Below are 61,499 nucleotides of genomic sequence, written 5' to 3' on the forward strand. Positions count from 1 at the left end.
TGTTCGAATGAATTGAAATCAGTTAAGAACCCAGAACACCCTGGGCAGGGATACTGCTTCTCTGTGAGACTGGGTAAGATGAAGGAATATGTGGTAGAGAAGTGTGCCAACCTGTAGACGCATAGAAAGAGTATATACAAGTAACAGAGGCATTTGTACTTTGGTGCTACACACTTAATAAAGTCTCAGGCTTACAGTTTAGCACATCCCAAGCCTAGTAAGTATAGCAATTGCTGCTACCCTTGCTCTGCTCTACTATTTGTCCTTAACAATCTCAAAATATTTTCATAGACATCAGGATGAGCATCCTTATATTAAGCAAGGGGAAACAGAGACACAGAGCACTGAAGAAACTTTTCCAAAGTCACTCAACAACCTGTCAAAAGCAGATGAGAAGGAAGTCATCAGAGTTCTACACCAGGATGCTTTCCTCCAGTCCACCTAGCCTCTCCCACCAACCATGCAGTGGCTCCTCTGAGAATGCTCCCTCAGAACACTAACCACCGCAGGCGGTGTGCTGGCTTAGGGGACACTTTTCAGCTGAGAGAACTGGTGTTCTGAAGTAGTTGGGAAGCATTGTTGTGTTAGGGTTTATGCTGCTGTACATCTTGTCTGGATAAACAAAGTGAGCATCATGGAAGATATCATTCTGAAATTTCTCCCTCATGTTAATACTCGCTTTAATACTCCAGGATTTGTCAAAAGTTCTGATGAGCAGAATATGCTGACTCAGACACTGGCGCCTTTCTTTTCGGTCCCCATGATAACTTGGTGGACTTCTCCTTATAGTAGATTTTTGAAGTAGACAGCTATTGTAGAAATAATCAATGAATAAAAAATAAAATTAAATAACCCCAATGAAAATATTAGTTTGCTTTACTGCTTTTTTCACCTTGCTGCCTCCTTCATGGTAAATTTAGGCCTCCATTATGAAGTATTTAATTACAGAGATTTCATTCCTTAATTCTAATTGTTTATTACTTTAGGAATGCATTTCAAATAAGTGTTTAATACCATTTCACATCACCCTGTTAGTTTATAAGGAAATAGATGTTTTCACTGTGTTTTTATTCTTGTTGGACATGACTTAACCCATTTCTGTAATTAAAAAAGATTTACTCCTGCTATAAAAACCATAATTGATACAACATTTTAATTCCCATTTGTTGCTAGGAGTGGTAGTTGTATTAATGCTCAGACTTAGAGTCTTGTTAAAATTTGACAGCAGCTTAACAACTTATTGAACATCAACTGAGTTATGGTAACTTTACATGTGACCGTTCTTAGTGCACAGCAGATATGAGATACTGCAGCTTAACATAAACCACAAACTGCACAGGGAGCCAAAAAAACCCAGCCTTTTATCTCAGGTGCCTCCGTGGAGTGTCAGGTAGGCACGGACATCACAGCTACATTCTTCTCTAGTTTTCAGCTTCAGAGGAAAGCAAGCATCAAGTCGGACACTGACCTTCACTTTGGAGCTTTTGGTGTAAGAGCTTCTTACAAAGGACCAGATACAAAGTCTGCTGAAGTCAGGGGAAAAATATCTGCCCTTGACCTCAATGATCTTTTGATCAAGCTTTCACCCTACAAAAACTATGAGCTATTTCATTGTGAAATGGGTTGGTGAAATAGTGACACAGCCCTTCTGTTCCATCAGAAGAAGGCCCTCTCAAGAAAAGGAGCATGTCCCATCACAGTCAACCTCTGGGAAGGAGGGACCACTGACTTTTTAAATCACTCTAACTGAAAGCTTGGCTGCTGCAAGCTAAAGAATCTTAGGGCTGTATTGGGATGTGAGCATGTTCTGACACTGTAGCTAATTCAGTAATAGTACAGGGGGTGCAGAAAAAACAACTTGCTATAGAACCCCAAAATGAAGTCACTCACATCCAAGTTTCAGTTTCTCCAGATAAAACAAAACAGATTAATTAGGACAATGGAAATGGCTTCTTCAGTTTATTTTCAGTCTTAACAAAAAAGAAAAAAATACAACATCTTCTACTGAAGCTTTACTCTTTTGGCCACAGAAGGTGGCCAAGAAGGGAGTGGGGGAGGGGAGTCTAGTAGAAGATCTTTTCCAGAAATAGAGTAATTCAGTTTCCAAAGTATGTTCTTCTGAAGAGAAAAGGTTGTCGCATGTGGAAAAGGCAACAGATGGGAGGAGGAGAGAAAATATACAGGAAGCAGTTGTTGTGTTCTTCACTGAGCCAAAATATAACTTTATGTGTTTCAGACAGATAGCTGGATAGACTGGGGGGAGGAGTGCATGTGTGTGGCTGCATATGTAAATACACATACAAGCACACATACACTGTTTCAACACTGTTGTGGCAGCAACAGCCACTAAAATGTTCAGGATTTTTGAATGAAAATAGAGGTGGCCAACATGACATTAAAGGGAGATGTTATTTCATGGGAGAGCTTTGCCATTTGTCCATACCATCAAATCTCTAAAGCCTTTCTAGCAGAAGAAAGGGCTTGGTCGCATGTGTATTAACATTCCTCCTGTGGATTACACTATAAAGTCCTGCTATTCAAGGGTAAAAGTAAAACTAAGAGCATTTTTATACAACATTTAAAGGATCACAGCAGCAAGCTCTTTCAGTATGGAATATTCCAGTATCTTGCACATGAATGAAATTGCCCCATAATTTACTGAAGAATTTCCACAGAGGATACTCTATAGGGCTACTCCATGTTCTGTTGTGATGCTAAATAAGGAACAATTCCAGCAAAAGTAACATAACACAACACTAGTGTCAAGCAAATGTCAAGTCCACAACAGTAGAATTAACCATCCTTACCAATTGTTTTCAAATTACTGATTTAATTTTAAACACAAGCCAACTTCTTTCTCTGCTCCAATGGAGTCTCATTTATTCTAAATCACATGCACTACGCTATACCAAACAGCTTCAGAGTTTCATTTAATATTTCTGACTCTATAATGTAACTAAATTTAGAGCAGGAAGAAAGACTTGTATAAGGAAACAGTATTTCTTTTTCTCCTATATAATTCCTATCCTTTTCCTTCATTATAATTGTATGTATATGTATTTAGTACTGCTACAGTATTTGACTCATTTATGAAAATCCTTGCAATATCTGAACATTCTGTGTAAACTTGTATTTGAAATTAATGTATTACCAAAAGAATTTATTTCTTCACCATTTTACTTTGCTCTACTGATCTGCTAAATGTGTTGCACCTCTCTTCCATTCAAAAGCATTATAAAAAAGACTGACCTGTCATTTTTTCTAGAATTACAAATAGCTATGTATGTTTTATGCAAATTAACAGTGCAAAAACATACAAAGGCAGCATTTGGGTTTTTCTCTTCAGCACCAAAGCAGTCATAGTAGGGCAGAGCTCAGTATGAATAAAACCAAAATTGGACAATATTCTATAATTTATTTTTATGACTTTGCCAGCACCTTTACTGAACTATAATCAATCCCTTCAACTATTTTTATACCAGTGACTTCTAGATAACATAGTGTAAGAGACTGTAAGAGACTGTGTTGGACTATATTTGTCTCGACTTTGCTGACCATTTGCTAGCCTCAGCATCCTGTTGCTGTGGGGAGTACGTGCTGAAGGCCCTGAAGAAATCACCAGGTCTGCCTGAAGCTAGCAGTCTCTGTGGGAATGGCTGAACTCTTTGGAAAAACTGCGTACTCCTCCCTTGAAAAAGGAACTGCAAGGGACTGGAAAAAGGAACTGAAAGGAACTGCAAGGGATTGATAATCAGCGCTTGAAACTGGGACTTGGTCATCGTCTGTCTGCTGCAACCTGGAACTTGGACCCCCATCACCTGCACCGAGACCGAGTCAATGGGACGTTGCTGGCTTCGTGGTGGTGGTAACTAGTCTTGCTGCATCTCCCCCATCTTCTTGCTTAGGCCTGCCTCATTTTCCTTTCTTCTTCCCTCTGTCCTGTCGCTATTATCAGTTGTTATAGGAAATAAAACTTGTAAGGTTGTACGGCATCTGACCTCATTTGTGTCTTAATCTCACTCTTGGGATTGTTTAAGAACCCTCCCCGATATTGGAGCAGGACACATAGAAACACATATTTTGAGTTATTTTTAAACAAGATAGTAGGATAAGTGAAGAAAATCAAGATTTCCAATTTCTGTCAACATAAAATAGTCCTTGTGAGTCCAAAAAGTTAAGTAACACTCTAGACTATAAAACATAAAGAATACTAAATTACATTTTTTGAAAGTACTTTGTTCTAACTTTCCCTTCTAAGCTGTGTTTTGGGAGTGTACATTAGGACGGATTGCTAGGATTTCTGTTTTGCTGAAAGCTCTAAATTTACAGGAGGAGGCAGCTGGTAGAACCAGGAACCATTTAGTCATGAGTCAATCAAAACAAGTATCTTCTTACTGACAAAGATAAGAGGTTTATGGTCTACCAAACCAATTTATTCAAGAATATTCATTAAATACTTCTGTAGCAGTCATTTAGGCAAGTTCCTCAAAGATACTAAGGCATCCTTAAGCATATCAGCCCACTTAGGTGTCTTAGGCATGCAAAGCACCACAACTAAAAGTTAGATAGATGCCCTGCAGAATGGAATTCAAAGCTCCAGACAGTTGTTTTAGACAATAAGAAGAAAGTGCTTGTAAACATAAGGGATCTCTCAAGTGAGAGCAAAGTATAAATAACAACACTCAACCTCTTGGAGATCTCCTAATAACATTCAGGAGCATATATCCTGTCTTTGAAGTCTATTTTTTTCATGAACTGTTGACTAAGAAAGTCAAGGCAATGTTGTCAGCTGATGCAGATTAGGAATGGGAAAAAAAAATCACATTGTAGTTTATGCCAAAGCCAGAATTGTTACAGATCCATAATGACAATCAGGGAACTATAATAATAAATCATTTTAAGAAACACTTGTTTCCTTAGCTTTTCTGCTCTTTATGAATGCTCAGAATGAGTTTCTCTACACTGCTTCATCTTCTGATATTGTTTCTGAAAATAGATAGGAGACAAGACATATGCAATTTTTTCTACTATCTAAGTAGTTTAAAGATCTTCTGGCTTGACTCTCATCTCTTTGTAAAGGTATTGCCAAGCTTTCATTTGGTAGCCTGCAATAATTAAATCCATGTCAATGTCTGTCTTTGCTTTCACTGTACTCTCCCTGCTTCCATTTTCACTGAGATCTCAAGTAGAATTGGCAGAGGCAGAGTTCTCAGAGGGCTATTAATGGTAAGTCACCTTAGGTCAACAATGCTAGTAAAACAAGTGTGCCAAAGAGAGTAGCAAAATAGCAGAAAACCAGACTTCAACTCTAGACTTCAAGTAAGGGCAATAACCAAACAAAAAATGACCTGAAAGGAGATTTCTGAGTACACTTGCTATGATATGGATTTAAAGTTCTTATCAAACTCTTGTGCCCATCTTCCAATGTCCATATTCAAGCTAGTGCACTCTCAAGTCCAGTTCCTGAAACCATCCATAGTCATTAGGGTCACATATCGCTGTGGAGTTTGATTTCAGTCTTTTCACAATCAATGCACCTTCTCAATCACAGCCAATCAGGATTATTTTTCTTATGTTGAAACGGAATTTCCTGTATTTCAATTTGTGCCCATTGCCTCTTGTCCTGTCACTGAGAAAAGTCTGGCTCTTCTTTAGTCCCTTCCATCAGGTATTTATACACATAGATAAGATGTCCCCATGCCTCCACTTCTCCTAGCTAAACAGTCCATCTTCTGTTATGTCAAACGCTCCAATCCTTTAATTGTCTTTGTTACTGTTTGCTGGACTCATTCATGTATGTCCACGTCTCTCTCACTCATACCAGGGAGCCCAGAACTGTACACAGCACTCTAGATGTGGAGTGCCAAGTAGAGGAGAAGGGTAACCTCCCTTGACCCGCTGGCAATGCTCTGCTTCCTGCAGCCCAGGAGATTGTTGGCTGCCTTTGTTGCAAGTGTGCTCATGTTCAGTTGGTGTCCACCAGGACCTCCAAGGCCCTTTCTGCCAAGCTTCTTTCCAGCTGGTTGGCCACCAGCCGGCACTGGTGTATGGGTTTATTTCTTCCCAGGTGCAGGACTTTGTTGAACTTCATGAGGTTCCTGTTGGTCTGTTTCTCCAGCCTGCTGAAGTGACTCTGAATGGCAGCACAACTATCTGCTGTATCAACTGCTCACCCCAGGTTTTGCGTCTCCTGCAAAGCTCATTTCTGACTGGATGGCTATTAGATGGAAGCTTACAGTTTTTCTCCGGAGCCTGCAGCATGCTAGAGCCTGCTCTTCTTGCTCTGCCTGAGATCCCTGTCTCTGTTCCAGTCCTGCCCCATCTCCTGCTCCAGTTCTTCCTTGAGTCCCTGCTCTGCTTCTAGAGTAGACCAGTGTCCCAGGCAGCAGAAAAGAGTCTGAACAAAGATCTCAGCTCTTGGATTATTCCTGACAATTAACTTCAGCTACCTACTGTTGTTTGTAGTGTGTAGTTAGTCACACAGTATAACTTGCACTTCTGGGTGACAGGAACATTTTAATTTATTTCAACCATGGATAGCATGGATAGCAAGTCAGAATCTTAAGCTAGAATTCCAGCATGTAGTTTTGGACTAAAGATCTTTTCTTCTGTAAGTAATAAAACTGTCCAGATTTAAAAAATTCTCTTGCTCTAAGAACTTGGTAAAAAATACCACTATTAGCACTTAAATTGTTGAAAAATAATTCCAAATCTGGCAAAATATCCAACCTAACAAGCTCTAATTAGCACAATTATTTCCATATTGAAGACCTATGTGTAATTGTGTTGTCAGCCTTTGCATGTAAGCAACAAAATTCCCTTACCAGTCAACCATAATAAATGTATTAATGTAGTAGTTCCATGTAAAAAAATTTGCCCCAAATCTGATGGTAGACAACTCTGAAGCATTTATTTCTTTATTTAAATTATGGTATTATTTAAATTGTTAATAATTATTAAAATATTTAAGTAATTCCAAATGTATTGGCAGGTTCTGCGCCACATTTATTTAGATTGTATCAAATTTATAACAACTGTCTGATCAACTCAGGGTTTTTTAAGTACCTCAGTACCCTTATCACAGCGTTTTAAGAATTTCTCACATCTGCTCACTTCTCAAAGACATCTCGGTAACCAAGAAATGACTTGCAAGTTCTGACAAAGCTAATTCCTTGCCTTCCTTCAAATCCCTCTTTAAAGTTAGGAAGCTGTTGTTATTACAATGGCATCCAGCAGTTGGAACTGCTATCACCACGCTGGACAGTCATCACCACAGCCTGACATCCTAACCACCACTGTCTCATTACGTTTCTAAAACAGTGTTCAGCTCTGCTTCTTCCCTATGCACTTGCATCACACCTCTCCTCTTGTTTCAAATGTGAAGCCTACATTACAGCCTGCAGAGAAAGTGTCAGTATTTGTGGTTTGTGTTTGCATAGCGCCTAACACTATGGGCTATGGTTTGTAGGCACTATGGTAATAGGCAAAAAAATGACAAAGTAAATGCAAGGTATAGTGTCAAAAAATTCCTTACAAATTGTAAGGATTTTAAAATATGGTATCAGAAGCAGAAAGGTTTTCTGAGAAATTCCTGAGCTAGAAGGCCTGGGAAAGGACATTGTTGTGAGAGGGATCCTGCAACACTTTGACAATTCTGTGGTCTCACCACATGCCTTCATAAGTCCTCAGTGGAAAATATAATGACATTAGAATGCCATTCCTACCACAAAATCTGTCAAAGAGCCATAGCTACAGGCAATAAACCACACTAAATGTTTTTCCTAAGGTATGTTCCAAAGCACCTTAATTTCAAATGACTGTTGTAGAAATATTGTAAAAAATTATCTTTTTTAACAATTAAAGGTAATGAATACCCATATACACTGCAGCAGAAAATATACCACCACTATTTGCTATTATATAATCAGACTTAAGCAAAATGGTTTCCAGTAGGGAAAAAAAAAAAAAAAAAAAAGAGGCAAAATGTAAAAAACCTCTTGAACTAGGGCAGCTCAAATGCCTACCTGCATGCCCAATATTCTGTCTTTGCTCAGTAACCCTTCCCCAGTGAGTCCATTCCTTCCCCTGTATCCTTTGCACTTTACAGTCGTGAAGTGCTGCAGCTTTTTTGTTAATCTGTATATAAATTACTGTTATTTTTATTATCACTGGTTTCATTATTATAAGTATTTTAAGGCAGTAAGCTCTATACTCCAGTGACATGTGTGCAGTAAAATCATGAAATCATCAAAACACCACAATCAGAGAAGTATCATAACTGCCTCAAGGGATAACGGTACAATTTAAATGTTATATGAGTAAAAGTGACAAACATAATGAGAAAGGCAAGCATTACTTTAAGAGTATGTGATTATACACAAAGAATATCACTATGCCTGATTCAATCAAATTTTGTTCTTAGATATCAAGCAAATTCTTCTATGTTGCTTCCAAGAAACGACATGCATTATCAGAAAGAAATTTTGTGAAAGGTGTTAGTTCAACAAACTAGGAGTGGAAGTGCTTTATGTACTTGTCTATAAATTATACACTTGAAATCCAGAATGTAATTTCTTTTACAAGGAATGAGAAAATAAAATGCTGCTATTCTTCTCTATTTTGAGTTGGTTTTCAACTCATTTAATTGAACTTTAACTGAAGCAGTCATGTGGTCTTTATTTGTACTTTCAACAGTGTCTAAAAGTATCACCGTTAAAAAATTATTTGGAAGTCATGTGGCTCTATTGATTTCTCATAATTCAAGAGAAGTAGTACATAATTTTGTTTCTTACATGTATTGGACTGGATTGAACAGCCCTCTCAAACAATCTTGAGCCTCTGGGTTTTTTCACTGTATTCCTTTTCCTCAGCTTCACGTAACTTGGCACTGATGACTTAATCCTCCAGAGGAATTTAAGTATTTCAAGTAGTAGGAAAGCCACTTCTTTGAATCAGAACTTGTGTGATAAATCCAGGCCAAGTAAGAAATTTTTTTGACTTTAACAATGTTACTCGCTAAGAACAGCTGGTCCTTTACTTTACATTCATTCAGCAGGGAATACAGCCGTTGTCTGCTTATCTGATCTCTTTCTATCATATTCCCTTGGATAAAGGAGCTTATTAAATGACAGTAAACCAAATATGTTGTCTGATGTCCCTGTTCTCAGATGGCCTTAGCCCACAAGGAACAAGCATTCCCGGCCAGGTGCATCTGCAACTCCCGCTCACCATATGAAGAGAGGGCACTTATCGCTTCCGTTCCCAAATCAGCTCTGTCCTATTTAGGAGCCAACACTGCAGTTTCTTATGCTACAATTTTCAAAATCAGGCTAGATTTGATTGCATTTCAAAATGAATTTTCAAATTATTTCATAATTTTCCAAGTTCATACATGGTTCTTTGTAGTGCACGTTTTTTAATATTCCTTTTCACAGATTGCTGGGGTTTGGAATTTTGAGCAAGAGTCTTCTTGTTGGAATCTCACACATCTTCATGGCCAAAAACGTTAATGCAGTTAAATTCTGTGTCCACTGTCCCACCCAAAGCAAGACCCCTACCAATACCAGATCAAGTCCTAGGCTGCATTAGGCACATGGCCATCTGGTTGAGACTGGTGATACTTTCTCTTTTCTCAGCCCCTTTGAGACCCATCTGCAGTGCTGGGTTCAGTTCTGGGTTCAGTATAAGCAAGACAGGGATGTACTGAAGTTACTTCAGTGCAGGTCACCACGAAGATGATTAAGGGACTGGAGCATTTCTCCTACAAGGACAGGCCGAGAGAGCTGAGACTATTCAGCCTGGAGATGAGAAGGCTCAGGGAGGCTCTTAACAATGTGTATAAATACCTGAGGGAGGGGGGGAGCAGAGAAGATGGAGTCAGACTTTCATCTCACAGAAAGGACAACAAGCAACGGGCGCAAACTGAAATACAGGAAATTCCATTTAAACATAAGAAAAAAGGAAAAAGAAAAAAAAAATTTACTGTGACAGTGATCAAATACTGGAATAATTTGCTTAGAGAGGTTGTGGAGTCTCAGTCGTCAGAGATATTCAAAACCCAACAGGCCAATGCCATGAGGAACCCGTTCTGTTAACACTGCTTCGGGCCAGGGGAGTGGAGGAGGTGGACTGGATGTCCGGGGTCCCCCTCCAACCTCAACTATTCAGTGATTCTGTGAAGTCAGCCACCACTCTGTATAGCAAAATTTTGAAATTTTCTATGATTCCACAATCTCTCTGGATTTTCACTATCCTCACAGTGAAGAATTTTTTTCCTAATATCCAGTATAAACCTTCGAGCTCCAATCTGTGATCCCTGACTGTTCTTACACTCCCTGGCACTACCAATAAGAGTTGGGCTTCCTCACCTTTGTACCTTCAAGTGTTTGAGGGTTGCTACTACATCACCCCTTAGTCTGCTCTTCACCAAACTAAAGAAGCCCAGTTCCTCCCTGTCTCTCCTCAGGAAGCATGTGCTGTAAGCCCTGCAGGACCTTGGTAACCCTCTGCTGAACCCCCTCCAGTGCCATCCCGGAAACCCAGCCACTGTCTCAACATTTCAACCCAGCTGAACCAAGCCCATTTGCACTTGCTTAAATTGCAGGGAATGGTTTCCACCCTTCTACACCACTTTCCCCATGCAGCATCATTTCTGAGTCACCCAAGGGCATGCTAGAGTCATCTTGCTGACAGTAATAGTTACACTTAGCTTACTCAACAAGTTCAGAGTGAGACTAAGTGTTAGTATGATTACATGTAGGCCTGTGTGTTACTGGAAGACTGCACCACTTTTCCAACCATTTGGCAAGTTGTTCTCAGAGCTCCTCTTCTCAAGAGCAGTTGTGGAAGCCGACGAACTGCCCTGACCACAGACTTCTCCCTGTATAAACTGTGGTGAAAATGTCCTCAAGGTTAAAGCACTGTCAGCAATCTTGTCAATGATGCAATAAATTTTTTTCTCCAGAAAATGCAATCTGCCATTCCTTCACGTCCTTTGTCAACAACCACACACAGACTCTGCCCAGAATGGAGAAGGACTAAAACACAGACAGGCTAAGACAGAGTCACCAGAGTGTATTTCACCTCTGGAAAATACCCTCTCACACTTCAGCTACCACAGAAGTATTACTCTTTCTCACACAGCTCCTCCAATAGTTAAAGATATTGACACTCTTCTAAATATTTGGAGCTAGCCAAATCTGCACAGCTTTAAATTTTTGTCAGTGAGATCATCCCCATTCTGCATGTGCCAAGAGAAATTATCTCATTTTGAATCAACTCCTGATTCCTGTGGTGCTTCCTACCTTAAGTCTCGCACTTCTTGCATAGCACTTTGGATAAATACCAGTTCAAAGCTGTCAGCATCAGTGGTATCACCTAGATGTAACAGTCTGTAGGACTGCCATGCAGTTTGCTTTCCAGTAACCACTCTAATACAAGTGGTACTTTGAATGACTTGGAAGTCATGCCTTAGGATAGCCATGAAAGGAAACTTTTCCCTAGCATTTGAATCTATTTCCACTTTGTCAGCACTGACATAAAATGAGCTTTCCATTTTTATTCCATTTTATTCACAGACAGGCACCTAATAGTACTCAGGATGCAGAGGCTAGAGAGGGGATTGCTTGGGCAGAGATATAGCTACGAGCATCTGTGCAGAGCAGCTTACTAGGTACTTATTTAATAGCCAGGTTCACTTTGGCTGGCTTTTTGCTCATCTTCTGAGAATGCTTATGCAGGAGCTTAGCTCTTGTGTGTTTTATGAAAACGCTAAGGATATCGTAAGGATATTCTATCCTTAAGATCAGATATCCAGATGCTGAAATCTCTCAGCATCTTGAGCTACCTTTTGGTCTATAAACGCAGTCCCCATAACACTAACTTACACCAGGACTTCTGAGGAGAGCTTTACCATGGAGTTCACTTGGAATAAGACAATGCTTTTAGCCCTTTGGACTACAAATTCTCATTTAGCCAGAGCGTAAGAGCAGCCCGGTACACCTTGCCACAGTCAGTCTCCTCCTCCTCCCCTGTGCTCCCACCGCCAGGCGTCACCCTGCTGATGCTGGGTACTGGGAACTGGGGGAAAAAACCCAACAAACCAACGGTGCAAAAAAAGCAGTAGAAAACAAAATGAAACGGCACTTTCACAAAGTGAGAGCATACAAAATTTAGCATCCCTTGCAAAAAAAGTGACTAATGGGAAGCACGTGGAGAATAGCCTTCATGCAAAGCACAGACAAATATGCTAATGAAGGCAACTATAAAGAAAAAATAAAAGTTAAGGTTTTGTTTAAACACAGGAGAGATAATTATTCTATCTTTTATTCCTTCTACGACAATCTCTTCTTTTCTGCCAGGCGTAGCATTCAGCTGGAGTCTATGTCCACTTAACATCTACTGAGAAGGAGAAAAAAATGTATTCCCAAGATATAAAGAGATGGACCTTGGCATCATTTTTATGAAGATGTCCCGAGAAATAAGCAGTGAGCTCTAACACTTCTGAGACAGACGGGCCGTGTTTTCTGCAATGTCAGTATGCCACTAAATGTCAAAATATCCACTAAAAGAGAGCTTTCATAAGATAATGATAGTTCACACTATTGTGGGACTAAACTTTCAGGAGACAACTGCTTTTTCAGGATCTCCAGCACAGAAAAAAGGTACAAGACCATGGTATTCGGGGGGAAAAAAAACAAAAATAAACTGGGGACTACTCGTATTAGAAGCAGGATTTAAGAAAGCATTTTGTCAGGCTGGAAGAGTGACGGCTCCGGAAGAAGCGGTAGGGAAGGGAGAACGGACTGAAAGGCGAGGAGAACTTTTCCCGGATAGAGATGCGTTTTGCGGGCAGCTGGTGGGGCGGGGGCAGCCCCCCGGCCCCCCAAAGTACTGCAGCACCCTCCGGCAAACCCACGCGTGCGCCCCGGCGGAGGGAGCGGAGCTGCCGGCAGCAGAGCATGGTGGCGGGGGCGAGGGGCGCCCGGGGAGGCAGCGCACCGCGGCGCCTCTTCCTCCTCCTCCTCCTCCCTCCGGCCGGGCGGGGAGGGCGCAGGTGAAGGCGCCCTTTGCCCAGCCGCGGCCGCAGCAGACCCACGGCCGGGCGCTTCTTGGGGCGGCCGGCCCGGGGGTGCCGGAGGGGAGACCCCGCCGCTCCGCCGCCCCGCCGCCGCCCCGCCGCCGCCGCGGCTCGGGACGGGGGACGGGACTCAGCGTCGCGCCCCGCCGGCGCGGAGGGGAGCGGGATGGGTGCGGAAGGCGGGGCCGGCAGGGGAGGTGGAGGCTGCGGTCCGCTCACACCCCCGCCGCGCCGCTCCCCTCCTCAGAGTCCGGCGGGCGCTCGGCGGCCGGCCCGAGTCCGCCTTCCCCGACGGAGCCGCGCCGCGGCCGGGCACCGGCGCCCGCACCGCGGGGAGCTGCCCTCCCCCGCTGCTGACGCAGCCGAGCCGGGGCCCGCCGCTGCCGCCGGCCCCCGCGGCGGGGGCTCCGGGCACCGGCGGGAAGAAGAGTCTGGGCTGACGGCGGGCCGAGGTGGGTGAGCCCCGGGAGGCGGCGGCCGTTGGCGGAGCCGCCGGGGCGGCGGCCGCGCGCGCCCGCGTGGCCGGGCTGCGGCCGGGTTCCGGCGCGGGGCCCCGCCCGCCCCGCGCACGCCGCCGGGCCGGGTCCCCGCGGCCGGATCGGGATCGGGACCGGGACCGGGATCGGGCTCCGGCTCCCCGCGGGGCCCGGCCCCCCCCCCGGGCAGCGGCGCGAAGCGGCCGGGCGTCGGGCCGGCAGCCCACCCGGCCCTACCCCGGCCGGCGCCGGCCGCCCCCGGCGCGCACTCTGACCGGGGAGAAACGCCGGGCGACGCTCTCCCGCTCCAAGCCCCCGGGACTTCATTAGGTTTTCCACAGAGCTCAGCAGAATTTTCCAAGAAAGTTGTTTGCCCGCGTCCCGAGTGCTTACGCCGTCCCGCACGGTGCAGCAGCCACTTCAAAAGGGAGGCGGTCATCCCCCGCGCTTCCACGCTGTCGTTTTCCGATGGTGCCGAAGGAGAGGGATGCGGTCGCTGTCCCGCGCCTCTTCCGCCACCTCGTCATTATTATCATAGCCTGTTTATTTTACCCATTTTTCTTTTTTCGCGGAGCCAGCCCTGAAAGCCCTTACTCAGGAAAAGCTCTCATTGACTTTGGATGATGTTTTCTCGGGGTAATGTCTGCACAGCGCGGATCCCTGTTGGCTCAGCGTTACAATGAGCCTGTTTGCTCAGTACAAAATGCAGTAGCATACTTGCAGCGTTGGAAACTTGGCTTTCTGCAGCTGGACGTTCTCCATCCTCATTCACTGCTGCCTCCCAGAGCAGATGGGGTGTGCACTGAGGATGGACATTCATACAACTGTTTTCCTTCATAACAGTTGTGACTTAGGGCTGTAACTGATTAGTTTCTGTCCCTCACAGGACTCCTAAATTTTTTTCTTCAGATGTATTCCAAAAGACACATGCTGTAGATGACTCCTTTCTGGCAATTCATAAGGCACTGACTAGTGGAATTATAAGTGCCTTCTGTTTAGGGTTTTCCAAGACTATTATAGCACTTTGTTATTGGGCATACCCAAGAAATCATTTTGTGTTAACTCTGGTATCAGAAGCCAAGTGGACTATTATAGTTCAGCACCTATGTTTCCTTGCATGCAGTCGCATGGCTGTAACCCATATTTCCAGGGATGAGCACATGCATTCATTCACACACACTTTCTTTTTTCTTTCCATTTCGTCTTCTCCTGCATAAACCATTAACACTGTATTTAACATTGTTTCCCAGAAGAACCAATAAATCAGCTTTTAGGATCAGCAGCTGGCATTCTAGCTCATGGATTTTTTCTTTCACGTCATGATGTCATTTACTACATCCTCATCAATACAAACCTTTAGCTAGAAGCTATTACTGGACTCTTCATTTCTAAATTTTCTAAATGAAGAGTGATAGCAGCATGAGAATCAGGTGAGTCAAATTCTTCCACACAGAGCTTCCTAATCTAAAATATGCTTTTGGACCCCCAAGACAGTGTGGTAGTCAGAAGAGGAGAGTTATGAAGTGGCTGGGATCACAGTGTAAGCTCATGTAGACTGGTGATATTAACGCTTGAAAGCTCAACAGACATCAGTACAGAAAAAAAATTAAAAGGGTCTGAGCCACAAGCTGTTTAAACAATTTTAAGAAGTCAGTCTCTACCTAAAAGGGTAAAAAGTTGGTCGATAGGTTTACATGCCTTTTTTTTTTCCACATCAAACTTTAAAAATCAGAGGGTGGGCCTCAAAAACAGTGTGACTGCCCTTCATATTCTGAGTTCTTTTAAAAATAGATCTGGAGCTTACTGTATTTGTTAGCATTTTTTTCCAGGTAAGTACATTATACTGAGTTCTGTTTGTAAACTATTCTTTGCCATTGTAACAGCTGGAAATACAGAATATTAAAATATATAGAAGTAGAAATTCTTAACGAATCATGGGACTGCAGGAGCTGAGATTTTATGATTTTATCTGATACCCCAAAACTTGTGATAAAATCACTGACACTAGCCTTAGGAATAGGGGGAAGAGATAGAAATGTGCCTTCATCAGCCTATGCTTTCTTGTGTGCAGTATAGACAAACTATCCATTAGCTGGTGCAGGAAAGGGTTAACAGCCTGACCTTCAGACAGAAGCTCTTGTTGACCCTACTCTGCAACACTTGGCTGAAAGGTTATGCCCAAAGGGAGAGCTTGCTAGCAGGAGGGAAAAATCCAAAGAGAAATACTTAGGAAGAGAATACTTTAGCTTCAGAGTCTGGTGGCCTGGCCAAAAGCAAACCCTCATAGCAGACAGTACAAGACTGTAGGACTCATCCACTGAAGGAACCAGACACAATAAAAAAAGGACAACTGTTAAAGTCTGATTTGTCCATACAATTTCCCAAAAGGTTTATGGATATAAAAGAATCAGTAGTTAGCAAAACAGTTTTGTATCAAGTAATTCAGCTGCTCAGTAGGAAGGTACATGGAGGAGCTACCTAGTCACTGTCTTAAAGGTAGCACAGAAAGTCACACTGTGGTATGGCACCCTGAGCTGCCAGTGGTGTGGTGCTGGTGCCTCTCCTGCAGCGTGCGACAGTGTGAGGCACACATGGGAAGGTCTTGTTACAGGAGGGTCCTTGTAGTCCTTGTCTTTAGTTTACAGTCTTCAGGATACTGTCTTCCCTGCTATCCTAGGATTTTAAGAAACGTTTCTTTCAGTTTATCCATTCTCTTCCCTTTTTTTTTTTTTTTTTCCTGGCTTCTGATTTCTTATAGTCCTTAGCAGCTTACAACCATTTCTGCTGGTACTTGTGGGTGATGAGTATTGCCAGTGTACCTTGGAACAGCATGAGTTTCCTGACGATATCAAAGGGAGAATGTACCTCTAAAGCCACAGAGTGACTGTCAGGTACACCAATCCTAAAACCTGAATCCTAAAACCTAAAAAATATTAGGAAACACACATTTCTTGCCTCAGCAAGTGTCATGAACAAATTCCATCTTTGTAACATTTTACATGTTATTTCCGTAAGCTGTTTCAAACTTTATTGTTGCAATTTAAAAACTTTCAGCGTGAATTAATTAATTCATTCCACTGGTGACATAAGCATTTAGCTTAATTATTATTTTTCATCAGTGATTTTATTCTGTTGATTCATACACTCTCTTAGTCTCCGCTTTACTTAAAAAACAAGCTGAGCTTTTCTGTTCTCAGAGGACTTTCCTTTCCCTCGGTTATTGTACCTTCTCCAGCAGATGGGCAGAGGAGAGGGAACAAAATATTTTGAGGGAAAATAGGCTTCAAAGTTCCAGCAGGGCATTTCAAAACCTGTTTTACATCCTGTGTTTGTTTTGCAGGGAGTTTCCACAATGGAGAAGAGGGAAGGTGATAATCACACCATTGATCAGAATGCAGGTCAGAGCATCTTGCCCAGAAGAAATACAGGAAACCTTAGCAACTTGGTAATGTTTCTGTAAAAAAGCAGCTCATATGTCACGCAGAATATTGCAGTCTTTTATTCGCTTTTTTTCCAGAAACACTGTGTTCCCATCACACTGGCATATCATCAATACTTCTAAAGTCTTCTCACAATATTGACATGAAGAGATAAAAAGATAAAGAGCATCTCATTCAATTTAATCACAGTCCATGCTAAAAAACACACAGTTTGGGCCAGCTAAAAACTATATGAGGTTAGTTGCTAGTTGCATTTTACCAGATGAGCAAAGCTCTGTAGAAATAATTTGGGATTTTTATATAGGAATATAAAATTTATCTTTGGAGGAGTCTTCATAATTGCCACATCGCATTCAGTAAGTTTTCCACATCACAAAAAAAAGTCCAGAAAAAAAATCCACTCCAGCAGCATTTGCCTCTGTAACTGCTTATGCACAGAAGTAGTTCAAGCTACAACTTTCTATTATAATGTGAATTGTCTCACAGTCTGTGAAATACTGAATTAGGCTTTATAGACTATCTCTTCAAGAAACAAGTATCTATAGGTGAAACTTGGTTCAGGTGTGAATCTCAGTTTGTGTAATTTATACCAACTTCTGAGTCTGCAATGCATACACTACACTCTACTTTTCTGCACAGACTAGAGAATAAAATTTACTTAGGCTACACCTTCACTGTTACAAAGATATGCTTTCATCATCAGATAAACACATAGTAGCTATTCAGCTAAAAAATCCTAATGAAGACCATGCCCTTTAATTTTACTGTGAGGCACTGTAGACAAGTCAGTTAGACATGTGGGAAATGGGCTACCTTGTCTCCAATTAGGATTTTACAGCAAGAGAGCAGTGTACATTTTTTATCTCTCTGTTAAAACAAAACACCTATGTATCATTGAAGAACACAAGACTTACACCCACTTACCCTTGCATTATTTACAAGTAGTACCTTATTTGAATTGACTGCTTAATCAGCTTCAATGTAATATTTGATTCTTAAGAATAAAGGCTGATAATATTGCTGAGATGGGAAGATCTCCTGTATCCTAGCAGAACACTAACTTACAACTTCCAAACTACTAGTATTTGCCTTCCTCAAAACAGACAGTGCCATTTTGCTTTCTGGAGGTCTGGACATCTGCCACATCAGGCATTCTAAAGCTGAGGCATTGCAGCATTAGTTCAGTTTTACTTTATATTTCACTGGAATATTAAAGGACTTATATGTTTATTACCTAATGTTAGCAGTTCTCCACCCCTGGACAGCTGTCTGCTGCATCAGTTGCAATGACCTGCTGTTGGTACACGTATTTTCATTTTGTATGTGTACTGATCATGTACCTCTTCCATGAACTATAATTACGGGACAATCTTTAAATATATTATCTCAGTGTAAAACAGTTTATAATATTACACTAAAATTTTGTACTAGCTTAGCTCCTTCTAAAGTCTGTGATAATTCTGCCAAGATCTTCTGTGAAACTAGAATCAAGCCATGCTTACTTGGCAGCAGAAAATTCAGCTTTTTAAACTGAAGTGACTCAGTCTCAGAAGTTCTCATAAAAGTTGAGGACACTATTACATTTGTGAAGGAGAGGAAGAAGACCATGGGACTTGATGCTGGAGTTGATGGATGCACAGCTGGTCTAATATGCTGGATCCCAAACATTTCTACTTACATCCTTATTCCCCCAGTTCAATGCCATTAAAATAGCAGTGACTGAATGAAATATTTTATTGTCTCGACTCTGGATTCTGTTATTGTGCATATTATTTGGGCTGCATCAAGACTGTAGCTGAAATTTGACATTTGAAATCTGTGGCTCATATCGTAAGAAACTGCAATTATGCTTCACATAATGTAATCCATCTTCCCTTTCAGTGTAGTTAACTGCCTGGAATTAAAATCTCTTTTGAAATCACCACAGATAATGAATAGCAAATGAGAAATCTATGCTAAAAGTGCCTTGTTCAACTACTGACTATGCTGTTGAAAACATTACGTTTTCAAGCTACCTTGTCTTTAATAGCGTGTATGTTTTGTATATGGTTTCAGTGCCATGATGGCAAGTACTGTCATTACTGAAGTTTTTAATCTTCTCCTGAATTCACTTGGTATTTCCTTTCTGTTCTTCCCAGAATGTGGATATGCAAGTCACCAATCCACCAGAAGCAGCTGCACTTTTTAATTTACATCAAGCACACCATTTTGGTGAGTTTGAAGACTCTTCAGAACAACACTGCAAGCAGGACCTGTTCCCCAAGTGGCACCTGCCAATAAAGATAGCATCTGTGATCTCATTATTAACATTTATATACACTTCTATGAGAGATGTCATATATCCTTTTATAATAAGAAAGGAAAAAGTTTTCTATAAAATTCCAATCCTTGTCATAAACAAAGTTTTACCAGTGGTTTCAATTACCCTTTTAGCACTAGTATATTTACCAGGAATATTAGCAGCTAGTTTCCAGCTGTACTTTGGCACCAAGTATAAAAGGTTTCCCCAGTGGTTGGATAGATGGATGTTATCAAGAAAGCAATTTGGACTTCTCAGTTTCTTCTTTGCTGCAATGCACGCCTGCTACAGCTTATGCTACCCAATGAGAAGATCATACAGATACAAGCTGCTGAACTGGGCATTCCAGCAGGTATGAGGGGCATGCAAATGCCAACCCTTCTGTATTCAGAAAATCTTTGTTTTGGTCATTCAAGCAAATCTGGGTGGGAGGGAAAGCCATTTTCATTGCCTTCATTTGATTTTGAAGCAGATACCCACAGACCACTGTTAAGGGATGGAGGAGGACCTAGTTGTTAAAGCATGTAATAGAGTCAAGAGTCATCACAGCTGTGTCAGTGTGTATTAAATAAGTAATTTTCTTCATTTGGGATTTTTTATCTCTCTGTAAAATGCACGTAATTATACCTGCCTCACAGGAACATTTAAGTATTTGGCATACTATTAGTTTAGCGTGGATTAATCTCTGCACCAGTGGAACCTAACTATCTACAAAAAACAAGCACACACCATTTTTAGACATATTCTTTGTAAAGTGAATTAGCCAGCAATGAAGGAGGGCTGAGCTAAATCACAATCATCTGCACTTGCCAGAAACTAAATTTGTGAACACTGATGGCTCCACTATTGGGCTGATGCACACTAACTTGTTAAAAGATAGAATTTCAATCATGCTTCTGAGTCATGGGATGGCAAAGCTCTCTAAGATCCTCTGTGACTAGAGCATTCCTAATTCTTGCATATCGCCTTGAGTGCCATGAGTATTGCAGTATAAGGAATATTCCAATATAAGGTATAGACTGCAAATGTACATTTTTGTTACCCTCAAAGTCTAATCTAGAGTTTTATTAAAAGCATAGTATGATGTTAGCAGCTTCTTAAGAATTCTCTAAACAAACTACCTGTTGAAAACTCTGAAATCAGCCTTACCAGTAATCTGATTTGAATGGATTACCAGAAATTTCCTTGAGATTCCAGTCCTCAAGATGAAGAAATGATCATATTTGGGGCATATTATGCCATGGTGATCACAAGCAGCATCAAAGGGCTGTTATAAGTTCTCATAAATAGGAGAAGCTTTGACATCAGTTTATTAAAATCACAACCATTTCATTCATACCAACCATCATATTCAGTACAGCTGAATGTACCAAGTTGTTGTTTTTAAAAAAATAGAGCCAAACAACTATCCTGGCAGGATACCATCATTAAGAATGCCTGCTGAATTAGCTCCCTAAAATAGTGCTGTTAATATATTTCCTGTTGGTATAATCTCCCAGATATGGTATTTAGCCACAGATGGAATTTTTTTTGTCAAAGAATAAGATTTCTCCTGCTGTGAAGGCAGGCTAACAGGCCTCAGAAACAGTCTCTTCTGGGCCAAGATGCTGATGAAGTCTAAATTCTTCTCACGTAAACCCACCTTTGCTCTACAGGTACTAGTGGAGACTTTGTCGTCAGAAGTAAATAGCAGTTACATTCAGAGACATTCAAACAAGCAAAAATACTGTGTTTCTTGGCTTATTTCCTAAATATTATGGTGAAAATAGTTGTATTTCACATAAATGGCTAAGTGTGCCAGTTTGTCATTTCAAATATGGTGTTCTTTTGGCAGGTCAAACAAAAAAAAGAAAACGCCTGGATTGAACATGATGTTTGGAGAATGGAGATTTATGTGTCTCTAGGAATTCTGGGACTTGCTTTGCTGGCCTTGTTGGCAATAACATCAATCCCATCTGTCAGTCACTCTTTGACCTGGAGAGAGTTCCACTACATTCAGGTATGCATAAATGTCATTATTGCATGTCATTAGTCCTCATTGTAGGACTGTATGTTATCAACAAAGACCATTAGGAGTTAGAAATATCAAAGGCAGAGGAGTTAGTGAAACGAATCTAAAAGTTTGTTCTGTACTCTTTGTTAAATGCTTTGCAAGAAATGTTCATTTCATTTGTTATTTTGTCAGGAGAAAAGGCTGTCAGGTTCAGGGTATGAAGTGGGAAGAAAGAAAACTCCAAACCACTTTTCGCTCCTCTGACCTGGTGACCAGCAGCAGTTGTCCCTTCAGGACCTATTCTTAGGTCAAAGACCTCTGGTGCTGAAGGCATTTCAGTCATCTTCTGGTCATCTTACGTTTCAGGAATGCCCTGTGTCCTGCTGAATTGGGAATAGGTGGTATTGAACCAGCCAATGCTGTTCCCATACAGCATGGGATTCCATTACACAAGGAGAATTGCTTGTTGCTCCCTTGGAGCTGTTTTGGCAATTCTTTACTGCCTGAGCAGTACCAGGTGGCTGAAAAGTCCAGGAGAAGGCTTCTGCCCAGTAATACGTGCAAAGGCTTTCCATCTGCAGCATTGTTAGCTTCATAATCCCCTCCAAAAAGGCGTATTCTGAAAAGGAGACATCTTAGAGCAGATGCATAATCAAATCCAGCCAGTCCTGAGTTTGCTACAGATGTGCTTGTTTCGTTCACCTAAGTATCTGCTTTGCTCTTAGTTCTCCTATATTATATGCAGTAATAATCAGTGATGGATTTGGTAACATCAATATGATCACACTAGAGTTACGTAAGTGTTGAATTAGGTCCCTGAACACCAAAATCTGAAAATTCAGTGACCTACTAAGTATTTGGCATTGGAAAATTTGATCTGAATTTGAAAAGTAGATCTGAAATGTATCTCTTCCTACAATTAGTGATATGAAATTCTGCCCACTCTATGAAGTGCATCATTTGTAAGAAAAGTTTTCAGCTCTACAGAGAATCTATATGAACAAGTCTAGCACATGATTGCTTTCAGTATTAAATTAGCATGGTGAAGAAACCCAGAAGAGTAATACTAATATATTGGATTAGTTTTATAAACAAATAACCTTTATACTTGAAAACCAGATTCTGTAGATTTACCACTTGGAAAGGCAGTGTTTGACTTCACTGATGACTAATTCCATTTTTCTAACAATATCAAGATTGTTATGCAACAAGAAACTCAAAATTACTAGTAACTCTAGCATAAGATTTTCTTTACTCCTGAATTTCGTAGACTTCCTAAGCCAAATTTATCACTGTAAGTGGAACAAAAGACTTCAGTTTCCTGTAGTTGTGCAATTGCTTTTGTCATAGTACTAGACTCACTAGAGTTTCTGATTTTAATTGACCTTAAATTTCTTCTTTGCAGTCAATTAAGCCATTTATAAATCTGCTTTTGAACTCATAATAATTTATCACAGAAATAAAGTAATTTAGGATACAGATGACATCTATAAATTGAGATACTGAGAACTGACTGTTTTTCCAGAATAGCCTGTGTCCTGGTTTCAGCTGGGATAGAGTTAACTGTCTTCTTAGTAGCTGGTACAGTGCTATGTTTTGAGTTCAGTATGCAAAGAATGTTGATAACACTGATGTTTTCAGTTGTTGCTAAGTAGTGTTTAGAATAAAGTCAAGGATTTTTCAGCTTCTCATGCCCAGCCAGAGAGAAAGCTGGAGGGGCACAAGAAGTTGGCACAGGACACAGCCAGGGCACCTGACCCAAACTGGCCAACAGGGTATTCCATACCATGGGATGTCCCATCTAGTTTAGGAACTGGGAAGCGGGGGTGGGGAATCACCGCTCGGGGACTGGCTGGGTGTTGGTCGGCGGGTGGTGAGCAATTGCACCGTGCATCATTTGTACATTCCAATCCTTTTATTACTACTGTTGTCATTTTATTATCATTATCATTATTAGTTTCTTCTTTTCTGTTCTATTAAACCGTTCTTATCTCAACCCACGGGTTTTGCTTCTTTTCCCAATTTTCTCCCCCATCCCGCTGAGTGGGGGGGAGTGAGTGAGCGGTTGCGTGGTGTCTAGTTGCTGGCTGGGGTTAAACCACGACAGCCTGTAATCCGTGATCTTTTCTGTATATTAGCTAAGTATCATAGCAATAGTTGAAAAATGTACCTCATCTGTTTTCTCTTGCGGTGGCATAGAGGGGTACAGTTAGATTCTTGAATTATAGTTCTTAAATTTTAGTTCAAAGCCAAAGGTCTCTTCTTTGACTAAGTGTGTTGGTTAAGGCCCTTCCTGATTTCCATATTTGCTTAACAGTACTCTTTTTGCCAAGTTGGAAAAAATAAATAGCCTACTATTTTCTTTCTTTTTTCAGAGCAAGATGGGATATTTAGCTCTGCTGCTGTGCACTGTTCATGCACTGGTGTTTGCTTGGAATAAGTGGGTTGATGTTAACCAATTTATCTGGTATACACCACCTTCATTTATGGTAGCAGTTTTTCTTCCTATTGTTGTTCTGCTTTGTAAATGCATACTGCTCCTCCCATGTTTTAGGAAGAGGATAAAAAAGATCAGATGTGGTTGGGAAGCTAACACACAAACCAATCAAACCAGCATGACTTCCAGACTATAGATCAAATATGGACATTTCCTGTCTATGTATGTAAATATGCTCAAGGCCATGAAATGTTCACTTGCGAGCTCTGTTTTCATATTTTTCATAGATGTGTCTTTTTCACTTTTCATTTTGACTTCAGGAGTATGGGATATATGATGCGATTTGGACCTTTTCTAACACAGAAGGTGGAAACATTCATTTTACACTTTAATCTATGCAGTGTTCTGGTATTTGATCATTTCTTTCTTGTGACTCACTGCTTTTAAAAGCCAAGGGCTTCATTGCCTCAATCGTAATTCTTTTGTAGGCAAAAGAAATCATAAATCATTGCTCCAGATGACCACACAAAATAAATAAATGATTACACCACAGAACCCAGGAATGCTTTCTGCTTCCCACAGCCATGTTTGTTCCTTTGTTAAATCTCAGTATTATAATGGGACAACAACTAAAGTATTTATCATCCCATTCCCCCTTATTGCCTGCATCCTATGCTTCACTCTGCAGAATGAGGACTTTGGCACATAAGCCAGACAGAAACTGTATTCCCACCAGGTCTTGAACTTAGACAATTGAGCAAGCAGAATTGCAGGGAACTTTACAAGGTAAATCTCTCCTGAGGCTTGGGCACAGTCTAAAAAAAGAGTTTTTAGACTCAGATCTCCATTTTATACAGGACTAGGTGTGTCTCTGTTTACTTAAAACGATAAAACATTTCCCACTTTTTATTCCATGAACACATTCTTTTGTTTCTGATGCTGGAAATTTTCCATGCTTTTGACCTAAGCCTGCAGCCCTTGACATGTGCTAAACTTTCTTCGCACAAATTATTCCAGTGGGATAACTCATGTCAGGTAAATGTGTTTTACTGTTTACTCTAGGGCCAGCACAATTGTGTGACTGGAAGAAAAACATTAAAAATAGACATTTGAATCTTGACATTGATTTGGTGACATTTTCATGTAAAATGGCTTATGAATGTATTTGCTTTTACAAAAAATTTCATATATGCTAATTAAACCTCATTTTCCTTAGGTTGCATAGGTCTGGCTGAATGTTTTAAATGATTAATTCATTTGTTAGTATCTATTTTTAAATATGCAGTAGTTAATATTTTCACCCAGCATCAGGAACATTTCTGCCATTCTCCCTGCATGAGTTGACTAAGACATGGACTGGTGATGCTACCTATTGCTGGGATCATCTAAATGAGAATTGTAATTGGTAATGGCTCTGGTATTAAAACAAACAGGAAAACAATGTAGGTGTAAAAAAATATGTAATACATGGTGTTAATGATTCTGCAGCTAATGATTCTTTTGTACATTTGTGGACTTGGTACACTGAGTATAAATAACAGACAAATTAAATAGCTACAGGGATACTACATTTTGTATTTTCCTGGTTATAACTCCATTCAGTTATTGCAACTTAAAAGTTGGCCTTTTATCTGCACTTAATGTAGTACTGTGAAAATAACTGGGGACATGGTGGCCTGTATAGTATAGACTGAAGAGAAGTGAGTGGCATTATGTATGAAATCAGTAATGCATGACAGAGGCAAACACTGTCTAAAACACAGAAAGCTAGTCTGCAATGTGAATCTTAAGAAATTTCTAAAACAGAACGGGAAAAGTGTGGTTGTCAATGCATTAGCATTTACATTTCTATAAAAGAAATAAATAAAATCTTTTAGAAGTCATGTTAGGGATGAAGAATAATATTTGCTAAAGGTTTATTCAGAATATTACCTGCACTTTGTTGTCGGGAGTCATGAAAAAATTAATGAAATCATTTTTCTAATGGAACAGGTTGAGGCAAGTGCAATGATAAAGAAGTCCCTTTATCTTCTGTATTATCCACTACCTAGTCATAAAGTGTGCTCAAACTTACTACCTAGGACAAAGCTGAGACTGTAAGTACTCCAAGCAACCCCTGTATACATCCATTGAAAAGAATGATATTTGGTTCTATTGAAATATGTGTTAAATTGTGCTCTCCAGAATCAGCCCTGTTGCTCCCTTACTTAGAAAGTATGGAGAATTTAATTCAATCTCCAGCTTTGTTAAATTCTGATCAAATACTTGACCTAATTGTTTACAGCTGATCAGAGAAGCCAACCCTTTGACACAGAGGAATATAAACAGCTTCAGGGGTATCAAAGCATGTGGTATAGAGAGCAGAACCTGATCCTTTGTAACTGAAAAGAGGTGAATGAAGATACTTCTTGGAAGGAGCTATTCATATGGCATGTATAAAAACAAAATCAGGGCAAATTAATATGTATATGCATTTAGAGAGCAAAGTGGTTCAGCGGAATGATAATGGGCTTCAAGACTTCACTTTATTATCACCAGTACCAACTGAAATCTTTTGCACAAGGGCTGTGTTATAGATCAGCTAGATCAGTAAGCATTGAGTAGAGGAGTCTGGTCAATATGGTTAAGAAGTTAATAGAAGCTGGAAGTTAATATTCTGTGCCTTTGGAGTCTGCAGCTTACTGCACAGCAGTAGGATTTAGGCCACTAAGTCATTTTTAAAAATGGGACTTTAATTCCAAAGTTGGTTTGGCCCTTCTGAAATTTTTGCCCAAGTTCTTAAAACATTCTCTCTTTGAATCTGTAAGATATTGTCTAATTTGGAGACTGACAGATCCTTATTGCAAAAATCACTATAGGTACAACTGCTAGAAAACAGACCAAGAACTCCATGAGCATGTAAATATAGTATCTATATTCAACATTTCATAAAAAGTTTTTGAGCCATCTGTTCTACTACTTCTTTATCCAAGCAGCAGGAAGGAACTGTTGTCTGTACCATTGTATTTAGTGCATAAAGTCAGAACAGGGCACGTCACAAGCACAGAACTCCTTTCAGGAAGTACTAGAAAAATGTATGTAATGTACATCTTTATTTGTCTTCTATTCATGGTGCAGCAGTGATAAATTTAGATTCATCCCACTTCAAGTGGCTGAGAAATCATGTCCTAATGAAGTGTTCTACTGTAATACCCTGCTCTATGCACTTGTTACACAAGGTAGTGCAAATTAGCGTAACTTCATTAATTTCAATCTGTTAATATGGGTTGAAATCCTAACATAAATTACAGGTGAAAACCAATTTCAAGATCATCACATACTATCCAAACTGACCTTTTACACTCATCGTTCAGCTGGGGACATTAAGCACACTTCAGATTTTTCTCTCTAGCATTGCCCAGGGGCATACCCAGAAGTGTCTTCTACCAGCTGAAATTTTCATACTGTCTATCAAAGCTATTCCTAAAATCACACATGACATCCAAACATTCAAGCAGGTTTTTCCCTACTGATTGTCTGAAGTAGGAGCCAGGTTTTCTGTGTCACAGCTAGCCATTTCTCTAGAAACCACCACTGGATGCTTACAGGCAGAATTTGAGACCTCATATCAAGTCTCTTCCCTGCTTTTTAAGACTTTAGTAAACTACTTCTAAGTAACTCACTTCCCAATCTGCAGAACTGGAGCAGTAACACTTTACAGGACATTGCAACAGTATTTTCAAGCTTTTAAGGCATTCAGATACAATAGTGAGGGAGGAGGGTCATGTAAGGTCTATAAAGGGCTATGGAAGAAAATGCTATTGACAGTATTTTATTTATTCCTTTGTAATAGATATGATTTAGTTCAACACAAAATAACTGCATATGTTCCTTTATGTTTATGTACCTATTTCAAAATTCAGTATATTAATATGCCTATATACTACTGTAATACATAAAATCAACATGTGTGCAAATTTTAGGCACTTATTTGTATACCATTGATTACTTTTATAAAACTGTGCATTATTAAATGCTTTAGTGTATGCTGTAGCTGCCATTGTGTCAAATACATCCAGGGTATAAGAGTAAAAAGGCACAGTAGACTCTAGAAGAGCTGCTGCCATGAACCATAAAAATGGCTTCAGTCAAGGGAAACCATCCTCCCCATGCTGGTGCAGAGCCTGGAGTCTCCAAAGGAGAGAAGACAAAGATGTGAAAAGCAAAATGGACACTTTCATAGGGGATGTAATGAAAGCACATTTTTCCTGACAGATCTTTTAACTGACAGACTGCATATTCTAGCATTCAGAGGAGATTTTGAGAGAAGGAAGAGAAAGCTGGGCTAGTTGTGGAGTGCTTTGGAGGGAGACCTATGATCCCTGAAAACGCTGATCAAAGACCAGGAAAAGCTCAAGAATGGTGAGGGCATAGAGTAGAGGAAAGAAATACAGGCATATTTTTGAGTAAGAATCCATCACTCTCATATAAGTGGTTTTGCAATGCCTCTACGAAGGCTGCAAAATACTTCCTTCAGTTGTTGTATGTCCCTGATGTATTTAAGTCAGAGAAAATTGAAACTCTGGAGAGATACTCATAAATTGTTGAAGGGACTTGAGGAATTCTATGCCAAGTTTACCTAGGGTAGCCAGATCCCAGAATACTATTCTCTAGAAGTGGTACGAACAATCAGTGCCCAGAAAGCTAGAGCCAGGGCTGTGCTGGCTATAGTTTAACGTAAATTCCTGTTGACAGCAGCATTTACTGTAAGCAGTCCCTCCCTTTGGCCACCCTTCTCTGTTCTCTCAGTTCTGCAAGTGTTTAAAGCTACAAAGTTAATCAGACCAGGCAATTGGATCCAGTTGAAAAGTAATGCAGGGAAAAGAATGATTCAGCCAGATCCATACACTGGTCTCATTCACCTGACAGCCACGCACATATGCCAGCAGGAAGGACAGGAAGAGGAATGGCGTAAAGGGGCAGCTTGACTTGAACCAGCTTAAACTGCACAGTTGCAAGTGCTTCTAAAATTCAAAACTTAAGTTTATTTCATCCTATTTCAGTAGCAAGAATATTTCATTGCTTCACTTATTTGTCATGTTCTTAGTTTTCCATGAATCACTAGGCAAAAATGTGTTCTAGAAATTGTCACCAAAAACAAACAAAACTGACTGACCTCTACATGACTGTGGACTGCATGGCTTCATTTGTAGAGATGATGATCTCACGTCTTCCCTTCTTTTCTGCTACATCCATGGTTTCTAGTACTGTGCCTTGATAACATGAAATGTTATGTTAACCGTTTTTGAAATTCAGACTAATTTCTGTTAAGCTGATTTTGTTAAAATGGCATTGAGAGAATCATTTAAAAGAACAAAAAACAAAAAGACAGATTTTTTAAAACATGCGGAATCCACCCCTGGAGAATATAGTCTGCTGTAGTTACTGTAAGTGTCTGGCAAAGGCTGATCATTGCCACTGATTTTTTTCAGTAGTGGCAAGATTTCTTCATCCCATCAGCATGCTCTGTTGCCGATGGCAAAATAATTTCTTTTGGTGAGACCTTGGACTCTTTAAAAAAATCTTATTGAATTCAGTTGCATCAGAGTTCAACTTCTGCATCATTGTTTGAACTTTTCCGTAGATTGAACATCACATTTGAATGGGGGTGATGAGGCTACTTTATTAAGTATGCATAATAAGTTTTCAGAGATTTTCAAATGAAAATATATAAAACCAGTCAGTGAACAAAACTATAAATTTATAAAAAAGACCTCAGCTACTTCCAATAAAGATGATGCAACAGAAGATACAGTTGTTTTGTCTTTTTTTGTTTGTTTCTTTTTATGTATATTTCACCTTTGTAGCACGAAAGTATATTACTGAGATAAATTTGCTATATCCTTGACTTGATTAAAGATGTGTAGTCCCTGTGGGACTGGTAGAATACTACCATTGCTGCTGATGGAAGTATTTGGTCCTTAAATTTCATCTTTTGACCTCACTATTAAAAAAGAAGTGAGGCAAGTGTGGGCTTTTTTGCACTGGACAGTCAATCTTGTATTTTGCAGTCATGTGCAGTCTTTATATACATTCTTACACTGTTTTGTTGGATGTACTCTACTGAAAAAGAATTTTCCATGTGAATGTGTCCATTACTTGAAATGCTGAGAAGTATCTAATTGCTGGACTTAAGGAATGGCCACATAACCCATCTTTAATTTTTTCTCTGCCTTTTTTTCCAGTCCTGTGACATATATACAACTGAATGGCATTTCTCTCTTGCGTGTCCACCTGTACCTGTGCAAATACCAGAATAACTTTTGAACAGTGCATCTCATTCATTCAAAAATATTCTAAGTGTTCTAACAGAAAATCTTTAATAAGAAAAAAAACAAGAAGCCGGAATGGTAGAAAAACAAGCCACTTGCAGGGCACCTCAAGCACCTCTGCAAGAGTTTAGCAAACTAACAATTGTTTGACAGCACCCATAATCAAAATAATGATGGCTTTCTCTTCTGCCTTCTAATTTTCAATAGACTTAGTACATTCACAAGAATATGAACATCCTAAATTATTTATTCCCAGATAATTAATGACAGACAAAAGGGTATTCTGGGGCAGAGGAAGTCTGGGACTATGAAGCTATGCAAATAGGCATTAACATGGAATGGGAAAGAACAGGACAATTGGAGATCTGGGACAATGAGGAAAGGAGACTTTGCAAGTGCTCAGATTTTCTTATGAGAGGAAAGAGTAAAGAAGCCAAATGGATATTGAAGGGGGAAAATAAGTAGGTGGAGGATACTGAATAAGATGAATGCAACATCATCAAGATAGTAGGGAACAGAAATCCTTAGTTGGGGAGATGGGTAAAATGGAGGACAAGTGAATGACAGATGGGAGAGAGTCTGAAAAAATTGAAGTGAATCCTTGAAACAGAGGGGATATGAGGGTTGGTTATCCACATGGAGCTGGGGAATGGCATGAACAAATACAAAGAGGCCAGGTGTGTGCAGAGTTTGGCCTGCAGAACTTATTAAGTTGCAACCACTTCTCCATCCTTGAAATACCATTTAAGGCATTTCTGGGGAAATCTGTTCAAATTCCACTGATAGGTATGAACACCAGCAAGGTTGTAAGTGGCTCTGTGACTTGGAGGAATTATTCTCTGAGATGTAGCCCTATGATTTTATTATGGATGGAGAATACTGTTTCTGAAGCTGGGGAGATGTGAGTCATAGATATTGCTCCACTCTTCATAACAATCTAAATATAAACTGAGTTATCTTCAAACAGATTGTGCTTATAGTGGAGCAGACATGGCTGCTTTACTTCCTGGTAAAGTGTACAGTATGTTGTGCTAAATGAAGGAAAACATTTATGTAAGACACAATGAAGCTAAGCCATTCTTAAACATTACTTATGCAAAATAAGGAGCCAACTGAAACCAGAATTAGATGGTGCATTAGACTATATTCAGAAAAGTAATTCATAATAACTTTAGTTTTATCCTTGTTCTGATATCACTATTCTATTGCAAATATTTAATCCTCACCATTTAGTTCTCGCAGAGGCAAAACTCCCAGTGAAATCAATGGGACTTTTACTTAGCTATTCAGAGTCAGGTTTGTCCCCTGCAGTCACATAAATACTTCAGGTCTGCATTCTCCTTGACACAATTACCAATAAATTGTTCACCTTCTCCACTGTTTGGGATGGACTCTATTCTGCTGTTTACCCTCCATCAAGACAGCTTTATCAAGGGAACAGCACTAAAATTTATTACCATTTCTCCATTACCAGAGCCTGGCCTGGAGCACTCCATATCACAACACAGCAGCTTAACCACAAAATCTCCTCCTCACCAACAGCCCAGCTTCATTCGGCCCTTTTTTAACATCCTATGCTTGTTTAGTTATTTCTAAGTTCCTGCCTGAAAACTTGTGATGGGTTGACCCTGGCTAGACGCCAGGTGCCCACCAAAGCCGTTCTATCACTCCCCCATCCTCAGCTGGACAGGGGAGAGAAAAATATAACAAAAACTTGCAGGTCGAGATAAGGACAGGAGAGATCATTCACTAATTACCGTCACGGGCAAAACAGACTCAGCTTAGGGAAAATTAGCTCAATTTATTACAAATCAGCCAGAGTAAGATAATGAGAAATAAAATGAAATCTCAGAACACCTTCCCACCACCCCTCCCTTCTTCCTGGGCACAACTTCACTCCTGGATTTCTCCACCAAGCCCCCCCAGCGGCACAAGGGGGACAGGGATGGGGTTTACGGTCATCACACGTTATTTTCTGCCGCTTCACCTCCTCAGGGTGAGGGCTGATCACACTCTTCCCCTGCTCCAGCGTGGGGTCCCTCCCACGGGAGACAGTCCTCCACGAACTTCTCCAACGTGGGCCATTCCCACGGGCTGCAGTTCTTCACGAACTGCTCCAGCATGGGTCCTTTCCACAGCGTGCAGTCCTTCAGGAGCACACTGCTCCAGCTTGGGTCCCCCACGGGGTCACAAGTCCTGCCAGAAAACCTGCTCCATGGGGTCCTCTCTCCATGGGGTCCTCTCTCCATGGGTCCGCAGGTCCTGCCAGGAGCCTGCTCCAGCGTGGGGTTCCCACAGGGTCACAGCCTCCTTCGGGAACCCACCTGCTCCAGCGTGGGGTCCTCCACGGGCTGCAGGTGGAGATCTGCTCCCCCATGGACCTCCCTGGGCTGCAGGGGGACAGCCTGCCTCACCAGGGTCTTCACCACGGGCTGCAGGGGAATCTCTGCTCTGGTGCCTGGAGCATCTCCTCCCCCTCCTTCTTCACTGACCTTGGTGTCCGCAGGGTTGTTTCTCTTACACGTTCTCACTCCTCTCCCTGGCTGCCGTTTTCTCTCTGTCCCAACTTTTTTCCCTTCTTAAATCTGTTATCCCAGAGGCACTACCACTATCGCTGATGGGCTCAGCCTTGGCCAGCAGTGGGTCCGTCTTAGAGCCGGCTGGTATGGGCTCTCTCTCGAACACAGGGGAAGCTTCCAGCAGCTTCTTACAGAAGCCACCCCTGTAACCCCCCCCCCACTACCAAAACCTTGCCACATAAAACCAATACAAAACTCTTTCACATAATTGGGTTCTTACACCTTTCTGACACTGAGGTGCTAAAAGAATAAGGGAAAATTGGTGGTGGGGAACGCCAGTGGTGAGGAAGAGGAAAATGAAGTACATAGGGTAAGCAGGAATGGGATACTCTTAGCTACTAGAATGAGGTGAGGGTGGGTGAATGAAGCAGGGTGAAACTGAGAGCCCATAAATATTTTCAGAGATGGAAGGGGTTATCATATACTGACTGGCCCTTTTAATGCCCTTTTCCCTGTGTTTTCTCATTCTTATTCCTCCCTGATCCACCTTGATCCCTTATTTTCCCCACCTTTGGTCCTTTTCCTAAACAACCCACAGGAAGTCTTGCACATTCTCACAATCCCCTTAAAATAGCCCATAATAATTTTCAGATAATTCTCTTCCCCTTGCATACCATAAAAAGTCCCACATCCCTTTAAAAAACACCTCTTTAGTTCACATTACATTTTGGGGGAAAAAGTTTCTTCCCTTGATCACATTGGTGGGTTTCACCCCAGGGACAATGATCTGGTCATTCCCCTTGGATGGTGTTGGCAGTAGGCAGTTTGGCTTCATTTGCTGAGGTTCCTTTGCCTGTTACTGCCCCTCTGACCCTCGCTGGATCTTTGTGTTCACCATGATTAGCCTTTTATCATTTAACCTAACAGTACAGAGAAGAGAATCTCAGGTGATCAAGGTGTGGAGCAGCCGCTTTACAGGAAGACACTAAAAAGGTGGAAGCTCTTCAAATGAGAGAGGAGAAGGTGGAAGGGGATAAAACCAAGGTTTACGAAATGTTGAAGACAGTGGCTAAGATAAACACAGAACTTTATCACCAAATCCACATTACCAGGACCAGAGATGATTCAATGAAACTAGCAGATCAATTTACAACTGATTAAGAAAGTACATCTTTATGCAGTGGGCAGAGAACCTCTGGAGCTTGCTGCCACGGAGGGCTGTGGAGGCAAACAGCATCAGCAGGTTCAAAAGGGGGTTAGACAAATTCAGAAACAACAGCCCCTAAAGCAACACTAAGAGGACTTTCCAGGCATGTACCCTATGATATCACTAAGACAAATATGGATTTGGGAAGAGAGTACAAAATACAGCAGCCAGGCTTGCACACTCTCTTTAAACAGCATTTTGTTTTGCTGCTCTTGAACATGTACTAATGGGTTAGATAGGCTATTGGTCTAACCAAGTAGGGTGTTTCTTATGTTCCTATACTTGGAGAGGAAATCTCTCAGACTGATACACTCCTCTAAGTTTTATGGCTGGAAAACAAATGTGTTGGGAATGACAACTTAAATCCTGAAGAAAAAGCTATTGCCTTGATCTTGAAAAGAACTGCTTAACTCTCAGGTTCTGTAGCAACTCACTGCCCTCAGTTCATTTCTGTGGAATTAACTACATAAATCTTCACAGGACTGAGAACAGAATCAGTATTTCATTGTTCTATAAAGATACAGATTTTCATCTCACAGTGCTAAGTTGCTGTTGAATTATCACAGTTTCATTTTTATTTGTCAGGGAGTATTTTACACAGCTGGCATGGTCCCATTCAGTGAAACAAAATGTTCAGAATAAAGTAACTGAAGACCTAACCTATGATAATGTACATATAATAAGAAGGTTACAAATATTTTAGACGTTAAGTGATATATCTCTACGTTTTCACAACCATGATGCTACATATTGCACAGTGTCATCTTGATTAATTTTCATTTTGCTTCTGCTCTCAAGAAAAACTTGTGGTCTGCAGCTTTGTGAAGGAAAATTGAATTCAAAGAGCTAAAATCCTGTCAGTAAAACAAACACGCTAGTCTTAGGCTGTCAAATGGTGGTCAACCCATAATCTAGCCTGTTTCCCTCAGCTACTTTAGCATTCAGGCAAGTATTACCATCTTTTAAATGAGTTTTTCAGTTTTGCAATAGCCATGGTTCCCTAGGAAGAATGTATGTCTGTTCTTGGTTAACAAGTCAACTGACAGAAAGTTTTGCTCTGGATTTAATTGTTTGCATTACAAAAGTAATCTATTTTTCCTCTGGCTTTGGGTCCAACAATTATTGCAGGCACAAGATCACACTTTCAGGACCTACTGTCTCACTTTGTAGATGCCTTCTAAGATGAGCAGCCACAAACCAAGAAGAAAAATTTTGACCTTCTATAACTTAGACCACAAAGCAAATGTTGTTTCAGAGTTACAGGGAGAAGTGGAAAGGTCATACATGACCTTGTGCTCATACAAAGCCAAGAACAAAGGTCTTGAAACCCTTTAACTGGGCTTCAACAATAGCTATGGAAAACCATATTCCGAGAAAGCTAGGAGAGGTTTCCTTCCTTCAGCTTCTTTCTGGTGAATAAAATTAATCTGCTAGATCATAAAAGAAGAAACAATCCTCACTGTTTTTCTACTCGGATTGCCTTAGAAATAGAACTGTGAGCCTGGATCTCCTGTACTTCTGGTTGCTTTGGGTTTTGGGTTTTTTTTGTGGGGGTCCTCTGTTTTGGACAAATCACCCTTAATTTGTAGATCCTCTTGGGAAGAGGATACCTTGTCTTGTTTTGCATGACTTCCTATGATTTCTCAACGATGGCTTATTAAATGTGCTCGATAAAGTCTTTCCTTCTCTTTCCTTCATTCTGTCTTTCTCTTTTTTCTCTCTTTTTTCTTTTTTCTCTTCTCTCTTCTCTTCCCTTCCCTTGCCCTTCCCCCCTCCACCTCTCCTCACCTTACCTCCTTTCTCCTCCTCAAAAGAATATCTAAATGTTTTTATTTATGTATTTCAGTTTGTCCTTCTTTTCTAGCTTTTGACTACTAAAATTCAGATCCTACAGGGTCTGAAAGAAGTAGTGATACCTGGATGGTTAGTGAAAAGGGCACATCACAAATTGATGAAATCCAGAGTGAATGAAGGGAAGAGATTTTAGCTGAGATATTTACCATTCATTTTTGTTCTTTATTTAGTTAGTGGTTAGGTTTTTAAAAAAAAACAGTATCTTTATTAAAAACCAACATATTTTCAAGTAAACAATGACATCAGATTAATTAAAAATCAGAAAGAAGCAAAGAACAAAACTACCATTTGTTTCTACAAAAGAAAGTAAAAATAGGTTTCAGTTTTCTAAATCTCTCAGATCGATTTTGACCTTATAAAGAATGGGTAAGAGGTGTAAGTTTTATTTTTAGAGTAATTGCAGGCTGCCATAAGAAAAAATTAGTTGGCCTGAATGTTCCTGGCTGGGAAATACTGTATTTTTCTGCTAAGTTACGAAATTAGCTGTGTTGAGGGTGGTATGCCAGAAACGATTGTATTTGGGTTTGTTGCCCTTATAGGAAGCAAATTTTTGTGTGTTTGTTTTCACTCTCTTTCCACGGGGAAATCCCCGGGGCTTTGCTTTCCCCTTGCCAAGAGGAAGAACCAGAATATCTGTTTCCATTTGCCAATTGGAAACTCCTTTGTTATGTTCCATCCCTTAAAGGAAGAAATAATAATGCTGCCCTGGACTTTGCTAAAGAAAGAAAAACACCTGCTAAGAGCAAATAATATTTTTTTAACAGATTGTTTAAGATAGCCCTTTAACAGGATATCTGAGAATTATGTTGCCCATAGATCTTTGTATATAATTTGAGAGAACTGTAACTATCCAATTTCATCCTCTCACTAAAGAGACATGGTCCAATTTTTCAGAGAGTTTAATTATACAAAAGGTACATATATAGCCTTGCTCTCATGCTAAACTGCATGCAAAATGGGGACCTCTTTATGGTTCTCCTGCTTGAATGGATCAGTTACACAGCAATGGAAGGGAGGCTGCAGCTGTTTTAGTCCCAATTTCAAGTAAGGATATTCAAACTGCAAAATCTCAGAAGGGTGCAAGAAAAACATAGGATCAAGCTAAATCCCTCAAACTGCCTTGATTTTAATTGTTAAATGTACTAGATATCAAGTTAGTGGTGTCTGTGCAAGAGGCTGGTAAATGACCATGACTCAAAAGTTTCCTCATTTACCCCTATGCACAAAGGCTAAAGCTAGGTAGGTTTTCACAGAGTAACAGGAGAAACAACTGGAGAAGAATTGAACTATGTAGGTGAGAAATGACACTGAATGACATCCGTGGGAACCCAAGTGAGTTAGGTATGAAAGACCAGGGTCGGAGCTGGCACACCCTACATTGCGCAGGCTGGAAGACAGAACCTGTGACGTTTTCACATGGAAAACGTACCTAGTGAGCAATCACAGGCACAACAGCTGTACAAGAAACAGGTAACAGAATTCAAGGATCATTAACCACTTACTATCTGTGTAAGAAAAAAGCCCTCTCCTTGTTACAAAATCAACACAGATCTTCTAATGCATCATCTCCTAAAGGTCTCAGTCTTCTGTTCAAGAATTTATGGTGCAGTAATAATACAAAAAAATCCCACAAGAAAACAGTGACAAACATTCAGACTTACAGCCTTCCTATTAAGGTTATAATTCAAATAAATTAAGAATGTTTATTTTAATGTCAATAGTTTTATGGCTACAAGGGTCACATAAAGTAGCATATACGGACAATCAGCCATAAATAATATGAACATTCTGCTTTTTTGATACCTTTTTTAGTTGGACTAAAATTTTTGAGCTCATACAAGTGTAGTTGTACTGGCCACAGAAAAACAAGCCTAGGATAATGACTTTTGAATCAATAGTAGAGAAAAGGACAATATTAGAACATGAAACTGAGGGGCTGAAATGCTAGTTCTAGACACAGAAAGGGCCAATTCATTTCTGAGTAGTTTGTGAATGGACTCACCTTTCCATTGACTTCCATGGAATATCAACCCTGTCCTCACTGTCTGGGAGCTGAAAATGCGATTTGGAAAAACAGGCAATAGGTTTTCTGTGCACCTGTTTACCAAATTAAAAAATGCTTTAAAAATACACACTTTCAATGTCAGGAAAATGACTTATTTAATAATTGGAGGGGAAATGGCTTCTGAACTACAACAGAAAAGTTTCTCAGCCCTCTTTTCAAGTTCTACAGCATGGTTGTTCGTGATTATATATTGAAACAAATGTTTGAATTGATTAAATGGTCCATTCTGCTTAAGTCCTCAATTAATGCAATACAGAAACAAGCCAGTATGCACACACAAAGGATGAAAACAGGTACGTTCAGTGTTTCACTGCGATCATATGGCTCCTTTTCAATCATCTGTACATGTGTTAGTTTTTTGCTGCAACACGAGAGACATACATCATTATACGTGTTGGTCAGTTTTAAATGTGTTCAACACAAAGGGTTGAGGGTTACACATTGTCATATATACAGCACAGCCTAATGAAAGATGGAATTTATTTGGTAAACCAGAAAATATTAAAATCAGAAGCTTCACATTTTCACAAAAAAAGCTCCATTTATTTTCAGCTGGAAATTTCCTTGGCCAAGCAATGTAGAGTTCAGATCTTGAGGTTTAGCTTCGCTTTTACGCGGTTGAACCCTGTATGCCCTCTCATTTTGTTTAACACTGAAATCAGAGCACAACTGCCACCTGCGCAGAGTACACTGGGTGCACAGCAAACGTGGGGAGCAACCTCCCCACTATCCACACCCAGAGAAGCTGGCCTGGGCCGCAGGGACATCCAACACCACCTCGGAATAAATTTTTCACGATGAGGGTGGTGAAACACTGGCACAGGTTGCCCAGAGAGGTGGTAGATGCCCCATCCCTGGATACATTCAAGGTCAGGTTGGACGGGGCTCTGATCTAGTTGAAGATGTCCCTGCTCATTGCAGGAGGGTTGGACTAAAGGGTCTTTAAAGGTCCCTTCCAACCCAGAGTATTCTGATTCTATGACTCTATGATTCCCCACCTGCCGCCAGCACCAGCTGAAAGCCAGCAGCACCCTTCAGCCAGGAGAGAATAAGGAAAAGCAGCCGGAGGAGGGTTGCCACTGAAGAACAAACCAGGGCCGGAGCAGCCGAGACAGGGCCGGGCCCGGGGGGGAGAGGCACGTTTCCCCTCAGGGCCGGTGAGCTCGCCCAGGGACCGGCGAGGTCCCCGCGCCGTGTCGGGGGACCCTGCGTCTGGGTCTGCGTGTGCTTGGGGCGTTGCGGAGGCCTGAGGGGTTTGTGGCCGGGGGCCGGGGCCGAGGGCACCCCGGGGCCGGCCGCGGCCCTCTCTTTCCCCACACGCCGCCGACCCCCGGCGCTGTCACCCCGCCGCCGCCCCAGTCCCGGCGGGAGCGCGCCGCCGCCCTCCCGGCCGCGGTGGTGTCGGCGGCGGAGCGGCCGCAGGGGGCGGGTCGCAGCGGCAAGACAGGCGCCGCCTTCCCGCCTGCCCGCCCGCCTCTGCGGGGCCGGAGTCTGAGGACGAGAAGCGGCGACGCTGGTCCTCCTGGCGGGCGGGAGGAGGTGAGCGGCACCGGGGCCGGGGCGGGAGGTGGCTCCATCCCCTCCGGGCGCCTCCTCGGGCCAGCCGTGCCCGCCGTCGCCCCGCGGGGGTTTCCCCGCTGCCCATCGCTGTGGCGGCGGACTCCCGCCGCGGCTGCCCCCGTCTCCGGGCAGGCTCCGGCGGGCCTGGCGGTGTCGGGGGGCCCCCCGGAGCGGGTCGGGCAGCGGGGCTGAGCGCGGCCCGGCCCCCGGCAGCCGCGAGGAGCTCCCCGATGCCCGGCGGCGGCGCGGAGCCGGGGTGCCTCCGCCCCGCGGCGGCCGGGCCTGGCAGCGGCTGTCCCCGCTCTGCCCGGGGCGGGCGGCCGGGGCGGCGACCGGCCAGGCGGTAGGGTCGCCGCTCCCGTCACGGGCGATGTTGTCGTTGCAGCTGGAGATGCCGGCCAGGACCTGGGCCCCGCCGAGCTCCTCTGGGGTGGACAGCCGCGTCGCGCAGCCGCCCGCTAGCCTGCCGAGGGGGCCCCGGCCTGCACCCCGCGCCCAGCCAGCCCCTCGCCTCAGCCCTCGCCCCGTAAGTTCCCGCCCGAGCGGGTGGTCACAGATTCAGTGACTGCCCGGCTCTCTGTTTGTTTTTCGTCTCCAGTAGTTATTTTTCGAAGAGCAGTTTTTCACATCTGTGTCACCTTCTGGCTGACGTAGCTCTGTAGTGTTTTCTTAGCTTATCTAAGGGCAAATGTCAAGTTTATGTCACTTCTACTATTTTTTATATCTGTGAAGCCAGGTGTTTTGTAAAAGGAGGTTGGTTTTGTTGCAGTCTGTTCCTGAACAACCCGCCTTAGCTACTTCTTATCATCTGCTTCCCATCTGTTTACTAATTGATTGCTCAGTAACTTGATGTAAAATCTGTCCAGAGGCTGAAGATAGGCTAACAAGTCTTTGCTTTCCTCAGTCCTCCTCCTCCCTTCTTTTAGCGGTATGTGCTAGTCTGCTTCTCTTGTCCTCTCTGAGTTCCCAAGATGTCACTTCGATCAGCATTTTAAGCATCAAGGGTGGATTTCATAAGTGTCTGCTGACTTGAAAATCTTTATCTTATCTTTAACTTTATCCTTTATACTTAACTTACTTTTTTCCACTTTGACCTCACCTTCTGTCTCCCCATAAAAGGAATTTCATTAAATATCTCTTCACTGTTAACCTTTCTGCTGAGGGCTGGAATAAAGAAGACACTTAACACTTTGTCCTACTTTGCGTCACCTATAATTTTTTCCTTTTCCTCCTAATTTATAAACTTTGCCTTCTGTCTTTTATTGTATTTATGAAACCTTTACTTGTTATCCTTTATGTCCTTCACCGTTGCTGTTCTGATATGTCTCTTTATACTGTCCTTAGCCATGCACACCCTCCCCCCCCCCTTTTTTTTTCTACTTTTTGTGTGATTTTTCAGGTCATTAAAGCTCTCCTGATGCAGTTATAAGAGTCTTACACACCCTCTTTCCTCTGAATTGCTATTGTGCATTTAATATAGTCCCTTTCAGTAACTGCCAGCTCTCTGATCTCTTCCATCTCTTAGATTATTTGCCCAAGAGTCATGTCTGCCTATTCCGTGATGGTTTTTTATGAAGTCTGTTAGTTTTATTCTGTTCCTCACACTCTACTTCCATTAGAACAGGCAGTGAGAAACTTTGGCCAGTGGCCCAAATTCAGCTCACCAGAATAATTCATCATGTCCAAATCCTTGATGCCCACTCTCCTAAGGATGCTTTGGACAAAAACTGAAAGTAGGCTGCAGTAGGGTTAAATGGTACTGGTAGCCCATTTCCTCATGGCAGTTCCCTTTCTATCCCAAAGTTTTGCAACACCTTCACATCACGTGGCATGAACTGAAATGGGCCTCTGTAATCACATGGTGAAAGCATACATGTTCTGTCATATCCAGTTGATGTATATCTCTCATCTGATCAAAATACAGCTATTTTCATTATGTTCCTGGATGTGTGCCCAGCATGGTACAGGAAATACTGGTATTTTGGTCATGTGTTAGATACGTTTCAGGTTATGTGGTAAGAAAGAAATGTTTTTTCAGTGCATGCATAAAAATCTATATGGGCTGCCTCTGCCAGAAAGATCACTGTTAGAATCTTTCTTAGAATACTGATCTTATGGTCACTTTCACATATTGTCCATCGTTAGAGTCTCAGTCCAGTTTCAGTGAGTTCTTCTGTTCTAGTCAAAGCTGAAATGAAAAGTGTCCATTCTTGTACTAGCTTCCTCCAATTTCTGAAACACAATGCTACTTTTAACTGTGGGAGGTTGTTCACCACACATCCTGTATTCCTAGCTGATGGCTGGGTAAGGTCCCCCACTTCTGATTAGTTACCATCATATCAGCTCTTGGATGGTGGCTCAGGAAGAGGTTCATTCAGCTCCTCCTTTCTGTGTGGTCTGTTGTTGATTGCTCCCAAGACCGCAACCTCATGGTTTCTCTTTGCTCCTTCTTAGCCTGCCTTTCCTCATTGCTTCCTTCATTTTCAGAACTCACTGCTGTTTTACAGTACAGAACCACTTTGGTCATAACTGTGGTTTTATGTGAAGACTTCCCTCCTGGGGCTTGTTTTGTTGGTTTTTTATGTCTTTTTGTCTTTGTTACAGTTTTACTGCAGTTCTGTGACCTCTTCTCTCCAAAGATATAGCAATATTTCTTTTAATTTTCCATGAGCCTTAGCCCCTGTTCTTCTTCAAAGCTTCCCTTACTGCACTGAATTTGAGTCCTAAAACTCTCTTCCCTTTTATTATTGCATGAAATCTATCTCTTCCTGTTGTGGAATGCTGTCCCATGTATTTGTCTCCAGGATTTATCTTCTCTACCTGGTCAGAAATTTCTGTAAAGCATATTTGTGACCCATGGCCTTGAATCCTTTACCCTTGCACCCACAGTTAATCCTTATACATCCATGGCCAGACCTAGCAGTATGACCTAGCAGTGTCATTAGTGATTTCATTAATAAGTCTTGACAAATTTCCCTTGTTGTCTTTGCCATTGGATCCATGTGGTCACGAATCCATTTCCCACACTGACAGGTGAGTGTGTCGGATGTCTGTCATGGTGGTAGCCATGACATTTGCAGCTTTGAGACTTTTGCATCCCTTCCTTCCTGGCCAATATAGGATACCACGGTAATAATCTGCCTAAGCTTTTAATGGCATTCAGCTTCCATGAACTCACTGTCCTATGCCAGCCACAGGCCAGCTATCTCTACCTTCTAATATTTTCCGTAATTACCCAGTTTTTCTTACATGTTTCTTCTCATTATTCCATTGACCATTAGTTTCAGGAGCACAAGCTTATCTTGTGGTCCAATATTCCAGGGCAGTAGAAGATAGGGAATAGGAGAAGATGGAAAAAATTATCATTTAATTCTGTAACTGTATTATTGAAGTATTTTATGTTTCTCCTTGTATTAGTGACTCATTGCAAGACAACATTGATTAGCACATACTTTATTAAGGAGAAAATATAACAAGAAACTTAGAACCACAGATTTTTTCTCCCAGAGGTGTTTATAGATTCTGATGTCTCCTAAAATTGTATGATGCTGCATTTTTCCTTCTGTTGTTTTCTCTTTTTTCTCTTCCCCCCCATCCCCCCAAAGAAATCGTTGTAGGTTTGGTGTCTTGGAAGTATGGAATCAATCTCTATGATGGGAAGTCCTAAGAACCTCAATGAAACTTTTCTACCAAATGTTGCCAATGGCATCAAGGATGCCAGTAAGATCACAATAGGCATCATTGGAAGTGGAGACTTTGCTAAGTCATTGACGATTAGACTTATCAGATGCGGGTACGATGTGGTTGTAGGAAGCAGAAACCCTAAACTTGCTGCTGAGTTCTTTCCCCATGTGGTTGATGTCACTCACCATGAAGATGCAGTAACAAAAACAAACATAATTTTTGTAGCCATACACAGAGAACATTACGCCTCTTTGTGGGACCTCAAACATTTACTCACTGGTAAAATTCTGATTGATGTCAGCAATAATACAAGAGTAGACCAATATCCGGACTCCAATGCAGAGTATTTGGCATCGCTTTTCCCAGATTCCCTGATTGTCAAAGGATTCAATGTCGTTTCAGCTTGGTCACTGCAGTTAGGACCAAAGGATGCCAGCAGACAGGTAAATGTTATATTTGTATTAATTTAACTTTTTTGTAAGATGAAAATGACAGGAACTGAATGTAAGCAGCCAGAACTCATGGGATTCATCCTGCCTGACTTAACGTACCTAAAATGTTGGGCCTTTAGTTTAAGTTAAAAAACTTCCGGAGTCTAGTTTGTCCCACTGTATGGGATCTCATTGCATCCAAATTGTCCCCTGGAGTGCCTGTTTATCTTTAAAGATTGTAGAGGACATGTGGATACTAGCTTAGACTAGACAGCTGACCGTTAGATGACTACAGACAGAGGAGAAGAGTTGGGTATTAATGTCTTCTGTAGGAAATACGTTAATTTTTATCCTTATGCTCTATACAAGGATAGAGGCAGTCTTTGCCAGTATATTTTAGTTTTAGTATTGGTTTAGATGGGGTGAACTATTGAAAGAGATGCACAGAAATCTGAGGTCCTGATTCCAGGGCTCAGGAGTCAGCTGTTCTAAAAATGTTTGCATTCAACGTAACAGTGAATGAAAGAACGAAAGAAATTATCTAGCTTTTAAAATGCCCTAAGATCATAAATATGAAGAAACAGAAGGAGGCACATATGTTTCTAAGTGATCATTCATTTTATCCGGGACTGCTTGGGAACATCATGTTCAAATTCCTTTCCAGTATGTTCCCCAAATCCGTCCTGCGTATAGAAAAGGCAGCTTTATGTTTTTCATGCTTTGCTGAAGTGATACAAAGGATTTAAGCCTATGCAAGAACCCAGTCCTTCATGGCTTTATGAACTCTGAGAAATACATGAGAAATGACTTGTGTAACGTGAACACTGGAGACTAATTTGAGTTTTTTGACGCTTCAGGTAGATTTTAAATGGAATGCAATTGATACAGAATTAGCAGAATTTTAAAAATAACCATGCCATATTATTTTTACCCCCTTTCAGAATACCACTGCACTATAAGTAATTAACTCTGTCAAAACAGATCATGTTTACTCTAATGCAGATGATCAGCAAACAGTGTTTGGCAAACTATGGCCCATTGTAAATTTTAAAGGAACTTTAAAGTACTTTGTAGCAGTGCATTTCCTCCACTATGGAATAACTGGTGTTTCAAAGGAGTTCTTATTTATCTGCTAGTTTTTGTCTTTTCTGTTAAACATTCAATTTTTGCAGAAGTCTGGATTGTGAAATTAAGCTAAAATTGTTATACATGGAGAGATTACACAGTTCTCTGCTTTTCATTCTGTTTATACTACAGTCATCATTCAAGATTCCTGTATTTTTGAGAGACTCGTGATTTTCTGAAATGCTTTTAGCCATTGTTTCAAGTTCAATCTAGTCCTGCAGACATTTCACTGTGGGAGGTTTCAGTATGCAGATTACCAGGGCATCCCACAGTCAACTCATTATTAACTCCCAAGAAAAAGCCAATTTTGTTTTGGTTATTCTGTTGCTAAATCAGTGTGCATATTGTCACTTTGGCTGCATTTGTGTGTGGTTTCATTCTCATCTTGGTGTTATAAGCTGGAATAACACTGTACAGTTTTAGCAGTAGTGGTTTTGACCTGGAGGCCCTTAAGGGGTTTTTGTGGTGGTGGTTTTTTATTTTTAACCATTGAGTCTCTTTCTCTGACTGCAGACAATTCACTTGACTTTCCCAACAGGTCTATATATGCAGTAACAATGTTCAGGCTCGCCATCAAGTTATTGAGCTTGCCCGTCAGCTCAGTTTTATTCCTATTGATTTGGGGGCATTGTCATCTTCAAGGGAGATTGAAAACTTACCTCTGCGACTGTTCACACTGTGGAAAGGGCCTGTAGTGATTGCCATTAGCCTGGCAACGTTTTTCTTCATTTATTCCTTCATCAGAGATGTAATCCATCCATATGTGAGAAATCAGCAGACTGACTTTTACAAGATCCCCATTGAGATCGTGAACAAGACTCTACCAATTGTTGCTATCACTTTACTTTCTCTAGTGTATTTATCAGGACTTACTGCAGCTGCTTACCAGCTTTACTATGGTACTAAGTATAGGCGATTTCCACCTTGGCTGGACAACTGGCTCCAGTGTCGAAAGCAGCTTGGACTGCTCAGTTTTTTCTTTGCAACAGTGCATGTGGCATATAGCCTCTGCTTACCTATGAGGAGATCGGAGCGATACTTGTTCCTCAATATGGCATATCAACAGGTAAGTCAATCTTAAGTTCAGTGAGTTAAAAATGCCTTGGCTGTATGTATATGGCTCATGAATACAATATATATGTTTTCTTAATCTGTTCCACTGTTTTCAGCAGAGAATGTTATGGGTTATCTTATGCTTAGCTAGTGCTGAATAAGAAGGGAGACGAAAAGAAACATCTGTGCATTGTGCTCACCTTGTGGGTCAAGCTGCAGTCATGTTTGTGTGGTAGGGGGAGTCAAGGATGTGTCCTACTTGAATCCATGATTGATAGTAATGTACACAAGGAGAATGCAGGACAGACAGGACAGGAGCAACAGCAGGAAACTTCTGAGGTATGTTCCTCTATACATAGAGAGACAACATATGGGTGAAGTATGTATATCGTGTGTTTAAAAGTGTGAAAAGTATAAGGGTAGATACTGTAATAATGCTTGCGGATGAATCTGTTTTTACAAAATGAAAATGCTGTTACTTTGTAACATTTTGGACCAGTGGTAAAAATATTTTATTCATTAAAAATTCTGTGAACATCATCTATTACAGACAATAGAGATTGACTCAGTTCCCAAGAGCAATTGATCTTGCGTAACCCTGAAACAATCTCTGACAAATCTGTCATCCTTTAGAAGAGGGTCTGATGCTTCTGTCTGTCAGTGTGGTAGCTTATTGTCACCTTTAAAGTGGCAGAAAAGCAGCATTGCCAGAAAAGAGGCATTGTCATTCAGCACATAAAATCTGCAGGAAAGAGAGGTGTGATGGAACAGAAAGAAAAGCAAACTAAGGAATCGAATCAAATGGAACAAAGTAACAGGCATTGGGTCCACAAATTCTAAAAAGGTTAGCATGAAAAATTGAACTTAAGAGAAAGGCAGGAAGAGCAAAACTGTAAAAGGCAGGAAGAAACTGTAATTGTTCACACTTAGTAAAGGACCCACTGATACTTTTACTAAGAAATTATCTTGGTTTTAATAATATTGTAAAACTCTCACTTGCTGATATTCCTAGTGAACCTCTTTCAAGACATGCCATATCACAATAGTTCACCTGGAAGTGGGAAAATAATTGAATATCCAGGCCTCTTAATTGTTAAGGACCTGAGTTATTTTTTTTCTGGTAAAGCTCTCCAAAGAGAACTATTTTGGATGTATCTGATGTCAGCAGTGAAAGAGGCAAAATAACTTGGACTCAGCATAGGGAGCTGAAGCAAAAAACAGGAAATGGTGCTAAACTATTTCTAAGTGTAACAAACTAAAACCAAGTTGGAGGTTTACCCAGTTTATGTTATAGAATTTAAGTTTCCAGGGTCTGAAGAACATGGCTACTTTTATACAGTGTACAGGAATGCACAGATTTATCTGTTTTTATAATGTAATTGTTATGAATAGTATATAATGTTACATTTTCTTTTAACAACTCATCTAAGTTTCCATGTTTAACATATTTTTAATCTAACCAGAGCCAATACCAGCAGTAAGGAAATATTTGGTTTTCTCCAAGACATGAGGAAACCTCTGAAATATTTGACCCCATTTTATAGTTGTCCTGTGACTGTAGACTTTTAGTCAGCAAAATAGCTTCTGTTGGTATTTTTAATATTCTGTAGAATAAAGTGCTTCCTTTCTGTTCTTTCATCAGGTTCACGCCAATGTTGAAAATTCTTGGAATGAGGAAGAAGTGTGGCGAATTGAAATGTATATCTCCTTTGGAATAATGAGCCTTGGATTGCTTTCTTTACTGGCAGTAACTTCCATCCCTTCAGTAAACAATGCCTTAAACTGGAGAGAGTTCAGTTTTATTCAGGTGTGTTACTTTTTAAATAAGCGGGTTTTGCTGTTTATAAGAATTCTTATGATGATTATGGTGGTGATGATGATGAACAAAAGCACTTTGCAATATGATGAGAACTTTTTTTTTCCCTCGCTCTGCTAAGTTAATGAAAAAACATAGCCTTACTCCGCAGATATATTACCATGAAGGCACGTTAAGCATTTCATGAGTGTTAGAACAGGAATTTACGTTTTACACTTCTTGGTCTTCAATAACCAACATAGCTAAGACCAAATGAGCACTAATCTATTCCTTTTCCATTGTTAGAATTTCTTGCTAAATTCAAATTAGATAAATTTGGACAAACTGATGTGTCTATAAGGTCATTTTTTATTGTGTCATATTTACTGCAGTTATTTCCACTGTAAATAAAGTCAAATAGTTCCAAATCTAAATAATTACAAACTTTAATGAATAATCTGTCAGTATTTTGAGGAATTTGATTGGGAACAAGTTGTTTGCTCTGGAGGTATATTACAGTTGATACTGCATTACATGCTGAAGGGAACTGGTAGTGGTAATTAATTATGATAATTTGTAATTTTTAGTCACAAAAAATATTGAACTACTAAAAATTTCCTTTAAGTTAATGATGATTAAAGGTACTTTGTCATTTATTACTTCTCAGGATGCAAGTAAGTTGTTCTTTATTTAGTTACTTGTCCTTCAAAAAAGTCCTCTTGCTTTATTCAATCAGAAAACAGACTTCCAGTGATCTCTCACTAAAGTAAAAGGAGTCTGCATTTCTGCACAAGCTTCACTGTACCCAGTATGCAAGTAGAACTGATAAAACATCATAATACTTACTGTCTTTTATATTTTTCTTCTACTGAAGTACAATATGTTGAAGTGAATTTGAACTTAATTTTCTCAATCTTCTCTAAGTCAGGGGGACAAAGTGGACCTATTAGCCCAACATCTCAGTGCTGGGTTTTTTTTGTCTGGGAAGAGCAGTATGTCTCTAGCTTTAGTCCTGAATCTCAGCTGATTTGCCACAATAATTGCTGAACTTGTTTTGCATCTGACAGGTGAAGAATCAGTCAGTCAGCACACTCAGACAGTTTCTTACCTCAGCACTTTCCACTGAGAACAACATAGTATTGCTTGCTCATCATAGTAAATAGTTTCATCAAAATAAAAGTCTGGCCTCTTCTAAAGAGTTTTACTGCTAAAACATACTCAGTCTTGAGTCCTACTAGGAAAATCTGAGTTTAGGATTAACAAATTTTTAACATATACGGTATAGACTATTTTTTAGCCCTGTTCCAGTAGTACAAGCCCTGAGCAGCATCACCCCTACCTACAGTGGTTCAAACAGACCTCCACCACAGTCTTCCTAATACTGTAAAGAAGTGCTGGTTGTGAATGTTTTTGCTCAGAAATCATTGCTGTCTTTGATATCGCCAATTATTTTGGAGATGCCTCCACCTTACTGAGCCTGGTTTCACAACACAGGTGTCAGCAGCCCCAAAAATTCCAGGCTTCTTGATCAAGGGAAAAGGACTTTGAGAGGAGAAGCAGTGCAGGCTCTGCTCACTCCCTCACGGTATGAATGTGGTCAGCCCTACCAGGAGCTAAGAGACCAGCAGAAAACTTGGGAGTTGCTGCAGTACAGAGCTGACCACTGTACAAAAATATCTGATTACTTCACCATGATTCAGAGAGAAACACTCATAACATCCAGATGGAGGAGCCACAGAATGAGACAGTGATGAAGAGTTTGCTCAGTAGGAGATCCTAGATGATGGAAATTTAACATGAAACTTTGCAGGCATCTTAACATGACCCAAATTTGGAGCTTACTGAGGAAAGAAACAGGGAAGAAGCTGGGGCTGATAAACTAATGCATCGGTTTTCTTAAATACCACTTCATTAATCTTCTTTTTCTCTTCTAAACATATTTGGATAAGGAACAATGGTAGACATGGGCAAGAAATATAAAAGAATTTGTATTTTGTCAGAGCAGGCATAAAAACTAACCTAAACCAACACACTGCAAACAGAAAAAGACATTTATTGAAACCAGTCCTTGAGTGTTCATGTAAAATACATGGAAATGGAGAATGTTGTCTGCAAGTAGTGCTGCACTGTGTCCTTCAGTCTTCTGAAGGAAGTTAAACTGTAAATACATAATGTAAGTATAAATGGCTCCTGCTTTTGTTTTCCAGTCTAAGAGTTCAAGTCCAAAGCACATCACGCAAAGTGGTAATGGACAGAGCAGGCTGGCTTTGAAAGCTGAGCTTTATGTTTGTTAGCAACAATCAGTGCAAATCTGCCATTTGTGTAGTAGGAAGCTGATCTTTTTGTAGACATTCCTTTTGTCTGCTAGCACAATCCTAAAGTTTTTTGGAGACAGTATTGCTAAACTTTTCTTGCACACACACTTTGAGGAAGGTCTTCCCTGCCTTGGTTCTCCCACAAGAATAGGATACTTTTCCCCCAGAGTAAAGAAGAATGAGGCCCAAGCATTTAGCAAGTTTACGGCTAAGATTCCAGTCAGAATTGCTACAGCCTGTTTATAAGTTTAGCAATATCCTGTTACTGGGGAAGTCTGAAGTATACATTGCATAAATGTAGGCCTTGGAAAATACCTTTTCTATATGTAAATTGCTTGGAATTACTCGACCATTGTGAAGGTAGAAATACCTGAAGCAGATTTGTCCCACAGCAGATCTGTGTCTCTATATATGTACATCTTCCTGGTAACATCTCAGGGATTTTTCTCCTGCATTTTTCCACTCCTTTACCATTTTTTTGTTTGCCCCAAACAATGCCAGTTTGTCCAGTTTATCAGTGGCCTTGGCTGGGAATCTCCCACATTGGCTAAAAAACTGACTTGACCAGGAAGGAAAAGAAACAAAACAGGGGAGACTTAAAAAAAAGCTAAAAGATTGGGGAGTCCATAGGAAATGTGCTTACCTATTAACTCAGCTTCCAGGAAACACAGTATTATGGAAGATAAGGAAGCAAAGCAACCAAAGTTGTTCCTCCCCTTTTCCCAGCAGCCATCCTAGAGCCTAGGCAGAGGGTTCCCAAGACTTACAACTGATATTGCTACCACTCACCAATGTGAATTTACCAGTGAAGAAAAAGTATCCCTTCTTGCTGTTTGCAAAAGTCCTCTTAAAGTGCTCTTAAAGAAGTTAGCATCCTGTGCCTCTCCTGGCCTCCCTGTGGTAACATCAATGTAAGTGATCTTCCAGCTCTTGCAAACACATTCATCCCTTTCTTTTTGTGTCTTAAGAAGCCAGGAAAGGATGACAGAAACACAACATGTATATTCCATCTGAAGCGTAATTACATTTCAGGAAATCCATTGTCTCTAATCCCTGTATTCCCTCCTCCACATGGTCCAATCTTAAACTTGTGCAGAAGAAAATAACCTTGCATACCTGAATGATAGCAGCTCTCTCACCTTTCCAGTATTAAACAGATTGCTTTCTAGCAATTAATAACTCCCACAGCACAAACATCATTTATTTCTCAAATAAATCCATAGGGGTGGTCAACTTTGGAATATGGCTTTCTGACACTACCGCTGGCCAAGATTTGTAGTATGATCCAGTGCTACCAACTGATTTTACCTTTACTGTTCAGCTGCCCAGCAGTGCCTTTTCCTGCACTAGCTTATGTCTTTTTGTCCAAGCCTGTTTCAGTCGGTTCTGAGTTTCCTCATTTTACTACTGTACAGCCATTGCTGTAGTCTTTGAACATTTGCAGATACTGAAGAATCATGTCTTTATAACAAACACAGAAGTTTTGTACTGACACAGCCTCCTGCAGTGGGGTTTTATTTAAGTAGCAGAGGCAGCCAGTCTTGCTTGTACTTCTGGAAAAGTCATTGTCAGTACCTGTGAGCTAGGATAAATGCTCTTAATGGAACTTTCTAGTGCAGATATGCCTTGACTAAACAAGCCAAAGACTGCAGAATGCTAAGTTGTGTGGAGGACATCCTCTTTCTAGCTAAGCAGTGTTATTACTGTTAAAAGTACAGCACAGAAATACAGCAATTAAGGGCCTGGTAGAAAGAAATACCATCAGTAGCTGACAGAAGCTCCTATAGGACTGTCTTTGTTAGATTTTTAGATGAGTGGTTGAAACGGTCCAGTACATACTAGCACATGCCCTACCAACACTTCAAAGAATCATATGGCAACTTTCAACAGGGCAAAAAAAAGAACTTAATAGAGGTTCATCATAAGTTTTTCTTGTTCTTGTGCTGTTAGTAAAATGTAGTGATAAATGACGTACTAGTTAGTTTCCATTTTGACCATTAGATAGAAAGACATATAGAGATGTCTCAAAACTGTAGTTTGCAGATGGAATTTAAATAAGCATTAAATTTATTTTTTTTTAAATTTAGGAAGACTCTGTATAATATTTCCCTCCTGTTTCTTTTTCAAGAATTGTTATAGTACTCATCAGTAAACCTGATGAAGAAATGAGGGATATGATTCACTTGTGCCCTTTTGCCTGCTGGCAGCGATACAACAGCAGTGAATTCAGGACAGTCATACTAGCAAAAAACTGCAATAACATATTCAAACATCAGGTTTGATAGTATTTTTGCTGTCCAAATTTCTTAGCAGAACTTCTGTTCAGATACTGCATATGCCATTTTCATATCCACAGGTGGTTGTCTGATTGTTCTGTTTCTTACAGAATATTTTGAGAGCAAATTGTTCTTTTTAAAAAGAGGGTGCAGTATATCTAAAATGTACCAACATGGCTCTGAAACCATTGGCAAAAAAATGCATAAATATTGGCAAGTTAAAACACATGGTACCAATCTCTAGAAATTAACAAAAGTATTTTCCTTTTTATACCATTATATCTCTACATCCTTGCAAATGGTATTAGCTCAGACATTCTCCTTTCCCTGGAAACTGGTTAATCTTGAAGTAGAAAGAATTAATTCTTTCACTATTATAGACCCTTAAGCTGCACTTTTCTTTGTGTCTCTGTTTGCTGGAATTAAACCAAACCTTGGTAGGCAGTTACCTTTCTTAATATTCATTCTCTGTTTCAATGATCTTCTACAGAAGTTTCCCAACCAAGTTAGTCATTACATTAGTTTTGGCCAAAAAAGAGGTTTTCTTCATTTGATCACCACCAGAATTCAAAGCATAGTAGTCTTTTTTTTACCATGGTTTGGGAAAGTCAACATTAATACATTTAACTCAAGTCTGCAGAGCAATACAACTATAGAGTTCTTAAAATGGCAGATTCGCAGAAACAGTGAATGGCCCCTATTAGCACTACCTTCTGTGGCATGCTCTAGATTACATGATGAGAGGTCTTCTGCAGGGTGCTGTGGGAACCTTCTACTTCACATTTCATCTGGCACTACCTGTTCAAGACAAACTGCATCATTGCCTTGTGCCCTTATGTCCAAGTCCTGCAGTCCAGACATTCCCATTAATCAGTAGGCAACAGCTGATGGAGGAAGGTAGGGGATGGTTTATGCTAACTTCAGACAAGTGGATGTAGGCCACTGTGAGGAAGAAGCAAACTGCACCTCTCAGAGTGATAAAAATCTGGAGTGCTAGGCCCAGGTCTCTTCCAGCAGAACTGCATTGTTCCATAATCATGAATTGTGGAAGTGATCTAGCCTCATAGTTAAGAAACAGGGAACTTACTTAAATTCCAGTCACAACTGATGTTGTTCCAGTAACTTCACTGGGATTGTTCCCTATTCACATACATATCCTGAAGTTGACTTCCAGTACTTAGAATTTGGGCAAACATAATCTTCATTTCAGCTTTGACTAAGGCCTGTAGATGCTAGCAGAGACATGTTGTAAATCAGTGTTCATTTCAGTCTGTAGTTTTCAGAACATGTGAACTTAAAACCACGTATTGCTAATTTTAAATAGTGTATAGGTAAGAGATTTTAACATGATGTCTAATAGAAATGTTAAAGTAATGGATTAGAGCTGTTGGATGAAGGACCAAGTACTATTATCTCTTCTTTTTTCCCTGTTTTCTCTTTTTTCAAAGTCTACACTTGGATACGTTGCTCTGCTCATAAGTACTTTCCATGTGCTGATTTATGGATGGAAAAGAGCTTTTGAAGAAGAGTATTACAGATTTTATACACCACCAAATTTTGTTCTTGCCCTTGTTCTGCCTTCCATTGTAATTCTAGGTAAGATCATTTTACTTTTGCCATGTGTAAGTAGGAAACTGAGGAGAATTCGAAGAGGATGGGAGAAAAGCCATGTTATAGAAGAAGCAAGTGGGTCTGTTCCACATCTCTCCCCAGAAAGGATAACTGTGATGTGATGATAGACTAATATTTGTTTAGCACTGTCGTAGATGTTTTGTTTGGGTTTTTTTTTTGTCATAAACTTGTATTTTTAGGAGTTTAGTTAAGTATGAGTAAAGTCACTATGGACTTGCTTGGCATATAGTACAAGCTCTCAACCAAACTAAGAGAGATTCATTACTGAAGACTACTACTTCAGATAACTACAAAAATATTTTTGTTTTGAATTACAGAGGGCAGATAATTATGAAATCAGAATTTTTTAATGCTCCTTTGCACAGTTATATCACAACAGTATTTTATTATAACGATGCTTTCCAGATATTTCTTTGACTTAGAGCATATGTGTCAGAGTGCTATTTATTAATACCACATTTTCTGGGCAGTGTTTCTTTTTTTTTTAACTCTGGTTTTAACCACACTTCTGGGTTGGTGAGTTCAGAATATATACTAATAGAGTTAATAATTTAGGAAATAATCAGGTTTTGAAACAACTTAAATTAATTTGTAATAATGTATTGCACATGTACAGTATATGTATTTTCGTGTGGTTTTACACTATTCCATGATTTTAATATGCAAAACCAGTTTCAATTATGGTGTAATTGTAGATCTTGTAAGCAAATGGTATTGTACTGGCAGGGTCATTTTTTTCAGTCTCACATAGGATTTTAGACATTTGGCATCTCTTTATTTCCATACATCATACAATGAAAATACAAAATAGTGTTATACATCTATAGAAAGACTTGCAGGTATGTGTGCAAGCAACTAGGTTTTGATTCTAGAATGATTTTGAAATATCAGGAAATATTTTAAAACAAAAAAAAAAAAGCTGAGAAATCTGCAACAATAAAAATCCATTTTCATGGTGAACCTTCCAATATGTTGATACAGCAGGGAAGCATCACAATACTCATGTATTTCTGTAAGTTTCTACACTGGACTTTCAGTTATTATATGTGAATTTCCCAGAGTCTGTCTTAAATTCTTAGTATCTTTTTGTGCAAATCCAATCTTCTATTTTTATATAAAAGTCTTACTTTTACAACAAGTGTCTCTGGGATATGCCTGAATTTTTGAGAAACAAAATTATTATTCTTATACTTAAAAATTAATTCATCTCCAAAACTAGACGTTTGCATTTCCTGTGGGATTCAAAAGAACATCCACAATTATTTATTACTACTGCTTTGTCAGGTTCTACTCTTCTCTAACAAAATAGCTGAACTCAACTCATACCTTCAGGCTACTCCTGTTTAATTAGCAAAACCTTTATTTCAGTGAATCAGAATGTGTATTTGATCCTGATTTTCTTTACTCGTATGAAATTACATTTTCTTATCTATATTTGCACTGTTCAGGATCTCTGACTTTCTCAGCTGAACCTTCACTTATAATTTACTACTTTGCAAGAATTTGTCATTCATGTGATACATCAGAAATATACAGTACTTAAGCTTGAATTTATCCTTAAACTTCATTAGTCCTGTAAATCTCATTATCTGTTTGTGGTGAAACCAACAGCTCCACAGAACAGGAAGAATCTAGAATCAAGCTGCCCCCAGTTACACCAACCTAAATCTAAAGAGTTCATGGTAGTTGTTCTTAATTTTATTTCAAATTTAAAAAATTACAACAATTTAATTTTCATTGTAGTATCCATATTCCCCAAACTTATATTTGGGTTGTATATTCTGGGTTTGTTGCAAATCAAAAGACAGTTGAACTATCTTTCATTTTAAGCATGTTCAAATCTAGAGATGAAAAATAAAATATTTGCATGATTTTTTTCCAAAATTAAAGCATTTTTATATGTCTTTAAACATGTTTTGTATCGAATGAGAGGTTAGTGAATTCTTTTTGAAAATGGAGATTTGTGAAAACATTTTTTTTAAAAAAAAATTCAACTGTATTTCATGCATATCAACAGAAATTTGAGAAGTTTTTTTCAGTTCACAAATTTTCAATTTCAAATAGTTGGAAAATGCATGTTTATCCTCCTTTTTAAGCGGGGGGGAAGCAATTGGAAAGAGAAAATTCATTTTATTTCACTATTTTTTTGAAAAGTAAATGATAATAACAGCTATAATTGGTCAGACTAAGGTCTTTGAGAGTTGTCTCCCAATAGCTGACAATTGGCAGATGCTTCCAAAAAGAGGGCATGTGTCCAGTGATTCTTCTTCTGACATAACCTCTCAGCCTCTTGGAAATCAATAATTTAGGACTTATTTGAGAGAGGTGCTGCCTCTGGACTATTGTATTTAATAACTACTTCTTTCAAAAATTTATCTAACTGTCTTGGAAATTTGAAACTTCCCCAGTTTTTTACAGGAAAAGAAAGAAAAAGATGGAAGAGAAAAAAAAAAGTTTAATAAATCTATCAAATTAATTTTAAAAGTTTGCATTCTTTCTTTTTTCCAGAAATAAATCACTTAGTTTCAAGGTACTACTTTTACTGTCCCTCCTGCAATATGCAGCTATTTCAGTGATGCTTATGGTGATACACAAGCACAATACTATTTTATCAAACATTCTAGACATTAAGTGAAAAACCTGTCATTGTTGGAGATAGACAGGAGCCTAAACTAGTACGAATGAGATTTGCACGTAAAAAAGAAGAACAAGTGACAATTAAAATTTCTAACTTACTTTGCCTGTCTGCAAATTCATTCCAATACAGACAGCTGTATATTTCTTGAAAGGCTTGCAGAATTACAGGTAACTGAATTTCCTGGCCTGTTTCCTATTCCATTATTGCAGAGGGAAACCACACAAAGCTTAGGCATTTGTGCTTCAATCCTTTAAATAAAATTAATTTTTAAAATCTTAGAATACACAAAGTCTTGGAGAATTTTAATGGGATAAATACCACACTACATTCTACCCCAGTCCTGTGCACAAAACCTGATTGAAATCACTAGAATGGGATGGTATAACTGAGAGCAGAATTTCATACCTCTGAACAAATTTAGGGCAGAAACCATTACTGTTGACAATCTGTTTACATTTCAAAATCAAATACGCTGCTATTATTTTATAGTAATTCTACACTTCTGTAGAGTAGGTAATTAACATACATGTTCCCTACAACTATCTAATTCATTTGATGCAATAGCAATGAAGTTGCAGAACTAAGATACTGTACTAATTGAATATTACTGTCAAAGTCCATGTATTTTGCACTGTAATGCAACCACTCACAGTATATATGGAAATATATTGGCCCTCTTTCCTATGCAAAAAGTCATTTCATCATTAAATTTCTTCAAGAACATTAAACTCTTAAATTTTGAACTGCCAAAGGTGTCTGGAGAGAATAATGATGTGTTGTTCCCTTTTCCAAACTGTGTGTATAGAAAATTAAAAATATGTTTTGATTTTATAAGTTAATTGAAACGTTGAAATATTAAAGTATTAATAAATAGATGATATTTTTAGATCAAATATATGAAGACACTTTGTTAAATATTTGTGCTACAAAAAGACATATGGTTTCCCATTAGGCCATGTATTTACTCCTAACTGAAATGGCAAGTTGACTTGTGATTTAGTAGTTTGTAGTGTTCGTTAAAGACCAATTCACTCTAACAAGACACTGTAAGTCTGAAAGTAAAATGTCACTCATGCATTTACTATACATTATATATCAGATCATGCATATGTTTAGTCACATAAGAAATCTTTATTCATGTAATCAAACACATTGATTTCTATAGAAGAACTCACATTAGGACTTCTCATTGGAAACAGACCTGAGGCTAAAAGTTTAGTTTTGATTGCCTAATTATAAACAACTAAATTCATTTAGACGTCTTAGTTACTTAGGAGAATAAATACATAATATGAAGGCTAGCCTGCTATAAAAATATTTTTGTGTGGCTTTATATAAATTGCTTACTGCCTATGAAAAATGAATAATGAAGTAAACTTAATTTCTCTTTGTTACTGTTCAGTAAAAAAAAAATAGTGCTTAATATGTAACACAGAACTGTACACATCATATTAGAAAATTGAGACCTCTGTATTTAGCAACAGGTTATTCATTTTCTATGGATATTAAGGTATTCTTTCTTAACATTGTCTAAAATACAGCTCTATTACAGGTTCCATATGTGTCTTTAATTTTATCTTACAATTCTATTAACTGTGGCAACTATGTACAAGTTAATTAAGTAGCCATGTTCTTGAATTATTTAGAGATTAATTATTTTGTAATTGTTTTGCAAGTTCTTTGCATATCTACCTTGCGGTAATGGTTACTGTGAATTGGTGCCACGTTTAACTTTTTGTTCCAACATTGTGCATTATATGATGTGCCAACATGAGAAAATACATTTGTATTTTTATTTGGCATTAATTGCCTATAAAATAGTGTGTCTCTGTGTGTGTGTCTATATGTTATTAGCTATACTTGCTGCCCACCTAGCACTAAGGGAAATTATTAATTAATGTAAGGCAATGAGTTTCCAAGAGGCTATAAATTTCACAGGTATGAATATAGTTAGTTTTCTCTGAATGTGAAGATTTCCTCTGAAAGTTAGATGTATCAGGTGCATAAAAATTAGATTGAGTTTTTCAGTATAATATTTTCATATATGCAGTGGTAATAGATGCATACGCATAGTTCCTTTCAGACGGTGCATCTCCTAATACACGAGTTTTTGATTTCTTAGCTGTTCATCCTGTAGTATTTTCTATCAATGTAATGAGTAATGTTGCAGTACTGATATTGTATCATTATATGATACTGATTGAATTAATTAGATTACAGCCTTTAAAATCAGTGACACATTGAACTGACTTGAACAATGATCTCTGTCATTATATATTGTTTCTCATGCCTCGCTGGCAGTGTCTTGCAGTAAGCATAGTACGTCTCCCATGTGCAATATTCTCTTTGTAGTTGTGTTTGTCAGTTTGTGCTGTCTCTCTGAACAGGGCTATTATGAATTATTAGTAATGCTTTTATCTATTTTTCCATAGACTGTGTTTTACACAAAAATCAATAAAAAGTCAATGTCACATGTTTGGCTTTTTCTTCTGTGCTTATGTATAATAAATTTTAGCTTGCTTTTCTTTATAATACATGTGCGCTCTGTTAAACATTTTCTCTGAGAGGTAGAACTTGAATGTGAGTTGATAAAAAAATTCTAAAGGGCAATTTGTTTCTTTTGCAATGGCTGGATAACACATATTTCACACAGACACACTGGAAAGCTATATCCTCTATCCTACTGTAAAGTACTCTCCATGTTTTCAGAACACAGGGAGCACCACAGTACTGTCAGCATATATTCAGTCCACTTTTCATTGAACAAACAAAAAGTTTGGCAAAAGTTAGACTGCTAGGCATGAGTAAGTTTGCCAGGTGGAGACACTCTTCCTGTTTGGTTGTGTGTGTAAGAAAGCATTACTGTTTAAATGAGAAAAACACGTGAACCACTTTGCGATCCTTCATTGGGAAATACATAACTTTTTTTCCATAGAGGCTTATGCCAACATAAGAGGAAAGAGGAAAAGAATACATGAGAGGTGAAGTCCTGCTTGACTAGAGGTCAGCACTATATGAGTCAGTGAAGCTGGCAGGAATCGCATTGCTTTCACATTAAGTTACATAGTCTTCCTGGATTACCAAATGGAATTTAGGTATTTTTAAAATCAAAATATTTAATATCTATTTGTGCCATGCCTGATATAACAGTAATGTTTTGGTCCTTGAAGTCTGTCTTTTCTTAGCTTTTTTAAAAATCTCACCCTGTTTCTCTATATCACAGTGCTTGTTTTACTGAGTGTTGATACTATGCTAGCAACTGGGGCCCCGAACGTCCACCTTTGTCCAGCTGTACCTTGTACTGTACAAAAGTGTAAGTTCTGTCTACTGTGACTTACTGCATTTCCTTACAATAATAAAAGATCAGCATGAAAGTCCCCCGCAAATCCATACCACGCAATGACTCGAACACTGTATTTTAATAGTATAGGCAGGTAAATCCAGATGTTAGAAGCTCTGTTGTCTTTACAGGTTTAAGGTTGAGTCTACTGCCAGCCACTTCACTGTTCTTTTCTTTTTTCTGTGGATATCAAACACAGGAGGACTGGCAGGACAGTTCCGCACTTTCCTGTTCCTATGCCCCTCCTTCTTTTTACTCTTCCTACTGATCAAAAGAAGAAATGACAATGAAAAGGAAGACAAGGAGTTAACAGACTGATTCTTAGAAAGACTCTGATTTCTATACTATAAACTGCTCAGTGTCCTATTTGATAAACAGTGCAGATGGCTTTGGAAAAAGTCTGCAGGTTCAATACAGCCAAGAAAACGACATCACTTGGCTAGGGCTGAAGACCCCCACTGCAGCACATGAAAGGTGCATCTGTACTGAATAATAGTCCTTCAGGAGCTTGCAACCTCATTTGTAAGATAGCAGATAGAGAGGTAGAGGAAATAATTCACTTAGCAAAGTCAACAGGAGATTAATGGCAGACCTCATATGGAACCTCGATCTTCTAATGTACAGCTGTGTCCTACACATTCGACTACACAGTCCTGTAGTTTTATGAAATTTAACTTTACCTCAAGAATACAGTTTGCTGAAATGTCTCTTCACACCAAAAGAGTTTGTCCTCAGTCAAAACAGAAATCCTCTCTACATCAAGTCTACTTTTTAAACATATTTCTTAGCATTTGTAAGACTTCACATTTAATACTTGTGAATTAATACTCTCAGAAGTAAGGTACTGTAGCCTTAATGTCTTGAATGTTATTTATTACCAGTGGAAGAGGTAGATGTGATAAAAATACAATGTAAGCCTGTCCAGGGGTAGAAAACTGTTAAGTAAATATTTTCACTGTTGATTGCAGGTTTTTGAGGGTGGACATTTGCCATTTGCCAAGGGCAGCAGAATCGCTGTAGTCAGACTTGCACAGTGTAGCTTTCATCCCAATTTTTAAAAGCTTCTTTTATGAAGAAGGTGCACAGTGAGCAAATGGAGCTTTGCAATATGATCTTTGGAACAGTCAGCCAACAAATGGCATGTGACCTAAGCTTATAATTTACAGACCAAGTTGCCCAATTTAGGTACGTTCTTTATACATTTGTCATTCAAAACACAAGCAACAGGACTTAAAACCACTTAAGCCACAGTAAAAGTAAATTTTAGCACTTTTTTTTTCATAAGCTTAAAAACTTTGAATACATACAACTTCAGTAAGTATCTCGGCACCAAGTAAAAAATTATATAATCCAGTTTGTTCAGCGCTAACTGCTTCCAGACCTATAAGCATTGTCATTACAATTCATCTCAAATGCTTAATCAAAAATCTTGTTCCATCCAGTGCAGGCCCAGATACAAGACCGCCGCTGAGAATACGTTCACAGAAACAAATGTTTAAGTAGAACATGGAAGGGCTAGTAAAACGGTTAGAGGAATGGAGAGGGGTGTGTACGTGGATGGATGAAAAGTGTCGAACACCAGCTCCAAGACTGGCAGCTGCACTGTCACATTAGGTGAATGCACTATAATGTTCTACAGGTCCTGCCATTGTATGACCTGTATTCCTATGAATGCAACTTGGGAGGTTAAGGATGTCGAAGTGGTCATTGTATTTTCCAAGTTAGAGTCCTGTTCTATGCTAGGCTGTATTTTTGCTATCATTTTGGAGTTGTATACAGGATGAACTTCTACAAAATGCAGAGTGTGGCTGGGTACATGTCATATTGTGTATTTCCCCTTTGATGGAAGGAGAACTGTATAGCATGTGTGAGTACTAAACATGATATGCATCTTACTTATTTCTGAAGAAGGCAGATATGAAATGGGAGGGGTATAGCATACAAGCTGGGAAGAGTGAAAATAAGAACCGT

The 61,499-nt window shown here is 39.9% G+C and overlaps 2 protein-coding genes across 7 annotated transcripts; both read left to right on the forward strand.

The window, feature by feature from the left end:
• Nucleotides 1-13,338: 13,338 nt before the first annotated feature.
• STEAP1 (STEAP family member 1) lies at nt 13,339-29,502 on the forward strand. Of its 4 annotated transcripts, none has more exons than XM_075048856.1 (5): nt 13,339-13,530; nt 16,895-16,999; nt 19,133-19,645; nt 21,128-21,292; nt 23,662-29,502. In XM_075048856.1, exons 2-5 carry the CDS (start codon nt 16,907-16,909, stop codon nt 23,917-23,919), a joined length of 1,029 nt encoding a protein of 342 aa, XP_074904957.1. In that variant the 5' UTR covers nt 13,339-13,530; nt 16,895-16,906; the 3' UTR covers nt 23,920-29,502. The 4 variants fall into 4 exon arrangements, with proteins under 4 accessions (XP_074904957.1, XP_074904965.1, XP_074904984.1 ...); XM_075048864.1 differs by having other exon boundaries at nt 16,895-16,952; XM_075048883.1 differs by lacking the exon at nt 23,662-29,502 and adding an exon at nt 21,479-23,633.
• On the forward strand, nt 21,212-58,659 carry STEAP2 (STEAP2 metalloreductase). Of its 3 annotated transcripts, XM_075048824.1 has the most exons (6): nt 39,166-39,218; nt 39,625-39,765; nt 42,845-43,366; nt 45,018-45,545; nt 47,175-47,339; nt 53,367-58,659. In XM_075048824.1, the coding sequence occupies exons 3-6, from the start codon at nt 42,875-42,877 to the stop codon at nt 53,649-53,651; spliced, it is 1,470 nt and encodes a 489-aa protein (XP_074904925.1). In that variant the 5' UTR covers nt 39,166-39,218; nt 39,625-39,765; nt 42,845-42,874; the 3' UTR covers nt 53,652-58,659. The 3 variants fall into 3 exon arrangements, with proteins under 3 accessions (XP_074904934.1, XP_074904925.1, XP_074904943.1); XM_075048833.1 differs by lacking the exons at nt 39,166-39,218; nt 39,625-39,765 and adding an exon at nt 21,212-21,292; XM_075048842.1 differs by lacking the exon at nt 39,625-39,765.
• The last annotated feature ends 2,840 nt before the right edge of the window (nt 58,660-61,499 follow it).

This window comes from Buteo buteo, chromosome 2, assembly GCF_964188355.1.
Source record: "Buteo buteo chromosome 2, bButBut1.hap1.1, whole genome shotgun sequence".
Classification (NCBI taxonomy): domain Eukaryota; kingdom Metazoa; phylum Chordata; class Aves; order Accipitriformes; family Accipitridae; genus Buteo; species Buteo buteo.

Excerpts from the sequence above, each read along its gene's own strand:
- STEAP2 (XM_075048833.1), top strand. The coding sequence starts at position 42,875 with ATGGAATCAATCTCTATGATGGGAAGTCCTAAGAACCTCAATGAAACT. Across the intron at positions 45,546-47,174 it reads TCAATATGGCATATCAACAG|GTTCACGCCAATGTTGAAAA; the intron begins GTAAGTCAATCT and ends TTCTTTCATCAG. Across the intron at positions 47,340-53,366 it reads GAGAGTTCAGTTTTATTCAG|TCTACACTTGGATACGTTGC; the intron begins GTGTGTTACTTT and ends CTTTTTTCAAAG.
- STEAP1 (XM_075048856.1), top strand. The coding sequence starts at position 16,907 with ATGGAGAAGAGGGAAGGTGATAATCACACCATTGATCAGAATGCAGGT. Across the intron at positions 19,646-21,127 it reads TGAACTGGGCATTCCAGCAG|GTCAAACAAAAAAAAGAAAA; the intron begins GTATGAGGGGCA and ends TTCTTTTGGCAG. Across the intron at positions 21,293-23,661 it reads GAGAGTTCCACTACATTCAG|AGCAAGATGGGATATTTAGC; the intron begins GTATGCATAAAT and ends TTCTTTTTTCAG.